This window comes from Euprymna scolopes, chromosome 1, assembly GCF_053919585.1.
Source record: "Euprymna scolopes isolate OS-2025 chromosome 1, ASM5391958v1, whole genome shotgun sequence".
In the NCBI taxonomy this organism is placed as follows: Eukaryota; Metazoa; Mollusca; class Cephalopoda; order Sepiida; family Sepiolidae; genus Euprymna; species Euprymna scolopes.
Window position 1 is genome coordinate 97,992,219 of NC_136482.1, and position 72,089 is coordinate 98,064,307.

Below are 72,089 nucleotides of genomic sequence, written 5' to 3' on the forward strand. Positions count from 1 at the left end.
TTACTGGGAATGTGGAGTAGTGGATAACCGCATTGGTGATTGTACATACATGATTAAAGGTCCACAAAATATACATAAAAGGCACCTGAACCAAATAAAAAAACGCCACATTCAAGATGGTGATTATACAACAGCAGTTGAAGAGGAGGAAACCATGGACATCATATACAAATCCTTTAATTTGGAACTGCCTCAATATACACCTGAACCCCGAACATCAGGTAGAAAAAGAAAGTTTAATGAACCATTAATGTTAAATCCCAAGAGAAAAAGATATTGAAATCTGTGCGACTTCAAATCTTTGGAGGAGGGTGTTGTGGTGGCACACATTCATTTGCATATATGGATAGTAATTACACATAAATAGGAAGACTCAGTTAGTCTGAGTGTGTGTTCACCAGAAGCCACCGAAGGCCGAGCCGAGAGCAGATATGTTTCTCCAGCAAAGACTCTCTTATTTGACACCATTTGTAAATATCCTGTAAATATACCTTTTCCTAATACACTTCTTATTTGATCTGCCTTTGTTTGTTGAGTCGTCATTTGTATTGCTTTCTATGTTACTTGTTTCAACCTGCAAACTGAACATATATATAACATATATATATAGTCCTGAGTGAATTCATCCAGAAAATATTTGGCACACTGTTAGTTAGCCTATTCTTCCAATTTTTGCAATGGAAGATCTTGGTGTATTTTTCACGATTCTTTTGAGGTAGTTCTGCAACATTTGTAAGACAGTGTATATATATATATATATACATATGATAATGATGATAATCGAACGCACTAATAAAAAGTGCTTGAGAAGAATATGGCTGAACAACAGCGTCAGCTGAAATAAAAAACACCGTTTGATGAATGGAAAAGATATCCAGAAAAAGCGGAAAAAAGAATAACTGTGTTGTGTTCAATCAGATGTGCTTGATTAATGACGAGCTGCCAAAATATACATATATCTGTATGGAATAAGGACAAAAATGGATGGTTACATTCAATGCCGCCAAGACTAAGCTTGTTTCCTTCAATAATTACAAGAAACCTTCTCAACCACTAATAGCTATGACTACATTACCTGAAAGTACTTCTTTCAAACTCCTTAGCATTCATAGGGAACATGAGCTGGAACAGGTACATTGAGAGCATTGCCAGGGCTGCTGCAAGGAAGGTAGGCTCTCTCTCTCATGCTGGAAAGCTACTTACATCTGAAAATATCCTGTATCTTTATATGGTCAGCATTCACCCATGTATGGAGTACTGTTCTCACATTTGGCTGGTGCATCTGCTACTAGTCTTTCACTCCTGAACAGGGTTCAAAAGAGAGTTGCCAATCTGATAGGCCCTAAACTGTCATCTAAGCTTCAACCTCTCTCCCACCGATGAAATGTTGCATCCCTCTGCCTGTTCTACAAGTATTTTAATGGTGAATGCTCCGACCAACTACAAGTCCTTGTACTCCTTTGATGTAAATACCCCTAAAACCCGACAAACAGCAATATCCCCCCTCCCCTACACAGTAGAGATCCCGAGATGTAAAAAAAGCCTTGTATTCTAATAGTTTTTTCCCCAGAACTGTTAGATTTTGGAACTCCCTCCCGGGTTCCTGCTTTCCCAACTGTACTGACATGACATTCAAGTGTAATGTGAACGGAAATCTTGCTGCTCAACTCCCTACACAATATCCCTGCAACTTATGTCCCCGATAATAGCCTCCTACATCAAAGTGGCACTTTGCTTTGTTTTGGATGAAAATGAAATATAAAAAAAAATATGTTTGTATCAAATAAGTTTTACTTTTAAAAGTAAACCAACTTTCTTTCTCTCTCTCTCTCTTGAATCTATCTATCTATATATCTATAAAAGTGAAATTTTCTGTCTGTCTGTGTGTGTACATTTCCCTACCAAATTACTCTGTCAATTTTCAGTCTACAGACGTGAGATTTGACATAAGGGGTATTAAGATGTGGAAAAATCTCTTAATCGGTTTTCGGCCAGAAATTTGGCTGTCAAACGAGTTGACCTTCAAAAACTTTACCAAACAATTACCTGCCAATTTTGGGTCTAAACACTTGAAATTTGAGATGTAGATTCTTTGGACATGGATCAAACTTTTTAACTTGATTTGAGCCCAAAACAATAAATGTTAAGGGGTCAAAATTGGAGTAAAGTTTAAAAAAATTTGACCTCTCAGGAAATTTTTGGTCTAAATATTTGAAATTTTACATAAAGTGTATTCAGGCATAAGGCAAGCTTTTTAATTGGTTTTTGGCCAAAAGTTTGGCTATCAAGGGGTCAAAGTTCAAAAGATTTGATCTTTGCAGTCTCTAGCAAACTAATCAGCCAATTTTTGGTCTAAACATTTGCAATTTTACATAGCGGGTATTCAGACATGCAGCAAGCATTTTAATCAGTTTGGGGTTGAAAATTTCGCTGCCAAAAGGTCAAAGTTGAAAGAGTTGGCCTTTGCAGATTCTACCAAACTCCTCCGCCAATTTTGGGTCTAAATACTTGAAATTTTAGATGTAGCTAACTTGAACATGGGTAAAATTTTTTATTTTGATTTGAGACCAAAACAATAAATGTTAAGGGGTCAAAGTTTAAAATAAAATTACCTCTGCAGCCTCTACCAAATTACTCAGACAATTTCTGGTCTAAACATTTGAAATTTTACATAAAGGGTATTCACACATAGCATAAGTTATGAACAGTACATAGGTCCCGAGCAAAGCTAGGCTGAACTGCTAGCATATCTATAAAAGTGACATTTTTTTGTGTGTGTACATTTCCCTACCAAAGTACTCTGTCAATTTTCAGCTTACAGACTCGAGATATGACATAAGGGGTATTAAGATTTGAGAAAAAATCTTTTAATCGCTTTTCGGACAGAAATTTGGCTGTCAAGGGGTCAAAGTTCAAAGATTTGACCTTCAAAAACTTTACCAAACTCCTCCGTCAATTTTAAGTCTAAACATTTAAAATGTAGGTTACTTGGACGTTTTAATTTGATTTGAGACCGAAACAATGAATGTCAAGGAGTCAAAATTGGAGTAAAAGTTTAAAAAATTTGACCCCTGCACTCTACCAAATTACTCAGCCAATTTCTGGTTTAAATACTTGAAATATCACAAAGTGTATTCAGAAATAGAGCAAGCTTTTTAATCGGTTTGGCTCGAAAATTTGAGCTGTCAAGGGGTCAAAGTTCAAAAGATTTGACCTTTACAGTGTTAAGCAAACTACTCGACTAATTTTTGTTCTAAACATTTGCAATTTTACATAGCAGGTATTCAGACATGCAGCAAGCATTTTAATCAGTTTTGGGTCGAAAATTTCGCTGCCAAAAGGTCAAAATTGAAAGAGTTGGCCTTTGCAGATTCTACCAAACTTCTCCACTAATTCTGGGTCTAAACACTTGAAATTTTAAATGTAGGTAACTTGGACATGGGTAAAACTTTTTCTATTTTGACATCTTTGCTATTGCATCCATCGCTAAATCAGAACTGACGTAGGTTTAAATTAAGGCTAGTCAATCAAAAGAAGACGACTTTGGAAAATATTGGTGAAAAAAGCGACCCTTCTCTGTAGAAAAGTGCCCAGTTGAGAGTGAAGGAATTAATGTTTTTGGCCAATTTTTCGATATTTGCCCTCTGAAGGGTCAAGCTTCCATGATACCAATCTTGTGAAAATCCGTCGCCTTTGTCTAAAGTTTTTGGCAGACATATAAACATACATACATACATTTAAGCAGGTGAGGTTTATATTATAGATTATCAGTTATGATTAAGATTAAGCATCCTTTATTTACTCACACAAATAAACTTACATACATATTGAAATAAGACGGACATAGTTTACCTTTATTATATAGATAAAAAGTGATAGTTTTTGTGATTTTGAATTAATTTTACCTTCCTTTACTTTTAGTTTACAGCCTAATCCTCAGAGGATTTTTCTAGATACGTGATCCTTCCTTATTCGTTAATGCTTTGCCAGTCTTTCCAATGTTAGCAAAAAATAAACACCTACATCACTGTGAACCTGGTCAGTCCAGCGCTTTACAAAGCTACTAACAGGTTTTTTAACTTAAATTGTCCCTTGCATTCTTGGGATACACTTTCTTGAGGAACTTTTCTGATGACGTGGCATGACCAAATTCTTTCATTGCTAACCTTGATGTCATTTTGAAACCCAAGAATCTCTTAATTTCTTAGAGCAATCCAGACAGGGTTTTTCTTAAACAGTCATTTCTTTATACAGAGAGCTTGCGTTCATCCTCTGCCTTGAACATCCAAGTTTCCAAAGCTTATAACTATTGGCATCACGAGTGCATTGCAGAATCTGAGTTTCAAAGCATCAGATAATTATTTTCTGCTCCAAGTAGTTTTGGAGGCTAACACAATCCTTCTGTTTGTCATTTGATATTGCCAAGGCTGCTGCAAAAAAGGTAGACTTTCTCTATTGTGCTTGTTGCCACCTCTGAGCTGCTGGTGCATTTACTAGTCTTTCCCTCTAAGACACGGTAAAAAAAAAAAAAGAAAAAAAAAAAAAGAAAAAAGTCTCCAATCTAATAGGCCCCACACTATCAACCCGTCATAAATAATTTAATGGAAAGTGCTTTGCTGAACTTGTAGCACTTGCGCTCGCTCAACATAAATATCTCTGACTAACCTGACAAGTATCAAAATTCCACCTCTTCATTGTAGACGTCTCTAGATGCCAGAGGGACTTCTACTCAAAGTTTCTTCCCTTGAACTACTAAACTTTGGAATTCCTTGCTTCCTGCTTCCCTGATTGTACTAACACACAGAAATTTAAATGTAATGGGAACAGACACCTTGCTGCTTAACTCCTTCCATAATGCCCCTGTAGACACGGTTCCAAATTGTAGCTTCTTATGTCCAAATGACAATGTGCCTTGTTTGGGGTGAATAATAAAAATTTAACATAAAAATTAAGCCCCCGTTTCAGTAAAACGGATGTTACCCATCTCTATTATCTCCTCTTTACTTCAACATCAGATTCTTTCTAACCACATTAGCTATCATCCATTTTAAATTAAATCTATTTATTTAAAAGAATAAATTTAAAAGGTACTTATCCAGTTTATGACCTAATTTCTGACACTTCACATTGGCATCTTCTGACAAGCTACATAAACAGTCGAAAGATGTCAAAATGAAAACTGTTGGATGTTGCATTCTCTCTCTTGCTCATGTTAAGAATGATTTTCTATTTAGAAAGCTGTTCTTAACATAGGGTAAAGGAGAGATTTCATGCTGACATAGAATGTTTAAAGTTATTTACAATTAAAAAATTTTTTCTTGATTTAATGAATTTCATGCTTTCTTTGAAACTTGACAGCTGATTGGATAATAACTTTGGCATCTTTTAGGTGCTTATGTAACCTGCTGATGTAAGGTTACTGGAAATTGGGTGGGAAATTGAACAAGTACCTTAAAAACAAATATTTTGTTACTAATTGATCACAATACTTAATTTACCTTAAAATGTTCAGTTCAACTTTGCATTTAGCCCGAAAAATTAAGCCTGATTAATTGCATTTGTCAGCCAAAATAAAGCTGCTGCTTGAAAAACATTATAAAACTTTGGAGAATAATTGAACACAAGTAAATTATAAAGTCCATTAGTTGGCAGATCTACAAGCATTGCTTTATGGACATCAAGTTTTTAGTTAAACTAAATAACTTCTTTTTTGTGTGCATGTTTTTGAAGCCTGTGGTTATAGTTTCCCCATCTCATTTCTTTTTGTTTGGTGTGTGTGTGTGTGGGGGTATAGTCTAAGAAACTTCAATATGACTCCTTAGAATCGTGAAAACTTTTTTTTTTTTCTTTCAAAAACTTAATTTCTTACAAAATAATTTTTTAAAATCCAGTGTCCACCATAACTCTTCCGAAATTTGATAATTTTTTATCAGTTCGGAAAAGAGGAATTATGAAACCAATTTTGCACATTAATTTCAAACTAATCAAAAGTACTCAAAGTATAGCACCTTTGGAGGGCTATTGAGGTTTTATTCAAGCATTGTAATAAGTATTTAATATCACAAAGAAGATCAGAGGTTACATTGACTGAAACATAATGAGAATAACATTTTAGAGGAGAATAGTAGTCCAAATAATATGAAATTATTCGGACGCTTATTCTCATCTTAGTTATTCTCACATTTCAGCTGATCTAACCTTGAACTTTTTTCAGTTATATCTTTTTGAACTTTAAGAATCTCTAGGAAATTTAAAAATGGGATTTTGATTTAATTCATTATGGTAGAGAATATTCTTGCTCCATTAACACATCTATCTGGTAATGATTAAACAATTTTTATTTTAAGTTAGTTGTAGTGAAGATTGAACTTTCAATGTCTAGGAAACTGTCATTTAGAACTGTTTGTTACTGAATGCCTTTATTGGTTATGCCAGGGATAAAGATGTTGAGTAACAACTACAATCTACCCTGAATAAAGGGTTCAGTTTTAAGTTTTATATAGATTCCAAATTTTGAAAAGATGCACTTGAAGGTTTGAGATTACATTACCCAATAAAAATAACAGATGAAAATAGTAGTCCCAATAATCCTAAATTATCAATTGCCATCAAGAATTCAAAAACAAAATAAGACTTTTCTATATTATACAACTTATCAACATTTTTTTTAGGTTATTTAAAGTTGAAACAATGCTTATTGTACATGATAAATTGAACACAAGTTACTATTTTTTTTTTTTTTAATTATAGCTGGAATTTCCCAACAGTATGTTGCATAAATGACCATAATAGATCTGATCTGACCCTAACTTAGCATAGTTCCATAGTATACGACAATATCTATAAGGCCAATCATGCAACCATCCAATAAAAGATCACAATCAATGAAGAAAACTTGAAATAGGTAAACACACATTGGATTTCTTTTATTCAAGTATTTCTAAGATATTAAAAAAAACTACGAACAAAATATTTTTCATTAATTTATGCAATATTATTTTTTTTAAAAAGAAAAAAAAAAAACGTTCAAAGAAAAGTAAAAATAGATCTAGCAAAAATTAAGATACATAAATAAATCTGTGATTATATTTTAGATATATTTTTATTCATTTTTTTGTGCAAAACAAAAAATAAGGACAGAACTCAAAACTTTATCTAAAATTATCATTCATTTTTTTGTTGAATGTGAAATATACTAAAAACTAGTTAACTAAAAAACATTTATAATAATCGTTAATGAATAATTAAAATTTAAACTTTCTTAAAACAAATAGTTTTATAACACTGAAATAAAATTATAAACAGCACTTCTTGCCTAAAAAAAAAAATAAAAAAAAAAAAAAAAAAAAAAAAATTTTCATAACACGACTGATTACTGATAAGATATATTCATCACATTTTGCTCTGGGCAAGCATCTGCCTTCCATTGAAGAATAAGTTTCTAGAGAATGTAAAATTCACATGCGATCCCCAGATACATACATATCCCAGTCAGGGGGAGATGATATACAGCACATAGTATTTCCACATGGTCACTCATCTGGTACAGGCCAAGTTCAAGATGACTTAAGCTCATTAACCTAATGAAAACCAGTGTGTTAACATGATTATGTCATAGGTTAGCTGTCTGGAAATGTTGCCAGGCAAAAAGTTAAAATTAGCATAAGCATTGAAAGAAATGATGATTTTTAAAATAAAAAAACACTCTTTTTTTTCTTTTACAAATCTAATTTTCTACTGAAGTGGGCTTAAATGATTGTGAAAATCCAAAATGTTTGGAATCGGCTATTCAGTTGTTTATTAGACAAAACATTAATTTGCTCCATTGCAACCCAAAACTACTTCTCTGACATATTTGTTTGAGGTTTTTTTTTTTTTTTTTAAATATTTTTAAAAAATATTTTTGTTATTCACTTCGAGAAATTAAAGCCTTTTCTAATAAGTATAAAAATGTTCTACATGCGAATTGGGAGTTTTATCAAAATTGATGCTATTATTTTGTTTTACGGTATGTTTGGTAATTTTGATTTCTCCTTTTAAACAAAAGACTGGATTGTAGGAAATGCATAATTACCAGACCTTCCTAAACTAAAAAAAAAAAAAAGAAAAAAAGTTGCATACGACCAAGAAAAAAGTGCAATATAAAGTAGAATTAAAAAATATATAATGAAAGATATCAATGAAGCACAGTATCACAAACCATTGTTAGTATAAAGTATAAGAATGGATGAATATAGTGAAATTCCTTTCAATTTCAGTTTGTAATATCTCTTATTCTTAGGACTATTTTGATAAAAAGTAAATTTAAACAAAATTTAATCTTTTCTTTTTATAAATGTATGATTCCTTTTCTTGTGTCCTTAATTTTTACTTCCTAGTTACTATTTTTGATGATGGGGCGATTTATTTTTTAGCGTTGGTGTTTTCACATTTGGTGTGTGTGACAGTGTATCTTTATGTATATAAAGATGATTTAATTTTAAAGAAAAATGATCACTCATTAATATGATGGGCTTAATATTGGATTTAAGTTGTTTTCCATAAAATAAATTTCAAGTTCAAAGTTTTAGTGAATTAAATTTTTGCTCTATCATAAAATTGTTTCTGTTTAGTTGTACACGGTCCAAGTTTAAGGCTTTTTTTTTTCAATTTGAAATTAAAAGAAAAATCTAGCTTAATTTCTAATGCGCTATAAATCAAAGAAAATTCAATGTGTTAGCTACTGAATTAAGCTGGTTTCATCCAATAATTACTGCTTCCATTAGGATTAATTTTCATTTATCACAAGATGACATTACATTTGTAAGAACGTTTCACTTTTTTTAAAGCCTGCAATTTTAGTTATACACTGAAAAAATTGGTTTCTGGACCAATAGAACATAAGATAGCAAATTTTCTAATTTCTAACAAACTTTAAACAGCTATAATTCCATGGCTAATTGAGTTACCAAAATAAATTTGGTAACATTGTTTATGTTTTACAAAGACCCATAAGTTTTTAAATCTAGAGAAAAATGAAATTCTGGTTCGGGATACCTAATATGAAAAGAAAAAAAAAAAAAGAAAAAAAAAAGAAAAAAAAAAAGCAGATCGAAATGGCAAAATTAAAAAAAATTGCAATAAATTAAAATGTTTTAAAGACAAAACAAAAGAAAAAAAAAAGGAAAACAATAAAAGCAACAATGAAGTAGACAGTTTTTATGTATTTCTTGTTTGCAAATGATATTAATCCATGTTTGTATAAGAAAACAAAAAAGAAGAGAAAAGCAACACAATTCGAAAGAATACAGAAGAGACTGAGTGAAAGAGAAAAGGCAGGAGATAATTGATAATCTTTGTTGACAAGATCCGCAGAATTTCCACAGATCCAATAAAGAATTATTTTGTGAGTTGTGTTACAGATAATCGCTTTCCTTTTTCATTTTTATAAAACATCGAATGCAAAAAAAATCAAGAATGTAACTTTTATTTTTTTTTAATTAACTAGACTGACAGATCACAAATGTGAGATAACTAGTTTACAGTGTATCAATTGAGATATCAATTTCTAATAATCTGAACAGCTCCATGTGGCGAAGGAAGAGGTGGAAGAGAGGAAGAGGTTTGCAGCCACTTGGACAGCCTCGGAATATCTAATTGATACAATCATTACCGAGGCTTGAAAGCAATTTTTCTGCTCTTCAAAACTGACCACTTGTGTCTCTTGTAGTAGTAACTTAGAGAAATTAAAGCTCCAAAGATTACCAATGCCTAAAAATAAAAAAAACACAAAAAATTTAAAAATAATTTTTAACAAGAAACAAGACAAATAAAAAAAAATATATACAAGATTTGAAATTGACAGTATATTTGATATTTGGAAAGAAGGCCAACTTGTGTAATTAACAAACCCATTGTTAAAGTAAAAAAGATAAGGTTTCAGATTATTTGGATTCTTCAAACTTGAGTGTTATTTTCACAATATTTCAGTCAATGTAACTTCCAACCTTCTTCAGGTATATCTTGTCGAACTTTGGAATCTGCACAAAATTTTAAACGGAACCATGGGGGTAGCATGTTTTCATTTTATCAGCCATGACTGGATAGAAGTTCTAAGTAATTCACAGTTGTATTTCTAAGTGTTACACGCACTGAGAATTAAACCTGCAATCCCCAGAACTGTGTAACTTTACAACTGAATTTTACCAAATACTTTATCCACTATATCATGGGTCCTTGCATTATGAAAATAACACTCAATATGAGAACAGTAGTTCGAAGAATCCAAATAATCAATCCTCATCTAAAAAATTCAGAAACAGAAAACAAGGATTGTTCATGATACAAAATGAAACCTTATTTGATTTAATAAACATCTCAATGAATGAAACTTTATTCTAAGCATAAAATTCATCTTTATTACATGAAAATCAACCAAAATATAATTCATTAAAAAAAAAAAAAATCTAAAACTGTAAAAATATAAAATAATGTACAACGGTAATATTTTTACAGACAAAACAGAACAAAACCTAAAATACAAAAAGATTATCAACTTTCTGGCACACTTATTTTCAGAGTCTTGCCATAATATCCAATTTTATCCCAATAATTCATCCAAATACCTAACTCATTAACTATACACTCACTTATAAACTAGCAGAGATATTTTAGAAATGTTAACAAGCATTAAATATAAGTATAAATAAAATTAAATCATTTTGTGAATGATTATGTGGCACAATGATGTAGGCTTTGTACGAGATTTGTCTTGTGCTTAAATGGAGACAGGTATGTTTCATCATGTGCTATTATACAGATGACAAATACAGCAACCTTTCACTTGACTCAAGCTGTCCATTGACAAAGCTATGGCAGACGGAGTGAAAAAGGTTAGAATAATGTTGATGACACAGGCACCTGAAAAGGTTAAATTCAAAACAATCTGTTGTAATTTAATAATAAAATACATATTCATGTATTTCTCTCTCTCTCTCTCTCTCTCTCTCTCTCTCTCTCTCTCTCTAAGCTCTTGGTTTGAGAAATGAAACACTGTAAATCAATTGAATTCATGACTCCGAAGGCAACGGGTCAAGTGAAAATGCTCCTACAAGTGTTGAAATAAATACATTTCTATTTTATTCAATAAAAAAATGTGTCTGTCACTTATTATATACAGTAATGGTAGCTTCCTTCAGCCTTGGAAGATTATGGATATCCACTGTAAGGGTGCCTGGGTGTGAAATTTTTGTGGCAAGAGAGTACAATCTCCAATCACACTTCTCCTGAGTCGGCATTGTTAAATACCAGTAGTACTTTGGTGCTCGATCATAATTCATTCCAGATGTTTGTTCCAACACCTATATGTTTGACAACCGAAATATTTCCTCTTTAAATTAACTTAAATAGAATTGGTTCCAGGGTTTAAAAGTCCCTTTTTATTTGCAAACTTTGAGGATTTTATACATTTAATTGCACAGAAAATCACCAACAAACACATAATTAAAATAATATACTGTATACCTGCACTAAGAGAATAAAATGTAATTCCAATTAAACCGTTTTTATTTCTTACCTTGCAATGATCAGCTGTTGGTGCAAGTGGATGGATAAAGAGGCAGAGAAGGACAGGGAGGTTACTATTTGGAAGGGAAATCCACTTCCATCAAAACAGAAGGCAAATCATAATCTGGGGTTCTGTCTTTGGCAAATTTCTTGGGTTAAGATGATTCCTGAATGGGGCGTTTTTTATGTTTAAAATATTTATCCAATGAAACTTGTTTTTTTTTCCTATTGCCCAATACTTTATCCGAACTTGTAATCTCTCCATGTCGGTTGATGCTATAAATACGGCTTCTTTTAAATTTCTCGAACCATCCTCTGCTTTAAATTCAAGTTTCTCATCACTTGTGGAAGGATTTGATTTCAATAAATCATTGTAAATATCTTTCACTTTTTGGCACACTAATTCCTCACTCTCAATATTTTCAACTAACACCAATTGTTTTATGTAAGTAAGAGTTAACTTTTCTACTCCCTTTAATATTTGTGGCCTTTGTTTAGTAATTGTGGCCACACCTTTAGCTCCATCACTAGCTCTAATAGAATCCTTTATGCTTTAAAATAGTTTATAGTTGATTTTGCCAGATCATATTTCTTTGCAAAGATTGACACATGCACTTCTCTTTCAATTTTTCTATCAGTACCTTTTTAAATTCAGTCATCATTTATACAATTTTTCTGCTTTCATTTCTCTTTTCATCCAATGGTAAAAGAATTTCCATTCCTTCTTTACTGTCAAATAACTGGTTTAGTGTTGTGCAAAGCATTTAGAAACAAAAATCCATTTTTTTTGTTTCACGCAATTAATGAGTGCTATCCCGGAGTAAGTCCACTTTGTTTCACATTACAGACCTGTTTTTTTTTTTTTTTTTTTTTTTTTTAAACTTTTTTGGACACCTTGTGGTCCTCTGTCATGCCATGCTAAACGGGATCCATTAATCAAATTGTAGGTTTTTGTTAGTGTACTAAAAATAACTCAGACATTGTCTAGAGAGTTGAATGGGTTGCCATGATGCCATTCTAAAAATAACTCTTATAAAGTTCAGCCCCACATGACTACCTTTAAAAACTGCTGATCTGATCCAACCAGTATGAATCATAGTGTTTGCTTATTTACATTCAAAGCTAAGTTGATGGTTCGAATTACGAAATTTGGCTTGACTACCAAGACAAGAAAATCTCTAACTTTTCGTTTGAACGCAGAGTTGTTCAATCACGACGACCAAAATATTATGGTGTAAGCGTTCAATTCAGGCAGAACGGTCCCTGCCATTAAGGATACTTAACACCAAAAAGACCAGATTAGAAGACTGACCAACAGATGTAGTCAACGACATATCGTCCCAATGCTGTATCAACCCTTTGGCTCATCCTTGATGTAAGGGACATTTTACTGTTTATGCATACCCCCAAACAACTGAAAAGGCTTTAACAAAGCAAGAAACTCTCCCAGAAAAACGATCGTAACATCAAGTAAAAAAGAGAATTCATTAAATGGTTGTCACTTGAATTGCTTGTAATGCCATAACTTTAAGCAAAATATATGAAAATAAAAGCAATACTATCATCAACAGGTGTTGTGTAAACACACACAATTCTGATATTCTTTAAATGCTAAATTGTAACTTAAAAAGTGTTTACTGCACCTATTGATGTTCTCTGTTGTTTTTTTTTTAAATTTGGAATTTATTAGATATGATGTTTTTTTAAAATTTGGAATTTATTAGATATGATGTTTTTTTAAATTTGGAATTTATTACATATGATGTTTTTTTAAATTTGGAATTTATTAGATATGATTTTTTTTTTAATTTGGAATTTATTAGATATGATTTTTTAATTTGGAATTTATTAGATATGATTTTTTAATTTGGAATTTATTAGATATGATTTTTTAATTTGGAATTTATTAGATATGATTTTTTAATTTGGAATTTATTAGATATGATTTTTTAATTTGGAATTTATTAGATATGATTTTTTAATTTGGAATTTATTAGATATGATTTTTTAATTTGGAATTTATTAGATATGATTTTTTTATTTGGAATTTATTAGATATGATTTTTTTATTTGGAATTTATTAGATATGATTTTTTTATTTGGAATTTTTTAGATATGATTTTTTAATTTGGAATTTATTAGATATGATTTTTTAATTTGGAATTTATTAGATATGATTTTTTTATTTGGAATTTATTAGATATGATTTTTTTTTTAATTTGGAATTTATTAGATATGATTTTTTAATTTGGAATTTATTAGATATGATTTTTTAATTTGGAATTTATTAGATATGATTTTTTAATTTGGAATTTATTAGATATGATTTTTTAATTTGGAATTTATTAGATATGATTTTTTAATTTGGAATTTATTAGATATGATTTTTTTTTTTAATTTGGAATTTATTAGATATGATTTTTTAATTTTTAATTTATTAGATATAATTTTTTAATTTTTAATTTATTAGATATGATTTTTTAATTTGGAATTTATTAGATATGATTTTTTAATTTGGAATTTATTAGATATGATTTTTTAATTTGGAATTTATTAGATATGATTTTTTAATTTTTAATTTATTAGATATAATTTTTTAATTTTGAATTTATTAGACATATTTTTTTTAATTTGGAATTTATTAGATATATTTTTTTTAATTTGGAATTTATTAGATATGATTTTTTTGGGTTTGTATTACTGTACACAGATTCGAAAAAGTTGTCAAAAAACAAATATATAACAAATAAATATTATCAAAGGCAAGATAACTTACTTTTCTACCAAACTGGATACATTTTTTTTGTTTTTATTCAATGTAACATGTTTATTCAGCTCGAAAAACATGCAGTGTTTACCGATGTATTTGAAAATTCAAAATGGCGCCCAACACTCTCTTTAACATGATAAGTTTGGGAAAAAGTGTTATAAATAATAAACTAGACAAAATACTATTAAAAAAATACCGAATATATGTCAACTTATGTCACGGTAACATATAATGAGCAAATTTCTAACAGTATTTTGTCTAGTTTATTATTTATAACATCTTTTCCTGAACTTACCGTGTTAAAGAGAGTATCGGGCGCCATTTTGAATTTTCCAATACATCGGTAAACACTGCATGTTTTTCGAGCTGAATAAACATGTTACATTGAATAAAAACACAAAAAATATATCCAGTTAGGTAGAAAAGTAACTTATCTTGCCTTTGATAACATTTATTTGTTATATATTTGTTTTTGACAACTTTTTCAAATCTATGTGTACAGTAATGCAAACCCGATTTTTTTTTAATTTGGAATTTATTAGATCTGATTTTTTTTTAATTTGGAATTTATTAGATCTGATTTTTTTTTAATTTGGAATTTATTAGATATGATTTTTTTTTAATTTAAAATTTATTAGATATGATTTTTTTTAATTTGGAATTTATTAGATATGATTTTTTTTTTAATTTAAAATTTATTAGATATGATTTTTTTTAATTTGGAATTTATTAGATATGATTTTTTTTAATTTGAAATTTATTAGATATGATTTTTTTTTTAATTTAAAATTTATTAGATATGATTTTTTTTTTAATTTAAAATTTATTAGATATGATTTTTTTTAATTTGGAATTTATTAGATATGATTTTTTTTTTTAATTTGGAATGTATTAGATATGATTTTTTTTTAATTTGGAATTTATTAGATATGATTTTTTTTTTTAATTTGGAATTTATTAGATATGATGTTTTTTTAATTTGGAATTTATTAGATATGATTTTTTTTTAATTTGGAATTTATTAGATATGATTTTTTTTAATTTGGAATTTATTAGATATGATTTTTTTTTTTAATTTGGAATTTATTAGATATGATTTTTTTTAAAATTGGAATTTATTAGATATGATTTTTTTTTAATTTGGAATTTATTAGATATGATGTTTTTTTAATTTGGAATTTATTAGATATGATGTTTTTTTAATTTGGAATTTATTAGATATGATTTTTTTTTTTAATTTGGAATTTATTAGATATGATTTTTTTTTAATTTGGAATTTATTAGATATGATTTTTTTTTTTAATTTGGAATTTATTAGATATGATGTTTTTTTAATTTGGAATTTATTAGATATGATTTTTTTTTTTAATTTGGAATTTATTAGATATGATTTTTTTTTAATTTGGAATTTATTAGATATGATTTTTTTTTTTAATTTGGAATTTATTGGATATGATGTTTTTTTAATTTGGAATTTATTAGATATGATTTTTTTTTTAATTTGGAATTTATTAGATATGATTTTTTTTTTTAATTTGGAATTTATTAGATATGATTTTTTTTTTTAATTTGGAATTTATTAGATATGATTTTTTTTTTAATTTGGAATTTATTAGATATGATTTTTTTTTAATTTGGAATTTATTAGATATGATGTTTTTTTAATTTGGAATTTATTAGATATGATTTTTTTTTAATTTGGAATTTATTAGATATGATTTTTTTTTTTGCTTAATTGTTCAATCTAATTTATAAATTGTTATTAGTTACAATGGCTTGTGTGTTGCATGGTGATGATTACAGGTGTGCAATTTTACTCGCCATTATTTACTTCCCTCCCCAAGAAGGCAGAGTTAACCACAAGATCATTTTTAAATTTAAGGAAAGTACAACTCACCCACAAACCAAGTACTCTGGATTTCGACAAAAGTTAAAATAGCCTTAGTCTAGAAGGATTTCTCCTTCACTGATTGAGGACAGCAACAGATGAAGTGTAGTATCAGAACTGAGATTACACTTCTCTTAGCCAAAAAGTCAAGGAAACTATGTGAAAATCACGTTGGTCATCAAGAAAATGGAGGTTATTTGGCATTGCAGCTTCACAAATGCTTCACATGTTTTTCATATTAATGATGCTATTCATGTCAATCAGTTTATATACATGTGCTCTATGATGAACAGCAAGCACAATCCGATAGATGAGATAGGTAAATACAGAATCGCTTCTAGATGATCTAGAGGCATGTGTCACTAATAGAGGTGTGTGATGAGATGCACATATGACCTTGTTGTCAACCCACGTGATGAGATGAACCAAATCGCAAAAGAGTGCTATATTAGATGAAAAGCACCAACTACAAATATGCCTGTTGCTATGCTTGATTCTACCAGTCACTAGATGCCAATGAAGTTCAGGAATTGGCATACATAGTTGTATGAGAAACCAAATGGACACAAAATGAAGTGGTGACGCATTGATATTGTTTGAGTTATCCACAAAGAATATATACATTAATATTAAAAGTTTTATATGAAACTGTGTTAAAATAAAACAAATTTTTACTAACCTTCAATGCCATCTTTTTACGTTGATCATGTTCGGGTTCGGCTGCCCATTTTAAAAATGTCACCACATCCATAGCCAACTGACTCTGAGTTGCTGGGGTACCTGATCATAAAGAAAAGCAATAATAATGAATCTAGAATACAGAAACTATTAATTAGTAAACATTTTATATATATATATATATATATATATATATATATAGTAATAATAATAAAAAACTCTTACATTTACTAATCCAAGCGCTCTCATCCATTCTTTCAATGTGATCAAACTAACAGTCTCCTATTCTGCATACATCTCCTCATACTGTCAAGATTTAACCTTTCTCTACCTTTAAAATGCACATAATAAATTCATCTTATAATTTTCAATTCATTTCTCTCCATGCAACACTTATGACCAGTCTTCACTTTGATACATAAATCAGACTGCAAACTCATGCATAATTGATTCTTTCCTTTGTCGACAATGCTAAGTAAGCTGGTTAGTAATGGCAGAAGTTCAATAAACTTTATCCACTTTTAACTCTTGTAATCACACAAAGTTCTGAACCACAATATCCTTGCCATTCAAATATACTTCCTCCCCATCTGAATTCTAATCAGCCTCCATTAAATGTGTACAATAATTTCCAAAAGATATACAAAAAAAATACAAACTCTAGATGTTATTATTTGGTTCAATTTCCATTTTTTTTGGTTGTTTTGTTCTATGGCATATCAACCCCTTTTCGTCATGTTATGCTGAATCCAGTAATTTAAGTTTTTATGTTTCAAGTTCTTTATATCATCAAATATTTATTCATGGTTTTTGGTTTGTTATATATTCGCACTGCTGAGCCACCTAAGCAAGGAAATTATTATTATCGTATAGAAATGTAGATGTTATGAAATAGGAAATATTCAGAGTAAATGTTGATAACAAAAAGGAATATTGGAAACTAAAACAATTAGTTTGAGTCGTAATGAAATTTAATGAAATTTAATATAAATAACCAGATTGGAATGTAGATAAATAAAGAAAACTTGATTTACAATAACAATAAGACTGACCTCTGACGTCAGAGAGGTGAACAAACAAAGGGATAGTTTTTATATATACATGTTAGTCAGTCAGAGAGGTTAGAAGGCGAATGGGAGTTATTGCAAGAGATTTTGTTTCTAGAGGTCCATGAAAACTAACAGATAAATTATAGCAAAATGTAGAGACCAATAAAAATGTACAATTACAAGATGAGGCAATGTCAGGAAATAAAGTTGCATGAAATATAATCAAAGTATCAATTGTCATTCCATGGGATGGAAGAAATCTTCATTACAACTTTTACAGACTATCAGTCAAAACCAACAGATGGAAGAAGGTATGTTCTCTTTTTTGGTCTAATGTATCCCCACAGAAAAATGTTATTTGTCCATTTGTTAAAAAGAACTGTCCTTGTACATTATTGTCCATGTTTGGTGAACTTTTTATTGAATATATATACACTTGCCCACACTCAGCCATTCACTCGATGGAACACTGTACATACTGAAAGAGAACATTACAAACAAACTGACACTTCCCTCTTAGCCAAAAGGTAAAGGAAACTATGTGAAAATCATGTTGGTTATCAAGAAAATAGAGGTTATTTGGCATTACAGCTTCACAAATGCCTCACATGTTTTTCACATTAGTACACTAGATGTAATCACACTCAATACTCTAGAATCAATACGGATGGTGATACAAGTATATATGAATGTAGACAGCATGTATGAACACATAAATATATACACATATTCTGCTATATAATAGGTTGATCCAGAAGTTTCTTGGCAGCATGCGAAGACAAATGTTTTTCAAATATCTGTCGATATTTAGGGAGTTCTCAGGTCTAAAAAAAAACATTTCTGCATAACCTTGCCTGAGGACTGCTATTTTGAAAAAGGAAGATAAGGTTGCTAATAACTGCCCCAGAGAACCTCTCTCTATTGTTCAGAGAAACAGCCATTCTTTTGGCAAGATTGCAAAGAAATAAACTTATTCTATTTAAAGGAGGGAGGAAGCATAAATAAAGTTTTTTTATAATTCATTTCTCCAAGACGAACATTATCTTATATAAATACAGGTTTTGTCTGTCACAATACAATCTTTTTTTAATAATGCAGTAATATTTAAGTACTTCTGACATGCCAATTAAGTAGTTGAACTTCACACAAAAGGTCAGTAGATACCATGTTTTCTTTTTAACTGATTTTTCCCTCCCCCAAATTTTGCTATTATAGTGTAGCTGCACCAAAATAAATAAATGAGTCAACATTATCAACAGCATTGAGAATTATTTTAATAGTTCAAATTAATTTATTTTGCTTCAACTACATATTGGCATTAAAAGTAATTCAATATATACTAGAATTTGGGCCCATAGGGCATATAATTCTACTTCATAAAACTAGAGTTAATTCTGCACATGTCTATGTTTGTTTTAAAAAAAATATACCATCCAAATTTCAATCTTAAAAAATATAGATAACAAAGAAAGAGAAAAGTGAACAAAAGAGAAAAACAAGAGATGGTATTTATTTGCTCCCCCACTGAGCAAATTAGGCACAAGGCCGTTTTTAATGTGAGGTAAAAACCAGCTCCCCTAAAAGGGGTCACTCTGGTTACCAAAAAATAATAATTGTCCCAGTATAGAGGGCCTCCCCTCCACTGACTGGTACAAATCATCTTAAGTGCAGCATCTGCCGGAACAGATACCACACCTCGATCCCGACCCGAAGGCCAAGAACAACAAAGAGAAAAACAAGAGATGAAAAAGGAAAATAGAAAGAAAAAAAGAGAAAAGAATCAGGTTGTTGGCTACCTCAAACTTTTTATGCAAAATCATGAGAGAGAGAATGACTTACCATCATCATACTCTATAATTTCATTATACAAGGCCTGTGCCATACCAATAGCTCCACCAGCAAAATAAGGATTGTAATAGGTTCCTTCTTGTATAGTGACACCAGCTGGCGCGTCACAGTAACCACATAAAATAGAAAAGATGTAATCCTAAAAGAGTAAAATAATTCAAAATTGAAAAGTTATCTTAAAATAAAATATGTATGAGATACGTTTGAAAACCAAATTACAACGCAATATTATGAAAAATAAACAAATATTTATTTGTTTAAAATTAATATTTTGGAGTTATACTCCTTCCTCAGAATTTTATACATATCTTTCTTCTTTTTTTCTTCTTTCTTGCCATGATGTTAAATTCGAAAAAAAAAAAAATCATTTAGTAAAATGTCTGCATGTTGTCTGTCTGCTGTGTTATTTTGAAATGCTATATTGCAATATTAAAGTAAGGGTTGTGAATTCCGTGATAGAAGCGTTGATTGAATTTTAAAATAAAATACCTATGAGAGATGTTTGAAAGTCAAATTACAATGCAATATTAAAAAAAATATACTATATTTGTTTAAAATCAATATTTCGGAGTCATACTCCTTCCTCAGAATTTCATACAATTTTTTTCTTTTTCTTTCTTGCCATGATGTTAAACCGAAGAAAAAAAAAAATCAGTAAAAAGTCCACGTGTTGCCTGTGTTGCAAACAGACAACATGCAGACTTCTAAAATATCTAAATAAATAAATGGAAAAATTGAGTCCATCTCATACACTAAAACAGTAAAGGCAAAATGCTCATTTTTATGTACTGCTTATAAATATACAATATCAGTCATAATGTTAATTAATTTGCATATTAGTTTTGAAAAAAACAAAAAAACAAAACCAAAATAAAAACACAATAATTAACTATTATTTATTTTTTTAATTCAATGATTGTTTTGATTTTAATATAACAAATAATTCTGTTTTACAATATTGTTTTACTTCCTGGACAAATATTTTGTATTTGTGTTCAAATGTTCCTTTCTTTAGAGGAACTGATTTTGATTTTCAACAATTTTCAAATGGTGGTGGTGGTGGGTAGAACAAGATAAATGTAAAATATCATGAGCATGCTGTCAATTACTTTTTTTTCTCATGAGATTACAAGCTATTTCGATAGAAATGTAAAGTTGATACAATCGATGTGAGAGTTGGATTTTGTGAAAATGAAATGGCGAGATAAAAATACAATTCAGGTGGGACATTATGAAAAGCATCGTTGTTGTGAAATGGAGCGAATAAAATACAATTTGGGTTGGACTTTATGAAAATCCTCATTGTGGTGAAATGGAGAGATTAAAATATGATTTGGCAGGGCTCTACATTGCGAGTGATTTTTCAAAGTGGCGACTAGAAATGATGAAACGGTTATCTTTTTGCAAGTTTATTTCTTTCACCGACATTCTTGCAACGCTCACTACAGAGTGAAAAATATATTTTCAACTTTTTTTTTAATGAAACAAGCAAAGTCAAATCATTTTAAACAATAAAAGGTTTAACAAAACAATATACTTTTTTTTAACAAAGGCTGTTTAAAAAAATACCTGAGGAAATTCGAATGTTTATATTTTCAAGTATCAACCTAAAATTCAGTGTATATTTAGAATTACATTTATTAAAAAAATACAAAAAATCTTTATGATGTACATACTTGTCATATTCTAAAAATCATGTGAGTTTGGCTAGTAACTTTTCTATTTGGCTAGTAAACAAAAATATTTAGTTGTCAAAGGTCAACTAAAAATAAATTTGGCCGTAGAGCCCTGTTTGGGTTGGATTTTTGAGACATGCGTCATTAAGTTATAACGAGAATTTAAGTTACAATTCAAGCTAGACGTTTTTTCTTTACGAATTGATGTCATTGTGTTGTGTGGGCTAGTTGTGTTTAGCCGTGTTTGAAGGGCTAGTTGTGTCTGGCCGTGTAGTGAGTGCTAGCTGTGTTTTGAAGCCCTGGGGATGCAAGTGTCTATCTGGGCACGGGTTTATGTGAGATAGTCTTTAAGGATCATGGAAGTGTGTAGTTTGATATTCATTGATTTAAATACCAATGAATTAGCTGCCCTAAAAAGAGGTTATAAAAAAAAGCTGTCGGTGAGAGAACAGGATGGTGGTTGGCAACAAATAGAACGAAAGTAAAATGTTGAGAGCATGCTGTCAATTATTTTTTTTTTCTAATGAAATTACACAGAAAACAGACATTATTGAAACTATCATTTTCTCAGTTTTTTATTGACATATCTGCAACATAAGGTTTGGTTGATTTGTTTTGTTTTACAAAAACGTTTCACGTTATTTAATGACGAATCCAGTAATTTTGAAATTTATATCATTCTTTATATCATCAGATATTTATTCACCGTGTTTGGTTTGGTTGTTTTATAGAAAAAAAATTGTTTTGGATTTGCAGAACACGATTGAATTTTGCAAAAGGAAAGGAAAAACAAGTAATAACATCAATATTTGGTGCATTTTAGGTCAAGGAGCCAATATGTCCAGACATCCTTACTGAATAGCATTAGAGCAATATAAGGTTTCATAACATAATATTTTATCAACTTCAAGTCTGAATATTCAAATAAAAATTGAGATTTTAAGGACAATGATCAAAGTAAAAAAAGGCGGAAGCCGAAAACAATTTTGAATTTGGTAAAAAAAATCACATACCTCTCCTCCATGCCTTGCGGAGGTGATATAAGTCAAGTCAGGAGGCAGAGCACCATTGTTTGCTGCTCTCGCTGCCTCATCATTTGCATATGGTTTAGGAAATCTGTCAGAAAGTTTGCCAGGACGTTCATACATGTTACCATCATCATCAGGTCCATCTACAACCATCACCTGAAAAAAAAAGCATTACATAAAATAAGAAAACGTTATTGAGTTATTTTCATCTCGAATAAACTTTCATTTTTGCTTTGAAATATATAAAAAAATATTTAGTTTTCTTGTATTCAAGAATCTTTGTAAGCGACTGCCATCGGTTAGTCTGTCAAGATTATGTTAGAAATCACATTCCCATTGCTAAATCTGCAGTTTGAATAAAAACATTGTATCGATACCTGCTCTTGTTCATTCTTTCATACTAGCAGGGTGACTCAATGTTGCCCGGGATTGAATGATGATCAACAAACTTTTCACACTCCTATATTTTAATTGTCAACAAAATCGGTGGAATAGCCCATTTTTCAATCAAATCAACTGATTGCCTGCTCTAATTGGGGACCCATCATAATGCACCTGGAGGAAGCTTCACATGCCTCTTGCAGTGACTAAGTCCACAATATATTGTAGTCTACATTGCACTGTAGAGAACCTACTGTTGATTCTATAGAATTATTTTTTTTATATATATAATGGCTTGCATTAAAGTTTAATATGCACCATGTTTCAATTGTGCTTTAAACAGAAACATTCATTTGAATGTGCCCATGTCATATCCAACAACCTACGGCTTGTTTGATAATAAAACTTCTCAAATGCACTTGTGTGTAAGATCAAAATTCATCAAAATTGGCTGTTACTTCTTTGATCGGATCATTACGATTATCGATACTTATCGAAGACATTCTGACACAAAACCTATCAAAGAACACTGCCAGGCACATCAAATACTTTGTGTGAAATTTCATAAAAATCGACTCGGCCGTTTTCGAGTCCATAGGGAACTCACAGCCAAATTCCTTTTATATAATAGTATAGATATTTTTTTTCAAGATTATGGAGGTGTACGAAGCATAAAAATGATGTTGCTTTTGATATTTAATATTTTATTTTAATATTTCAAGCGATCTTCCACCTTGGTCACAAAATGTAACAAAATAATGAAAAAACTGGAAATTTGTTTTTAAGTGGAGTTCCAAAACTTTTGAAATAGTTAAAATTAATTTTTGTAACTATTTGTCAAAAAGGAATGTTGTATTTTTTTTTTTTTATTATTTAAAAAAGATTTTATATTTCAATGTTCTGGTATGGAAAAAATTAATTTGCCAAAGAGATGTTTTTCACCAATTTATGTCCCCCATAGGATTAAAATCCAAATATATCTTTGTCTAGAATCCTTATTCCAGTTTTGATCCTAATCCTTTACATGGTTTTGATTCTAGAAAATCCCTACAATTTAAGGCTTTAGCTTCAGAAATTTAAATTCTGGAAATTTTGTTTAATCGGCATTGAATGATTATAGCTCCAATTTAATGCAAATCTGAAATATTTGAATTTATAAACGGGAGGTTGTGTCCATATTATGCCTAAAACCCTTTAAAATACTCCAAAGAAACTGAAATTTAAAGAAAATAGAATTAATTGATATCTAATACCGATTGTTCATGAATAATGGATCATTTTTATTTTTGCAAAGTTTAATTTTACTCTAGCATTTTTTGGAAAAATAATTCACTAAAGCCAATTTTATTGAGATAAAAATAGGAGAATTATCCAGTAAAAATCAGATGTACATATTTCATGATTTTCATTTAACCAACTCATAGGAGCTGATTTACAAATGCTGGCAATAATAATTTTACACAAGTTTGAATGAAAAATTTGCAACCAAAATTCTTTTGAAAAGAACCATTGTTTGTAATTATTGTCATGATTTGCTTATTAAAATTTAAATATTTAAAGTGTCAAGTCACAAAGATAAAGGAGTACTCATTTTTTTTTTTTTTTAAAGAACAGTATATAATATTTTAGAAACGACTAGTGTTTCCCAAGAAAATCAAACAAACAAAGAATTACAACATCCCAAAATTAAATTGATGAATGAGTACCAGATTCTTGATCTTTTGAATAGGAGCAAAGTATACAATCTGTTCTGATCATTATTTGGTTTCAGGTTTTAAAATGTGATTTTAGTTTTTGCTTGTTTCCATATGTTGAAAAGAGTTACTAACACTCCTCTTACAATAGGTCATTCTAGAATGTATATAATCATTTACAGCATTAGTTAAAGTAGACCAGTTCATCAACATTCAGACAACTTGTACAACGTGTATGCATTTTTTATTTTATTTTTAATAAACCATTTTATATTTGAGGCATATTTTGTTTTGAAAAGCCTTTTCTATTCTTGTCCAGAATTCACCCTTTATTAAAAACAAAAATAAAGGAAAGTTTGCATGATGTACATAGCTATGACACAATGAAAACATCATATTCCAAAAATCATAAACTGATCAATTAGTTTTATTAAAAGAAAATCAAATTTTAGGAATACCCGAGGAATAACTGTGATGCTCACCATTTTGAAAAAAGAAAAATCTCAAGAAAGGGAGATAATTCAACACTTAGTCATACTTAGTAGATTTCGTTGTGATGCCTAATAATTGCCATTAATCGCTTAAGACTGATTTTCTTTATAAAAATAAAACAATTTGATTAATTTATGTGATTTTTGGAATATGGTATTTTTGTTTTGTCAAGGGTACGTACATCATATAGATTTTTCTTATTTTTTGTTTTTTAATATAAAGCAAATTCTGGACAAGAACTGCCTTTTCTAATTCAATAATATTCATTAAATACATTATGCAGAAAATATAAAATTACCTGCTTAAAAAAATAAATACTGTAATTTCACTGACTTAAGACTGCATTTTAATAAATTATTTGAATAGTCTAAAACAATTTATTTTGCTTCAACTATGTATTGTAATGTAATTCTTTCACAATTATATAATGCTCTCAGTCTAGAAAAAATATGTGGTCATAGGAAGCATACCCCACCTCCTTTTAAATTGGTTTAAAAAAATACTGTTTTAGTTTCCCTTTATTTTATTTTTGGCTTCAATATATAATAAAAAACATAAGTTTATTTATTTATCAAAAACATGAAACAAACAAAAAAAATATATGCATAAGATCTTGTCTGAGAATTGTATTAATATAGAGACTATGTTCAACCTCACAGAAGTTTTGATTGGCCAATGAACTTCATTGTAGAAGCAAATAGATAAAATTTCCAAACGGATCATGGCTGCACTTTTTGATTGTAAGTAAAAAAGTATGATTGAATTAAAATCCATGTTGTGTATATTTACCTCTTCAGCCTCGACACGGGCTTCATCTTCTGTATGAGAAACCCCAACCAAGTTACGATAGCATAAGTAACGCATACTGTGGCAAGCGGCACACACTTGTTTGTAAACTTGATAGCCACGACGTATACTAGTAAGATAAAAATACATTTTTTAAAAAAAAACAGAACAACAAACTTTACAAAATTTAACAAGCAAAAATATTGTAAAAGTCAATTTTCAGTTTAAGTGTGTTGATATGTCAAAAAGTAACAATTATTTCAGGTTAGAGTCAAATAATGTGCTGAGAAGGACCGACGAGAGAAAAAAATTATTAGTAGCAGCAATGGTCAGTATTCATAGGCTGCTGGTGCTGCGGTGTTTTTGAGGCCACTGGTGAACCTAAATTCTGGAGTCAATAATTGGATCGCATAGGAGAGGTGGGTGTTTATGACAGGCATTTAAGAATGTTTTGACTTGTTTGAAATGTGACTTGGTTAATTTCAGGTTTTGGGTTATTATGTAGATGGCTTCAAGTATTTTTAACGTTTTAAAATTTGTTTCTTAATGTATTATTTTTGTGTTATAGACTAAGATTTTTTTTACGTCGAAGGGGGTAGTTTTCTTTTCTTTTTTTTTTTGGTAAATGTTGAAAAATTGCATTGGAATCTACAATTATGCATGGTAAGGCAGCAGGATAGGGTAGTGGCTATGTAACCAATGTCACTATCTGTTTCAAAGTCATTATGGGAGTTACATTATCCCAAAGGGTATTTAAGTTTATCGATAAATAATATACATATTGTTTGAATTTTGCTGAAAATCATCTCCAAGATATTAACCTAAAATGAATAAAACGTGTCAAAACAGATAAATACCCTGAGAATGATTTGTGGCAGAACTGAAAGTACTAGGTTTCTAAATTTTTTTAAGCCTTGATATATATATAAAAAAAAAAAAACAGACAAGAAAACTTGTTAAAAATAACAAAACAGATCAATGGTCAAAATGCTATAGACATTTTAATAATAAATAAATGTGTTTATACCTGGCATGGTCAAAAGACTGAAATACACCTGAATGCTTCCATGCATAGGCTGGTGGATGAAGGGTCAAATCAGAAGCCAATACAGCTTGATCTAAAATGAGTGCATAACTTGCTCCTGATAATCCTGCTAAACCCAAGAGGGAATATGCCTAGAAAATAAAAGAATAAAATAAATAAATATTCTGTCTTTGATTCTTTATACATGATGTTACCTGAAATGTCTATTAGGTTGATAAGAAAGGTCTTGCAGAATTTTTAATTTTGATTTCAAATGATGTACTTTCAAGTAAGTTTTCGTTATAATAATGTTTACTTTATATATAATTTTAAAGGGCATTTTTCCCTCTAATTGTTTAAATAACAATCGTTTTAAAACAATTATGTCTTCTTTTCAGAATGTTGAATACAAGATGGAAGAAAAAAACATTCATACAATTTTCTTATTTCAATTCAAGCTAGGCCAAAAAGCAGCTTTGGTTCAGAAAGCACTACTGAATGCACAGCACAATGGTGGTTTAAGAAAATTTGTGGCAGTGACAAGAATCTTGAAGATGATGAGTGTAGTGGTCGGCGATTGGATGTTGACAATGATGAATAAAGAGCCTTAGTTGAAGCCAATCTGTTCGCGAACTTGCTTCTGAATTAGACGTAATGTATACAACGATTTCCAACTACTTGAAAGAGATTGGAAAGACAAACTTGATAAATGGGTGCCTCATGAATTGAACAACCAAAAAACAAAAAAAAAACATCATTATGAAGTGTTATCTCCCCTTCTTTTACGCAACAAGAACCCATTTCTCATCCGCATTGTGACTTGTGATGAAAAGTGGGTTCTTTATGACAACTGGCGATGCTCAGCTCAATGATTAAACACCAACAAAGCTCCACAACACTTTCTGAAGCCAGAGTTGCACTAAAAGAAGGTCATGCTGACTATAAGGTGGTCTGCGACCAATCTCATCCATTAGTTTTTTGAATGCAGACGAAACCATTACAGCAGAGAAGTACTGTCAACAAATAAATGAAGACAGCAATACCGAGCATTAGTCAATGGAAAAGGCCCAATTCTCCTCCCTGACAATGCCCAACTGCACGTTGATAAACTGACCCTGCAGAAGTTGAACAAATTGGGCTATGAAACACTACCTCATCTGCCATACTCTCCAGACCTCTCACCTACCGACTACTACATTTTTAGCATCTCGACAATTTTCTGCGTGAGAAATGCTTCAAAAACCTAAGCGATATCAAAAACACCATTAGTGACTTCATCGCCACCAGAACGGAACATTTTTTACATTACTGGTATAAATACACTTGTTTTACGTTGTGTTGATTCACAAAAGTGTTGATAATGCTTATTTTGACCAAAAATGTTTGTATGAGCTGAGACATGTTCATTTGGTGCCTAAACCTAAACGTAGATTCCATGAACAAAGCTTCTTTCTTAGAACTGCACGCCTGTGGAATTATCTTCCGTTTTCCTGCTTTCCGGCTGACTACAATATGGTTGTGTTCAAGTCTAAAGTAAATAAGTTCTTGATGGGCCGTTCCATATAAGTTATCAAATTTACCAAATTCTCATTACTAATGATTACTATATTGACCAATTTCTACTGTACACTCTTTAACCCTTATCCTTGAGTGGCCTCTGGGCCTTGATAATGTGGTGATGCCTTTGTAAAAAAAAAAAAAAAAAAAAAAAAAAAAAAAGTTAAAAACTGCAAAAACTTTCTTGTTAATCTGATAGAATGGTTGACATGAATTAGTCATTGCTTTTTTTTTTTTTTTTGTTAATATACTCTGAAACCTGGCTTATAAAAAAGGAGGACTCACAAATGCTGGACGTATTTGATAAGTGTTTGGAAAGAGTTTAGTTAACAATAATAATGACTGATATAGGAAAAAAAAATCTCTCTAAATTCATCTATTACAAATTATATATACATGCATATATATACAACACAATAAAAAGAAAGATTCAATCAAAAAAGAAGGAACACTGTCATATCTATTAGGGATGTACCAATTAATCAGCAGGTAATTGGCCTGAACAGCCACTTTACCGATTAATCAGTTGATTTGCTGATTAATTACTTTTCTCTTTCCTATAATATTTAAACCATTTCATCTGTTCCAAGTGACTCATCAGATAGCAGTTACTATGTTAATGTATCAAATCTAAGTGTTTGGCCGTTATTATGGCTTTTTGCCTTTATTAAATAAAATTGCGAAATACAATTTCCAATTCTTAAATCAATATAATTAAACAATTAGATAAGAAAAAAAGAATTTACAAACCAACTACAAAGTACAAATTGTAATTCTTCAAGTGAATAATCATAAAGTTCTGCACCTGCTATTACTCTACTACTCTTCAATTCTTACTACCTGCTTTCTCAGTATTTAAAGTTGAATACTTTCAAGTTTTAATGTAGAGTTTCTCCATTCTCAGGACACAGCCTGTTCCTCATAGGTTCATACACAGTTACCACCTGTACTAAAGAACCTCTCACTCTCCACAGATGAAGGTGGTGCGCTTAAATATTTTGAAGCCAGTTTACTCAGCAGTGGTAAGGTCTCTTGTGTCTTCTTCAACTGCTGAAATCCATCATCACCTCTTGCGAGTAGCGATAAAGCTACATAATGGTCAAACTCTTTTGTGCATTTATGAATAAGGGATTTATCTTTTAAAGTTTAGATTGTGATTCTTGTATTTCTGTTGTATTTGCAGTCTCCAGGTTTAACTCATCTTCCACTCGCTCAAAGTTTTGATTTGTTATTGTAGGCTTTTTTGAAGGTAATTTCAAACAGGCTTGAAAGACAAAGTTTTACTTTCACTTTGAACTTCTTGCCCCTCAACAGAGCTGTATTATTATTATGAAGAAGTATATCCTGCTGATTCTGGTTCATTATCATCAGTAGAATGTAGAAGATGTAGAATCTAATTCATAAGTGTTTTCCCATGTCATTCTTTTGAAACTTGAATTTGAATTGTGGATCTAGGAAAGTAGACAAACAAGTTGTTATCATTTAGATAGGATGAAAATCTTGTTTCCAATGATTCACTGAATTGTTCAACAGTGGTAAGGATTCCACTAAAGTCAGAAATATCAGAATTAGATTGGACAGCTTTTGAAAGAAATAACCTCAAAGCTAAAATTGTAGGTATTATCGATATGGTTGACGTTTTGTGACTTGTATCTTCAAATGGACTCAGTAACTGGAGAATTTTTTGAACAAGTCCTCATTGGTAAGTTGTTAAAGTAAGAATCTTATCAACAGCATACATTACAAAAGCTTTTTGTTGTTCTAAATTTCTTTTCAGCATATATGTTGAATTCCACTGTGGTCATGAGTTTGTTTTTCCAAATTAAGCTGATCCTGTATTTCAGTTAATTTGCTAATGGAAAGTGATTAATGTGAGAGACTATATTTTTGTTAGTTGTAATGATTGTCTTAACAGCCTGTTGAAAAAATAATGAGTCATTTATTGAGAGTTGCAATGTATGTGTGAAGCATGGTAGTGATTCTAAACCACATTCCTTGACACCAGCAACCCTGTTTGTTCCTGAATCCTGCAAGACTAAGAAAACTTTATTGAAGATTTTATACTCACTAAGAACATTGTACAATTCTTCACTTATTCTTTACCTGTTTGTGAATGGAACAATTCTAAGCACAGCTCTGCACTGTTCAAAGTCATTTGAAAGCCAATGACCTGTCAAACTCAGAAAAGGAGCATTTGTCCATTTGGACAGCTACAACAGATAAGTCTGTAGTCCATGAAATGCTGCTAATTTCAGTAAGCAACAATTAAATTTTTGAAAATCTGGGTAGTTATTTTTGTGTATATCCGTTTGAAGCGTTGAGTGAAATTTGAAGAATAAAACATGTATAAATACATTTGAAGCCAAAACTGCAACGCAAATTTTTTTTTTTTTAATAAAATGAACGTGTTTATTTTTAAAGAAATATATTTCGGAGTAAGACTCCTTTATCAATCTTTTTCTTTTTTTCTCTTCTTCCTCGACATGATGTAGTGGAAGCCACTACTGCAACGCGAAATTTTTTTTTATAAAATAAACAGGTGTTTATTTTATAAAAAAAATTTTGCGTTGCAGTTTTGGCTTCAAATGTATTTATACATGTTTTATTCTTCAAATTAAATTTTTGTTTTACTTTTGTAAATATATCGAAAATTATTTTGCAGTGAAGTACTTTTTTGATGAAATGTAATTCTAACAAATTTCTTCAATAAGCCTATTAAATACAAAATACAGACTTTACGGAATATGATTGAATATCAACAGCAATCATTTCTCTTATCAGACAATCTGTGGTCATTAATATCCCAAACTTTCTTTTTAGTCAATATTGATTCTATAGTAGTTTGGTGTTTCGCTGGAGGCTTGCAGTTGCTGCCACTTGTTCCTGGAATATCTATCCCTGAATATTGATTGTGCTTCCTTTTCTTATTTGCAACTTTTGCTTTTTTTGAATTGACTGTTCTAATATTTAACATATTAGTCATTGTGAAAGATTTTGCTGATTTGTCACCCTTTAATGTGATGGTTTAACATAACTTGCATGCAGCTGTATTATTATTCTTGGGATTGACATCAAAATACAAGGTGCCGTCAATAAGTTTACAGACTTTTTTTGTACAGGTATTTAAAATTGTCATAGACTCTTGAAAATTCAGTATGTTATTGCTATACATTTTATGAGATGACCGACCAATTTTTATGATTTCAGGTTCAAATAAACAGCTACAGTAGGAATTGGAATATATCCTATCAAAGCCCGATTGTCACAGCTGGTAAATTTAAAAAATGCAATCTGGATGTGAGGACACTTTAGAAGAACGATATGCAATAAAATTCTGTTTAAAACATGGAATGTTTCAGACTGCTTTTGGACCATCTTGCATGAATCGTGCATCAGTTTTGGAGTAACATAAGATATTCAAGGAAGACAGAGAACCTGTGAGGGATGATAAGAGGTGTGGGAGAATTAAGGAAGTCAGAACACCAGAGTTGATTAGCAAAATAAAAAATTTCATGAATAAGGACAGTCTTGTTTCTATAGCAAAGTGCACAGTTTGATGTCAGTGTGGAAACTGTATACAATTATTCACGAGGAACTAAAGATGTGGAAGATTTGTGCAAAGTTTGTCCCAAGAGTGCTCCATCTTTGTCACAGACTATTTGACCAAGATGGGCATCAAGACAGTTCCTCATCCTCCCTATAGTCCAGACCTTGCTCCCTGTGACTTTTGTTTATTCCCTAAGCTCAAGGAAAACCTTAGAGGATGTTATGAAACAATTGAGGAGATGAAAGAGGCTATGATGAGGATCATTGACACACTTACACAAGAGGACTTCCATGGGGGCCTTCCAAAAGTTGTTAGAATGGTACAACAAATACATTGCAGTCGGAGGAGATTACTTTGAAGGGGACTAGAGTTTCATGTGTTACTATATACAATAAAAATACCTATACAAAAAAGTCCAGAAATTTATTTAAGACACCTCGTACTTCCAGCAGAAACTGGTTGCTAAAATGGGTTAAGGTATTGTCAATATTTAGTTAATTTTTTATGTATTTAAATTACTTATGCCTGATATATAATTAATAATTTATCTTACTAAAATATACATTATTTAAACCAGAAAAATTTAAATAAATATGTAACGGTAGCAAGAGTCCAAAAATGAACAAGAGTATGACTGATGAAGAACGCTTTAGTTTTGGTTCGCGCATATTCACAATTTACTGTACAATTCCTCAACATGAAAACTGAAAGATAAAGTAATAATTTTTTGTGATAATGATTTAAAGTACAAAATAATAATAATTCGGTAGGAAGAGAAAAGAGAGAAATTTTCCATATGCTTACATCTATTCAAATTCAGTGTAGTTGTAAAAGTCTACACGTTAACATCATGCCATGCCTGTTATTTTATAATATGGTGTAGACGATGCATGTCTCTTCGATAAATTTTCACTGACAAGCAAAAAAAAAAATAGTTACGTTGTCTTTGTTTACAATATAATTTAATTAATGTTAGTGTCATCTACGACCAAAAATTTGCTGAAATCTGCATTAGAAAACCTGGTAATCGGCTGATTATCAAAGGCTGATTAATTGGTAATCAGCCAATTTGATTATCTGTACATCTCTAATATCTACAGATCTCATGAAGATAGTTTCTGTGGGGAAAAGTTTTTCTGGTCTAGGACGACTTAACATTGGGTAGACCAAATATGTGAAGGTATGAAAATCTTGCAACTAATACTCAAAAGAGACACCTTTGGGCATGTTACATAGGTGAAAGGTCACTAATTAATTTGACCTATGCTTTAATTAGACCCAGTTCTTATCAGATGATGACGGCGGTGATCAATGAAAATGATCTTCCTGTTGGAGGACATTGGTGATGTTGTAAAAAAAAAACAAAAAAAAACTGTTCTCAAAACAAAATGAGATCATACAGATATACTTCACTAGTTTACTGAAGCCCTTCAGAAAACCAATAGCAGTGATGCCTGTGGTTCTTTTAAATACCTTGTAAGGTGAGAATCAGGAGCGGAAGATGGCAACCTAGACACAAGTCGTTTCATTCAAGTTCTGATCAAAAGAGAAAAAGCAAACTGAAAGTCACTTTACTCGCATTCAGTTATGACGTCACTCTCCCCTTAGTGGAAAGGGAAATAACTCACACCCTACTCCTCCCTTACATTATCAAAACAGACAATGATTGAAAGCTTGTATGCTTAATAACTCATAAAACGAATGTTTAATTCTACTTAGAATAGATTAGCAATGCATAGTTCAACTTTTCTACATCCTTAAAAGAGTAGTAGGAGGGAGGTATGGATCTTGCATAACCTTTTTTTCTTGTAGGCCAGGACTGAAGTTATCAATTCTTCCAAAGGGAAGAATTATTTCCAGCTATCTTGAGAGGGGCAGGGAAGGGGAAAAGATTCTAAAGCTCCTACCTAGTAAGAATTTTGCCACTAAAGTATTCTCAGCGAATTAAATCTATCTTCAAATCCTTTCCATGTCATGATTAAATCAACCAATCAGATCTATTTATATGTGGAGTCATAGCTGACCTTGCAGCCAACCTTGTTAATCACACATAATAACCTTTTTGCTTTTGCTGCACCAAACTTTAAAAGTATATTACTCCTGTGTAATATGGAACACCATTGTTGATTTAGAATTTTTCCCTGTGCATCAGAAACTACATAAGATACTTTTTCATTCATATTTTTGTCATTTATTTGAGTGTTTTTTTTCTCAAAATCTAAAGTATTAAATGCCTTTTATCTGACAGTAAGTTGAAATAACATACATAAAACAGTGCATTTTTTCCTAGAATAAAAAAGGGTCTAAGGATCTTTGATAAAGAGAAGTGCATGAGAAAATCAATGTTTTCCTTTGGTTTTTAATAGCACAAACAAACCATAACAATTGACTTTAATTCAAGCAATGAGTTACTTTTTAAACCCACATTTTGGAGAAATTTTACAAGTTCACAAAGTAAACACTGTGAAGGTTATTTTAATCTATGTTTACTACATTAAAAATGTCTGGAAGAGTTTACTATCACAAATTTTAAAATTCATTCACAGTTATAATTTTTAGTTTAAAATGATAAAAATCACAATTTTAACAATTCATCTTTTTATTATTATTTATTATCTTTTATTAATGCATAGCTGATAGCAAGACTCCAACAGGAAAAATTTGTATTTTGACTTTCAAATCTGACAAGGTTAAAAAAGTTAAAACTTGGCACCAATGTAAATGAAATGTCTTAGTGATATAAGGACAGTATCCATTTTTTTTTTGTTATTTGTTAAGGAATACAGGGTGTTCAATATTTACCATTATAACTTTCTATTATTATCTATATTTAGTGAATTTTCATGCATTTTTATCATTTTCAGGTGCATATGGTTAAATTTTAAGATTACTTTTGACAATATGCCCCATGATTTAGCATAACGAATTGCCATTGTAGAGCTATTGAAATCCGGAAAATCTGCAGGAGACATTGCAAAAACCTTAAATGCGAACCGAATGTGGAGAGCACTAAAACGTTTCAAATCAACTGGTCAGATCAATATATTTGGTCTATCTTTGAGAGTAAAGTCTCAGCTTCCCACTATAGAAATTTGAAAGCTCTGAAGAAGAAATTAAGTGAGGAATGGGCCAATCCTCCCCCCAATCATTTGTGACTCGTGTAAAGCATTCGACAAGCATTTGCAGCATGTTATTGATGTACAGCTTGGTTACATTGAATAAAATTGGGATATTTTGAATCTAATAATACTATTGTATATATTTACGTTTCGGTGATCTGTATTGTTTAATTTATTTCATAAATACGGGCAAAAAACTATGTAATGATAATTATTGAACACCCAGTATATCATTAATTTATATAATTGTTACATATATACAAATTTGTATTAAAGTAAATTACTGACTGTAAAATATTAATTCTGATGTATCTGTCCTTTCCTCCTTAGTTCAATTTAAAAAAAAATTAAAAAATACAAAAAATCTCACAGGAGATTAAATTTTGTGTGTGTGTGTGTGTGTGTGTTAACAAATGCCTTGCAGATAGTTAAGTAGCAGCAACACCAGCGTCTTTCTAAAGTACAACTCTTTCTCACCATCATAGAGGCAATGGCAATGTGATTGTGTCAGAGCTATGCTGGCTGTAACTTTGGTTTCTGGCAAGATCAACGATGACAAACAAGTCTGGTACTCAACCGTATTAGTTCCACAACCCAGATAAGAGAGCTTTGGTGAAAATCCAAGAGGAGTTAACATCAGGATCAGTCCTCTAGTCATCTGCGTTTGTGGCAAGTAAGGATGTATCGGGTCTGGAATCGCAAATCCATGAAGTGAGGATAACAATATTGCTTCTCTACACATGCAATCACCATTCCTTTCTGTGTCCTAGGACCCCCCCCCCTCTTTTTTTTTTTTTTACATAGGAGTCACCACTTATCAAGGACCGGAGTCCACTTGAGGATAAGGGTTATTAAGTGTACAGTAATCAATGGGATAATATTGTAATAATCGTTAGTAATGGAAATTTGTGTAGATTGGACTACTTAAGGGGGCGGTTCATCAAGAATTTGTTTATGTTGGACTTAAAGATAACCAAGTTGTAGTCAGCTGGGAAGCAGGCAGATGGAAGAGAGTTCCACAGGCGTGCAGTTCTAAGAAAGAAGCTTTGTTCATGGAATCTACGTTTTGACTTAGGCACAGTCAAAGAGTGGGGAAAACTATTGACAGTGGTTTCAGCTAAACAGGTGTTTTTCGTGAAAGATTGGAAAGGGGGGACAGACGAGCAATTGCCATGGAAATAATAAAACAAAGACAGGTTCACAACGTCCCTTCTGTGGTTAAGAGGTTGCAGGGAAGAGAAAAGGGCATCCCCCACTAAACTACGAAGTCAACCTTCTCTGACTTCGTATTCAAGCGTTTGGCCTTACTACTTCCGGTGTCGGGGATTGGTAATCTTGCAGATCTTATGAATAACTACTGATCAAACAATCCTGAAGCATGATTTTCGTTTACTGTGTAGAAGTTCAATATGTTTAGCAAAAAAATAAATAAATAAAAAAACTAAACAGTGCCAAATAACTTTTTAAGCATCTTAAAGGACATTAGTTTGCAGTGATTGTAATAAATTCTTCAAAACAATATGAAACCACATACAAGGTTAACATTAGTTGTAGTTATCTGAAAACTACATGTGAGCAAATCAGGAATCACTTATCCTGATTTGGTCCATGGATGAAAGAGTTTAATGTTTAAAACCCAATGTGTTGTTTAAGTGTATTTTGAAAAAATAATCTAATCTATACAGAATTTTACAGGTAAAGAAAATCATAAGAATTACAATTTATTTTGAAATATATTTAACTGAGTTAAATCAGATATGTTATTTGTATGAACACAAAGTTATAAAATATAAATAAAAAATAATTTAAAACAACAAATCAGTAAAAAAAAATTAACTTACAATTTTCTTGTTTTTGGGTATCGATTTAAAGGAGAAGTTTGCCTGAAAAAAAAAAATTATTTTTAATCAATGTAGATATTTTACACAATATTCAAATAATTCTGAACATTAATACAAATATATGAAAATATAATGGTATAATAAATGAAAATTAAAGGGAAAAAAAAAAGAAAAAAATATACATGTATAAAATAGGAAAGCCAAATTAAAAACGTTTCAGCAAAGTGTTAAAAAAACAAATGAGCATAATTGTCGATGGCAAAAAGTATGACCATCAGATACTATAAATGTTCATACCTCAATAATGCTTGATAATCATTTTATATAAAACCGACATGAGCGAAGTGTAATAACGGTTCCAATACTACACTTCAATCTTTCCTGTCTTCTTCGGTCATTAAAGGAGAAATCTTTCTCTACTGAAGCAATTTTAATTTTTGTACCAATCCAGAGTGCCCTTTCTAGGAAGCTGTTTTTTTTCACCATATTAAAAATAACCTTATCTCTAACTTTGCCCTTGTAGAGATGCAAACAAAAAAGGACAGTTATGTCAATGTTGGATTTAAGAATCTTCCTAAAAGAGTTTTTATTTAGCTATCTTACATGACACTGTAGTTGCTCTACCATTGATGTTTAGAACTGCAGTATTGAACATCAATGATAGTGCATTGTACATCAATCAATTTGAGTGGTATTACAATTTACAATATTTGTTTAAGTATAAAATATGTTAAAAACAATGGTAATATCTATTAAAGATTGCCTTGATTAAAAACCAAAATAAACTTAAATGTTTTAGACAAAATTTTCCAGCATGTATTTCAACAATGCTCAGTATATTAAAATTTACGAGGATCAGGCGAGATCTATGATTGAACATTTTTTTTTAACTTTGACCCCTTAACATTTATTGTTTTGGGCTCAAATCAAATTAAGTTTGATCTGTGCCCAAGTAACCTACATATAAAATTTCAAGTGTTTAGACCCAAAATTGGCGAAGAAGTTTGGTAGAGTTTTCAAAGGTCAAATCGTTGAACTTTGACCCCTTAACAGACAAATTTCTGTCCAAAAACTGATTCAAAAGATTTTCCAAAATCTCAATACCCCTTATGTCAAATCTCGAGTCTGTAGACTGAAAATTGACATTGAGGGAAATGTACACAGACACACACAATTTCATTTTTATAGATTACTAGCATTTCAGCCCAGCGTTGCCCAGGTGTTTGGCGGTGTATGCTGAGCAAAAAAAAGAAAAAGAAAAAAAAGTCAATTGTTTTAAATTTGACCCCTATTATGACCCCTTAATATTTATTGTTTTGGGCTCAAATCGATTTATTAAGTTAGATCCATGTCCAAGGAACCTATATCTAAAATTTCAAGTGTTTAGACCCAAAATTGTCGGAGGAGTTTGGTAGAGTTCTCAAGGGTCAAATCGTTGAACTTTTACCCCTTAACAACCAAATTTCTGGCCGAAAACCAATCACATAGATTTTCCCAAATCTCAGTACCCTGTATATTAAATTTCGAGTCTGTAGACTGAAAATTAACAGAGTTATTGCGAAGGAAAATGTACACAGACACGTTCACTTTTATAGTTATACTAGCATGGGTGCCCGGCGTTGCCCGGGTGTTTGGAGGTGTATGCTGAGCAAAAAATAAATAAAGGCGTAAGTTTTTTTAACTTTGACCCGTATTATGACCCCTTAAAATTTATTGTTTTGGGCTCAAATCATGTTATTAAGTTAGATCCATGTCCAAGGAACCTATATCTAAAATTTCAAGTGTTTAGACCCAAAATTGTCGGCGGAGTTTGGTAGAGTTCTCAAGGTCAAATCGTTGAATTTTGACCCCATAACAGCGAAATTTCTGGCTGAAAACCGATCACATTGATTTTCCCAAATCTCAGTACCCTGTATATCAAACTTAGAGTCTGTAGACTAAAAATTGACAGAGTTATTGTGTAGGGAAATGTACACAGACAGACACGTTTACTTTTATAGATATAGATTTTTTTTTGTTTACTCATCTCCAAGGATTCAAAAAAAAAAATATATATATATATATATATAACACCATTCAGTACGGACCTGACAATGGAAGACCAGACAAGAACGAAAAAGTTGAATTTATAAGACCAAAAAATCCAACAATGATCGCCCTTCAGGGCCCGTGGTGCAGTGGATAGAAGCATTGAATCTCTACGGTTTCAGGTGAGCATTGTTTGAAGATATAGCATTTTCAACCCTACCCAAAGCAGGCCAGAGTTTAGTTGGCCAAAACATGGTGAGACGACGACAACTATGGAAGGCAGTAATTACTGAGGGGATACAATTACGAGATTCAACATTCCTATCCTGTCAAGGTTAATCACTTGAATTTTGTACTAAATTCCTGATTTCGATTCTTATAAATCTCTAAATGTTTAACTATAGACTTATTTTTTTCTAATTATTGTAAAAGCATATGTAAAATGTGCAGATATTTTCTCAAACATAAAATCACACTCGTAAGGGATGATATATATATATGTTAGTTTTACAATTAGTTTAAAAATCAATAAATATTTATTATTTTATCATTACTACCAGCAGTGGAAGAACTTGTTTTAAACAAAATCAAATAAAAAGTAACAATTAAAACAATTGTTTTTGGCATCGGAAAATATGCACAATTTTTTCAGATTCTGACATCCTGAAAAGTTCTGATTTTTTGATTCCCTATTCCAAATAATCGTTCCAACACTAATACACACACACACACACACACACACTGCATCTTCATCAGGAACAGTGATGTTCTGTTTTATTTTTTAACTTGTTTTATCTAGGTAGAACATGTCTCATTTAAACCTGGTTGTTAGCATAAATTGCAATGTGGATTATTTGGATAACTGTTCTCATCTTGGATGCTATTCTCAGAATGTTTCAGACAAAGTAACCACCATCCTTCTTCAGGTGCATATTGTGGAACTCAGGAAATCTGTATGAAAGTTTAAATGGAATCCCTTATTTAATCCACTGGGATAGCTTTCTCTCATTCCATCAGCCATGACTAAACAGAAGTCTTAAGTAATTCTTAATTGTATTACTAGCATCACTTGGACTGAAGACTAAATCTTCTGTTAATAATAGAAGATACATTTGCTAGTATTCATCTGATGATTTGACACATTCACAAAAAAATCAGGATTATAATGTCAACGAGTATGCACTCAAATGTTACCTTGAGCTGTGTAGTGAAAAGTGGATGTGATCTCACATGGCTCACAAAGAGAGGGAGAGGCTAGTCCATTGGCAATCTCAAAGTGTACAGCACGTGTAGAGAATGAGGATTGATTTTAAGGAATTTTTCACCCCAGATGTCCGTAGCCTGTAATGTCCATCTCCACCACTAGCAGAAGATAAGGCAACGTCAACAGCTCAATAAATAAGAGAATGTTTGTTTCTTTGATTTTTGTGAGAGCTTGATTACAAACAAGAAAGCACCCTCAATGTAGGTGATCATGGCTGAAATGCCTCAGTCATGGGAGGAATGGTCACAAGGTAGGATATAATTCTACAATTATGACTTGGAAATTTCTTTGATAACAAACATGTATTTTGTTCAATTGTGACTTTTGAGAGATTGAACCTCCTCTCTGAGGGAGGTATATGTAACACTAACCTTCAAAAAACTATCACTTAGACTTAATTATTAGCATTTATATTTGCTTCACCATGAGCCCCTTGCAGACCGAACACCTGAAAAAGGTTGGAAGTAACATCAGCTGTTGTGAGAATAACATCCAAGATGAAAACAATAATCCAAATTATCAATACTCATGTCAAAAATTCTGAAACCAAACCCAAATAATACAAGTCTTACTTTTTTCCAACTTGAGAAATCGGCTCATCTTTTCAATTTTCATATGATACTCTTAATTCTCAGTTTCCATTTAGTTGTAACATGGTTTACATCTGTGAAAACAATCCCGTGAGGTAACATGGTAATATACCTTTCTTTTTACATGTCCACAAATTTTATTCAGTAGATCCTTAAAATGATTGGCTTCCTTAATAATCCCGTGACAGTTTCACACAAACTAGATAACTAGATAATGTAATTGTGAAGAAAACACATAGGTTGAGCAAAATTGGGTTGAACACTTAACATTCAAAAAGTAAATAATGCTTATCGTTGGTAACCTTTTCATGACACGACACGTGCGTAATGTTTCTTTCATGATTAGTTTTGCTAGAAACAATAAAAATACAATAAAATAAAAATAAAAAAACAAGTTGAGATATTTTGGATTTGGAAATTGACACTAAAATAACAAGCTGCAGTATAAAATGTTGATGATAAATGTTGTACACATGGACCTTAAAGTGTCTTTCATGCATTTATGTTAATTACTCTACCATATCCAGACCGTTAGCAATAATATCCATTTTTTTTTTGCATATACTCTTGTATTATATAAAGTAAAGGCAGTTTTTTCTCCATTATTTTGTGATTTATAGCCAAGCAAATACAATGTCAATATTTAATTGTTTAGAAAAACATGCTGCTTTCAAGTTTAGTGTTCTTATAAGAAAAATTTAATTGTGTATCCAATCGATTACATATTGAATCCTACAGATATTTTACTTTTGATTAGTAATATTTAGAGGAGGTTCTTTATAAAAACTGTAATATCACCACTCATTAAATTTGTTCCTGGTACTTCATAACAGATATTTGGAGACAATTCACCTGCATTAATTCTTATTGCAAGTGCTTTGGTTGACTAATTAATAGATGCGAAAAATCACTGCATTTGTTCTAAATTACAGAATTGTAGTGAAAGGAAAGAAACAGTGAAGTTTTAGATTAACTGACCCTGAAAAAGGTTGGAAGTTACATCAGCTGAAACATTGTGAGAATAACACTCAAGATGTGAACAGTAATCCAAATAATCCAAATGACACGAGTTATCAATTGTCATCTAAAAAATTCAGAAACATAAGCTTTTAAAATGTTGAAACACTTTAGTTGAATTTAAATTTTTTTTAATCAGAAAATTGGATGATTAATCGATAATATTCCAATGAAGAAAACTAGGAACAGAAAAAACTTAATTGTAAATATTTGTGTACCTGCTTTACAGGAGGTTAAACATAATGTTAAGTTGAGTTTTAAAACTAGTGCAGTAAACCAAGTGTACACAGACCTACAAAAAATGCCACTAAACTAATTCCTTCCCAGAGAGAGGGTAAAGCCCGGGAACGTGAACCTCCTAAGACTTAGTCAGATAACAATAAAGTCACTGTTGGACTGATGAGGATGCATCCCTGTCTGGTATGAACACCTAATCAAATTGTGAAGTTGAATTAGTCCAAATGAAATACAAATGATTAGAAATAAAAGAAAATGCAACACAAAAGATTTGTCAACATATCAATTATGATGTGGTTAACACCACTAGAGATGGCTCAATCACCACCACCACCACCACCACCACTGAGAGTCTCCTGGTGGTGGAGGCTCCATAAGCTCCGGGTGAATGTCGCTACAAGTACAAGTTATTGTGACTTCTTCAGATAAAAATCTAAAGATCTTGAAAAAGAAAAATAAGGACCTTTTTTGCAGACTAAAGACAGGTGGCAGACCAGTTGATGATAATCTGATCTTGGTGAACGGCACACAAAAACTGGCAACAAACAGGAAAAGTTGCAAGTGATCTATGAAACGTCTAATCTTAAGCATGTGACAGAAAAAAATAAAAATAATAATAAACTGCAATGATAGAAACTCTTATTAGCACTTATTTTGAAAACAAGTAATTTCAATTTTTTATTTTAGAATTTCATAAAATCACATTAATAGTCATAAAAATTCATGAGTTATCATCTGATCCAATCGCTGTGAAACAAACACCAGCACAGATTTTTCACCAGAAAAATTAAAATATTAAATCAAAATTACAAGGTGGAACAATAAAATTGTTGCCATAGAAAAGACATTCCATTTCCGTGTGATGAAAACCACTTTTCTTTTTTTGTTGCAGACCATGTACTAGTTGGTTAGTTGTGTACAAATCCCAAGAGCGATAGGAGCCTTCTATCATGTCTGAAAGTGACACAATGTTTAACAGGCAAGATCAGAGATGTGCTACTGTACAACTCATGCTCTCTACCAAGCCAAGTTATTCCAGCACCCTCAAAATACAAATCCAGATGATTCAACACTTGAGAGCACAGCTCAACAAAGTTTCCGGCCATGGTTATGGTCTTTGGTATGGTTTCAAGTTAGGGCCACATCATGCTACCTCACATCTTTAAAGTTGGTTTGAAAGTCAACATCGAAGTGTACCTGGATGTGTTGAAGAGTGTGGTGATCCTCTGGTGCAATCAGGTGGCCGCTGGCAGACTCTGGATGTGGTAGCAGAATTTGGTGCCAGCCCACAAGTCCAAAGAAACCTAGGCTTGGCTTCAGAAGCAGTGCTACGACTTTGTGCCCATATATTGTGAACATCAGCAACATGACTTCTCACAACACTAAAGACAGTCTGATTGCCGTCATCTGCCGAGCTCCCACAGGCACTATGCTCCCAGTTCCGAGGCCATGATAAAGACTGACGGCGACTACATTGAATAGATGTCAGCTTTACTACATAACCAAGTTACCTGAATTGATTTTTTTAAATAAAGTTATTAAATAAAGCTGTAGTGTTGTTTTCTTTAGAGCAGCAAATTTATCGTTCCACTCTGTACATTCTCCAAATCAACATGGATACTAATAGTTTATATCACCACTGATGTTCAAAGAAAATACAATTAAATCTTATTTTATAATTTTCTACTCTTTTCTGCTTAGCAGATGCACCTCTTTAAAATCTATAAAAGGCGAAATTAACTTTTAATGATGTCATTGAAATTACATTAAATCTAGTATATTTTAGAAATAAATAAAATAAAAAATACTCTTTATTATTCCAAACACTAACCTTAAATCCAGGGTGTCACGAAAAAAAAAAAAAAAAAAGGTTATAATATACTATTAACAACTGATTTTGGGGTTAGTGTTAATAAAGATCATGCGTATTTTTTTATTTTTATTCAAGAAATCATTATCTTTGGCATTACTATTCACAGCAACATGTGACTTGCTTCTAATGGCATTACAAATTGTAAATCTTTCTGTAAACTCTTTGTATGTACACCAGTAGGTGAATCACAGTGAAAATTTTGTTCATCCTCGGACAATATTGTTACATACTTGAGTGCTACACTGACATTTATTTTAAACTAGCGAGGGGTACCCGGCGTTGCCCGGGTGTTTGGAAGTGTGTGTGTGTGTGTGTATGTGGGGGGGGGGGGTAAAAAAAGAAAAAGAAAAAAAAGTAACTATGAGGATCGAACCCGAACCGTTGAGGCAAAGTTGTAAATTAAAGTGTGGAAAAAAAAAAAAAAAAAAAATGTGCGACGTTAACCATTAATTGCCCCACCGCGAGATGCTAACAGAAACACGTTTGAATTTATTTAATTACTTGGATTTGGCAGGTGCCCGTTTTAATGAGTTAATGAGGTCAAGTTTGACTGCGAGATAGTATTCATTTACTGCTGAACGCTTTTTTTCACCCCCAAAGATGTTATAGGAAAAAGACTAACCCATATGCGGCGAGTGACAAATGTTGAATATTTATCTTCCCAAAATCGAGCAAATTAAATAGACAGGTGAGCTTCGTTGTTAACTCTGAGATATTACGATTTATATATGATATAAAAAGTTTTAAAAAGTTGTGAACCGACCGATCGCTTCTCAGAAAAGTCTTTTGTAGACATACAGAAAAAGCGAACACACATACATACATACATTTTCGCTTTTATATATATAGATAAATTTTCAGCAGGAATATTAACTTTACAATCATTTTAAGAACCGTTAATAGTCAATTTCACTTCTGTAAAGAAATAATGGTAATTATGTATTATCAAATGTTGGGATTGAAGAAGTCTTTGAACTTTCAATAAACTTAGTCTTTATTTCTGACCTTTTCACCTAAAAATAAAGATGTGCTTCTTATTTAAAACTTGACTTTTATATATACAGAAAAATCTTTATGATGTACGTTAAAAAGTAAAATCTTTGGTTCTTATTTAGTATTCGACATAATAATAATAATAAAAAAAAAAATGCAAAAATACAGACAAATCTTTATGATCCATCACAAAATGAAGATGTCATATTCGAAAAATCACATAAATTGATCAAGTAGTTTTTTTGATATGGAAAATCATTTTTGTGCAATTTTTAAAGTCAGTTGTATTCATTACAAGGCTAATTTTGATCTCAATTGTTCGAACTGAGTTTTTCATCCTTATTTATAAACACTGGTAGATCAAACAATAGCGTCATAACAATTGCTTCATAATTTAGTTAAAAAAAAAAAAAAAAAAAAAAAAAAAACACTTGATCAATTTACATGATTTTTGGTATATGACATCTTCATTCCGTGACGAGTACGTACATAATTAAAATTTGTATTTTTAGTCAATGTCAAGATTCTTTCCAACTCCTCAAAAAACTTTACAATGACCTTTTATAGGTTTTCGATGATGATGCTGAAAACGAATATCACATTTAAATTTGGGGCAGATAAGTAGCTTTCATATGAAGAAATTACTTTCAAAAAGTGGGTATCACTTTCCTATGTAAATTTAACGTAAAATAAGCACCCACTTTCTGGCCACCTAGTTAATTCCTTTAAAAGTCATCATTTTAAAGTTTTTTGAGGAGTTGGAAAGAAACTTGACATTGACCGTTTTTTTTTTTTTTTTTTTTTTTTTGTAAATTTTTGCTTTCTTTCCACCTTAGAAATGACGACTTTTCTAAGTTTTGGGTCTGCTGAAAACGAATATCACATTCACATTTGGTGCAAACAAGTATTTTTCTGGATATTAAGACATCTTTTCCAATTTATTACTTAATAAATATCAGTGGCGTTCGCTATTCTTAACATGGAGAGGAGGGGGTATTTCGTAACACGCACACGCATTAATACTTTTCAGTTGGAAAAAACATCAGTAAAAACAAGTCATTACATTGGTTATAAAGGTTTTAATATCTATAAAAATACTGGTCTGTGCCAAATTTGAATATGATATTCGTTTTCCGCATAATCGAAAAACCCTATAACAGTTGTCATTTTAAAGGCGAAGTGTGAGGCGGAAAGAAAGTACAACAGAACACCGACCACTTTAATTTGTCTTTTTAGGGGTAATCGAGGTCGCTGACAACGAATCTGATAATCAAACCCGGCGCAAATTCGTGGGTTCAGGGGTTAATACCATGCCAACGGTAAATTTGCGCCGGGTTTGATTATCGATTATTCGTTGTCAGCGACCACGATTACTCCCAAAATATAAAAAACAACAAAAACAAATTAGAGTGGTCGGTGTTCTAGCAGTATCAGAATTTTTGTAGGAATTTTTGACACCCCTAACACGAAACTGCGAATACAATATAAAAATCTCGTAATTTCTCTGTTAAAAGTGGGTTATTTATTTTCTTTATGGATTATACTTCCAAAATAAACTATTACAGTTGTTTTAAAAGTAATAAAAATATTTTTATTTTTTTTTTAAAACAGTAATGAATTTTCCGAACTCAATATTTTTCAATTTTTAAACTCAATATTTTTAAATTTTTAAATTTTAAAAATCTATCAAAATTTTTCTATTGATTCTATTTTTACGATATTTTCAGGGTCAATGTGAAATTTTATGTTCTTTCCAATAAACCGAATATAATATTTTAGACAAACGTTTTTTTTAAATTCACGCCCCCCCCATTTTCACGCCCCCCCCATTTTGAAATGTCTATTAAAAAGTAAATAATTAATTTATGTTTAATAGGTTTATATATCACAAATTGAAGAGAAAAGGTCAATAAATAATATATTCAAATTTAAAACAAAAAAAAAAATCAGTTTTTTAGAAATTTACCTGTAAAGTCCGAAGTTTAAAACCTTATTTTATAAGAACACATTTTTTCTTTTTGTCTTTTTTTTTTTTTTTTTTAATGAAACCTTGGTCCTTGCTCCTTTAATTGAAAAAAAAATTAGGGCTTGAATTACATTTTTCGAGGAGTTATAAGCTTAGAAAGATAGGGGGTCGAATAATTTACGCCTCTCATTTTGAAATGTCTATTAAAAAGTAAATAATTAATTTATGTTTAATAGGTTTATATATCACAAATTGAAGAGAAAAGGTCAATAAATAATATATTCAAATTTAAAACAAAAAAAAAAATCAGTTTTTTAGAAATTTACCTGTAAAGTCCGAAGTTTAAAACCTTTTTTAAAAAAAAAAAAACACATTGTTTTGTTTTTTTTTTTTTTTTTTTAAATAAAACCTTGGTCCTTACTCCTTTAATTGAAAAAAAAAATTAGGGCTTGAATTACATTTTTCGAGGAGTTATAAGCTTGGAAAGATGGGGTGGAATTATTCACTATTTTCACGAAATTTCTGACACTGCTATCGGTGTTCTGTTGTAGCGTATCCGGGTATCCCTATATTTACCTTACCTAAAAGAATTTTTTTTTTTTTTTTTTAAATATGTTCGAATTCTAAATAAAAACCAAAGATTTTACTTTTTTTATACCAATTATAAGTAAACAGTTTGGGAATATTTCTGTAAAAAATAAATAAATATATTTATTTATTTATTTTTTACAGAAATATTCTCAAACAAAGCGCCAAATAAAAAAAATATAAAGTTTTTGGTGCTAGCGCACTTACTGATCCGCGCTATTTTTTAAATCGTATTTCCAAGTTTAATTAAAGTTTTATGGGTTTTTTTTATTATTATTCAATTGTAAGGTTAAAGTATAGAATAGGTACAAAACACCCTCCCCTCCTCATGTTAAGAATGGCTTTTTAAATAATAACGTTATTATTTCAGCACGGATCAATAAGTGCACTAGTACCAAGTTTTTATTTTTTTAGATTTTTTTTAACTTGGAAAGGAGAGATTTAGCAGTCGTTTTTTCTTTTTTTTTTTTACGTAAACGGTGGTCCAGTCCAACTCCACTGGTCAGTAAGTATAAATAAACTGCCTTGTTGCGATCGATCATACAGAAAACTCTCTCGCCTATTAAGTGAATGCGGGATAAGCAGAGAAAGACTGGCGTTATTTTGGAGTTTACCTTCAACCCATAAGTGGGGAAAAAGAAATTATATAAACTCCAAGGGTATTAGTGACAGAACTCAAACCCGACAAGTCGAGTTGGTCACTCCACTCCACTCCACGAAATGTAATTTTTCCATATAATTTCAACTATTATGTAACCAGCATTAAAACATATCACCGTATAAAATAACCGTTACGAACTACGACGTTTTAACTGATTATATTAAAAAGAAATTAACAGTTATTGTCTAAATTTAATCTATTTAATGAGTGACAAGTCCAAAAAAAAAAAAAAAAAAAAAAAAAAAAAAGTAATATGAGATAAACGAGAGAGAAAGGAAAACTTACCGCCCCTTTCACTTTCTATCTGTTGTCCTTTTTCATCTTTTGGCGAAAAAGCGACACAAATTTCAAGGTTAGAGTTCAGATTATTTAAGAATAAAGAAGCGATATTTTTGAATTTCTATCCAGAGTTTCGGAGATGATTAATACATATAAAATCACTGATGCTTGCTACAAGCTCGAGGAGGACTTATATAATCACCGTTTTGTTCGATTCTAAAGGCCCATACTCTCTGGAATTACATCCTTCAAGAGGGATTTGCATGATGATTTATCGTCAGTTGTTTGAGAATACTGATTATTGACGGGGCCGATCACGGCAAAGTTGGAACCCAGCTAGAGCCCCCCCCCCCTCCTGTTTTTTTTTTGGCGGGGGGGGTGATTTTCAATATTTTCAGGAAAGAAACGTATATATTACCCTTGAAAATTAAAGATGACAACTATACAAATTTTTAAAGAGACTTTCCATTTTTTTTATATCTTGGAGGTGCACTGCACTCACTCAGGTGCAGAGAGGAAACGGTATTTTTTTTACGATCTGCTCCAGCGTAGTATAACCACCCCATGTTAAGAACGGCTTTCGAGGTTGGGGGGTTGTTTATTCCGAAAGCCGTTTTTAACATGGGAGTGGGCCAGTGGGGTGTTTATGCAGTGGGGCGCGGGCAGTGGGGCACGTCTTAAAATTTACCGAAGAAACTAAAATCTATTAAATTTACAAACTTCAAATAATTTTTGTTAGCTATTTTATTTAGTGGTTATTTTTCAGCTTCAATGAAGTTTACTGATTTTTAGATTGATTTTTTGGTACTCATGCAGAGAATGATCCGTGCTGAAATAATAACATTATTTAAAAAGCCATTCTAAACATGGGGAGGGGGGTGTTTTGTACCTAAACCTTACAATTGAATAAAAAAAATATAAAACTTGAATTAAACGTGGAAATACGATTAAAAAAAAATAGCGCGGATCACTCTCTGCATTAGCACAGGGTTTTTTTTTTTTTTTTTTTTTAACTACAAATATCAAGGGAGTAACGTTGCCATGCGTACTACTGGAAATATGGATTATCAAAACAAGAAGAGTAACTTCTACAAAATCTGAACAGATTTTTTAAACCCTAAACTAAGATTTAAGATTTAGTTCGGTAAGTCAATTTGGTTCGGTTCTAATTCTGTAGGAGAACACAGAAATCTAACATTCGGATTTCCAAATTCGAAAAGATACCAGAGGTTATATCGACGAAAATGAGAATTGTAGTTCAAATAACAGAAAAATAAATAAAGTCAACTTTGACGACTATCAAAGAAAGCATCATAAAAATTGTATCATTTAATAAGAAATTCTACATGTGTGACCAATAAATCTTTTAATTCTATCGGTCACGTACGCTGAATTGACTAGGAGAAAACACGAAGGAAAAAACTTAAATTTTTGTATTTTTATTATTTTTAAATGATCAATGGGATATAAATAATGGAGAGATTATACGGGCATGAAATCTATAAATAATAATAATAATAATAATAATAATAATAAAAACAAGTTAGAAAGATATTTATTAAAATCGGTAGTGTTAAAGTTTAACAACTTTTAATTTTCTTGGTTGAAAATATAACGTAACCCGCTACGTTCAAATGACATAACGTTAAAAAGAAACAAGTAAATAAAACTATAGCGAGATTGAGGAAATTAAAATATGTGGAAGATCAATTATTATATTCACTTTATCAGATTCAGTAAACAAACCCCTAAACACATTGTGGAAAAGACAAGATAATAAAGTCTTAAAAATGGATGAAAGCTCAATAATAATTGTTATACTCCCACTAATACTCTTCACCGCTAGACCTTCACATCGTGTCAGACCTTTCAATGACATTGACGAAGTATCGGATTCATTATAAAATAAGACTGAGAGGAATAAACGAAAGATATAATAAGAATCTAATGATCATATATATAAATGATCTTCACTACAAGCAAATCAACTTACTTGATGAAGTTTAAGGCCCGTTTGCGTTCGTAGAAGGAGAGCGGGCCTAAGTCCATTCCCTAGCAAGGCCGCCATGTCTAAATGAAGAAAAACGACAACGAGGCTGAACAAAATTCTTTACCTTCCAACCAGAGTTACGTCCCTTGAAAGGAGAGTTCTACATCACCTTTCAATTTTTTTATGACTTTTCAGGTATAAAAAATAAATAAATAAAAATAAAGACGTCTCTCATCCAAACGTTATTTTATTATTTTTTTTTTACATAGGCGGCACCACTTATCAAGGCCGAGAGTGTACAGAAGTCAATAGGACAATAGAGTAATCGGTCGTAAAGTGCAGGACTGCAGGAGGAGTACCTATAAAACGTAACGCCGGATCGGAAAAAGAGCTCAAAATGAAACTGCTGTCAGAACTTTCACCTTCCCGTGCCCACTTGACGCGTCTTCTCTCCACTCCAAAACGAACTTCTGCAACTTTAGCTTTTCTCTTCTGCAAATACACCTTCTCTGCTCACAATCAAACTTCAGAATGGTATTTATTTTCAGAAAATTTACAGAAAAATTTGGCACAAGGCCGAAGATGGGGGAGGGGAAAGAACGGTCTTCTCTGACTAGTGCTAACTAATCTAACCTAACTAGTTCCTACTTTCACTCTACTTACACCATAATACCACATTCATACTATACATCCATCAGCGTATACATCCTTCATCAATCACCATAAGAACATCATACCATGATAACCTAATTAAAACCCATAAGAAAGGGGGGGGGGTTGGGAAGATAAAAATTTTATATACAAGATACAAATGAGATATTTACAATGTTAGTAACAAAAGACCCCCCCCCCCCGTTGTTAAACTATGGCAGATGCACCGATTCGCCAGTCGAAAGGGTGATGCGGGTCCGAACGCTTTATTTAAAACACCTCTTACGAAAACTTCGAAAGGGAACCCGCATCTCTGGTGAATCAAGCGATCTGTCACCTAATTTGGGAGGGGAGTGGGGTTAAAAAAAAACAAAACAAAAAAAAATGCAGGGACAAACTTAAAAGGGGCCTAATGATCGCTATCACACACTAGCTAGGTTATGAACAAAGAAGCCTAAATAATGGTCCTACTCTTGCCTATATCGTGACCTACTCTGGACTAAAAACGAGTCAGGGCTGACGTTCGTTCCTGTCACCCAAAATTCTTTTTCCTAAGGAACATCCAAGAACCAGTGAAGACTTGCTCCTCTCACCCGACACACACGCGCAACTGACACCCACCTTTCAACAAAGTCTGACGGAGAGAGTCTAACTCTCTCGGCCTTGATACGATCCTTTAAATAATGACGGAAGAGTTGTATAAGGTCGAGCGGAGCAAAGTCCTCAGATCCATAGACCACTTTCATACGTGTGTTCCAGATAACACCTCTCATCACAGCTAGCAATGTCAAACACAAATCTTTTCTGAGCCTATCCGTTGGCGGAGCCCAATTGCTACAGACATTAATAGGAACCAAGGTTAATGAGGATGTGTTTAGTATGCGGACCATGAGACCTGTAACAAACTCAATCAGCGGCGCCACGATGCGACAATAAACGAAGGCGTGACATAAAGTCTCGTCCTCATCGCCGCACCGTTTACAAATAGGCGAATCCACCAAGCCAGCTGAGTGGAGTCTCTTACCGACCCATAGAGCATCCCGAATTACCAGCCAGGTCAGGGAAGCCTCGTCGTTAGTGAGGCATCCTGACCCAGGCGCCCAAGGCCAGATTGAGCGGAGCTGCTCCTTCGTCAAAGGGAGCCTCCCACCGATGACATCCGTTACGGATCCCCTCACTAAAACCCGATATAATGCCTTTCGGGACAACAGCAGAGTGTTAGAGAGGCTTTCCTTCACTCTTAAGAGGGACTTCAGTGCGCGCCGGCACTCGCGATAGAAGGGACATTCACCTCGGGGAAACCTGTGTGCCTCCCCCTCGGAGTAGTGCACCCCTCTCAAAGCCGGGAAGGCTTTCTTGGTGTCCTCCATCCAGAGGCCACCGTTTTCCCTATCTTGTGTGCACATTCGATCTAGGTAGTAGAGCCGTAGCGTGTATAGCCGAATCTCCACGTTTGGCATACCTAGACCGCCTTCAGAAGGATGTAGGTAGCAGACATCGCGACAGACCTTAGGGGCCCTTCCAAGCCATAAGAAGTTGAAAAGAGCCCTCTGCAAATATAGCAGTGTATCTGACGGGATTGGAAGCACTGATAGACGATAAATAGCGATTGGATAGATGTGAGTATTACACACCTCCGCTCGCCCCTTTAATGAAAGGTTTCTACTGATCCACCGTGAAGCTGCAGACCGTACTGCTTTCAGAACCTCCGACCAATTTTTCTCCAGCTGGAGGTCAGGACCAAACCAGACGCCGAGTATCTTGCAAGGCCCATCGCTCCAACTAAAGGGCCCCTGAAGGGGCATACCCCTCCAGGCACCAATGCGCAAACCCGAAGACTTGTCACAGTTAATTTTGGCCCCTGTTACCGTTTCATACAATCTGATTTCTACACCGACGACACTAATCTCAGCACTGCTCGTTACAAGCACAGTTACGTCGTCGGCATAGGCGGAGTACTTCGCCTGGGCATCCACACCTGGTAAACTGATTCCGCTCCAACTAAAGGGCCCCTGAAGGGGCATACCCCTCCAGGCACCAATGCGCAAACCCGAAGACTTGTCGCAGTTAATTTTGGCCCCTGTTACCGTTTCATACAATCTGATTTCTACACCGACGACACTAATCTCAGCACTGCTCGTTACAAGCACAGTTACGTCGTCGGCATAGGCGGAGTACTTCGCCTGGGCATCCACACCTGGCAAACTGATTCCGCGTAGGACCGGATTCACCCTTAGCCTGCGCAAAAATGGCTCGATCGCAAGCACATATAGCATGGGTGATAACGGGCACCCTTGACGAATGGAACGTGACAAACTGAAGGGTCTCGACCTCTTCCCATTTACTTCCACCATCACCGCGGGGTTAGCATAGAGAAGATGAATCCAAGAGCGAAATTGCGGGCCAAAACCGGCCGCCGATAAAACAGCCCTCAAGTACCGATGGTCAACCCTATCAAAGGCTTTGGACTGATCTAAATTGATCAGCGCGGCCTCAGTGTCGACTTTTTCTATCATCAGGCGTATCGAGTGCAAGTTATCCTGGATTGTCCTGCCCTTCACGGCACACGTTTGCTCGGGGCTAATAAGACGTGCCAGGACAAGCTGCAGACGATTTGCGGGACTCTTGGCCAAAATCTTTAACTCAGCGTTAAGCATCGTTAAGGGCCTGAAATTACCTAACCCATCCCCACCATCTTTGCTTTTACGGACAAGTTTTATCACACCTATGGTAAAGTACTTGGGGATTGAGCCGTTCCTAAACCATGAGTTAAACAAAACCGTCAGTAGAGGGACAAAGATGTGCGACAACCTCAAATACACTTCGTAGGGAAGACCATCGATCCCCGGTGACTTATTAAGGCCGACCCGCTTTAAGGCTTCAATGACTTCATCCTCCGTTATGCCACCTTCGCACCTAGCCGCTTCGGTCGTCGAAAGACGAGAAAAGTCAGCCAAATAGGTGTCGAATTGTTCTAATGACAGACCGGGTTCCATGGAAAAAAGCTCCTGGAAATGGGATCTAAACGCCTCCAGCACACCCTGGTTTGTGGTCACGGTACGCCCGTCCGGCAATGTGACACGAGCGATGTGCCTATTAGCCGCTTGCCTAAGCTCCTCTGCACGCAGTTCAGCGGCCATGTTTGTTGCTTCCTGGGGCATTCTTTTTAACCTAGCCCTAATCGCTAAGGCTTGGTGCTCCTTTTCAGCAAGGGAGGCAAGCCGAGCCCTAATTATATTAACGCTAGCACTATCCCCCTCCTCCACTGCCCGATCTAGTCTAGACTCTAGTGTCACTTTAGCTGCCCTAGAATCTAGATTGAGTCTTTTGCTAAAGTCAGCAGCAAAGGACCTAATGGCTTCCTTAACTTTTACCCACCACTTATTCCCAATAATTGCCCCCATCAATTCCCGCTGTAGGGTTAGTAATAGCCCGTCACGGAAGCCCTTCACATCGAACAACGACGTGTTGAGCTTCCAGTAACCGGCTAATCTAGGCTTAGGTCTATCTAAGTTTACCCGTACACGAACAAGTCTGTGATCCGAGTAAATTATGTTGTGGAAACTTGGACAATCCAATACTCCTACGTCGACTCGCCTAACTAAGAACCGGTCGATATAGCTCGAGAGCTGTATCGAATCGGAGCCGCCTCTACCTGTCCAAGTCCACACTAAGTAACGGGGCTTTTCATTTCGGAATTTGTCGATAAGATCAAACTTATCCACAAATTCACGAAATAAAACAGCATCCCGATCTCTGTTAGTTCCCCTAGATGTTAACCCAAATCGATCTAACTCGGGATCCAGGACGGCGTTCCAGTCTCCCGCTAAGATAACCGTTCTGGAAACATCTATGAACTGCTCGATCCGCCGAAAAAAAACAGCCAGCTCAGAATGGCTATTGGGCGCATAAACCCCAATAAGACGTAATGCCCTACCCTTTATGGTAACATCCAAAACACATAGTCTTCCCTCCGGATCCAAGTAACACGGGTCACACGACGCATCTAGAGACCTTTTAATTAGCCAGGAAACCCCTCTCGAGCGAGAATTATAGTGCGCTGAGTAAGCCTCAAAGGTCCTAGACAGTGCACTCAAATGGTCACCAGGAATAAGGTGGGTTTCCTGCACACAACAGATATCCACTCCGAGGTGCTGCAGGTCCAAACTCAAGCGCCATTTGCGCGAGTCGGCCCTTAGCCCTCGGACATTTAAACTAGCAAGCTTGAGATCCATGGTGGTGCCTTAGGGTTGGGAACCAGGAACGAACATCGCGGTCGTGAGCATGCCGACGGCTCTCGTGAGGGAATAAGTACCCATCGTAGTATCGATGAGGCCGTCACGAGAGATACCACCGACATGCAAAGGATAGGTTAATTTTGCTATCCTATATAGGGAGGGGTGCATTTTTACCGGGACCCTCCCAACACAACATTTTTTTAGATTTTTAATATCTGTGTCTTTAAATATGGCTAGGGGAGGGGAAATATTGAAAGCCTTATTTGCCTCCTCCAGCATTTGCCATAGGTCTTTTGCCTCTTCTTTTTTTCTGATTACTCTTAGTATGCGTCTAGCTTTAGGGAAATTGGTGGGGATGTCTATTAGCTTCCCCCCTACCTCCCTGAAATCAATTAGTTTGCTGAGGTCTGCACCTTTAAAGTTCTTGTTGTTATTTGTGGCAGCTGAGTTTAAGATGCAAATATCTTTTCCAGGGAGGTAGAGGGTCTTTTTTTTGTGTTCAGGTGAGGGGGTAGTGTCCATGTCAGTATATGTGTTAGTAGGGTTAGTAGGGGTTTTTACTGGAGATACAGGAGGAGTATTATGAGGGGACTTAGAGGTGGCTGGTACAGGAGAGGGGGATTTATGTTTTTTAAGAGGACTTAGTGGAATTAGTTTAGGCATTTTGGAGGGGACAAGAGTTGTGACTGGAGGAGGCATTTTAAAAGGGGAAGGAGTTTTGGATGTTGCGGGGGACTGTGTAGTGATGAGTCTGGTATTTTTGGAAGGAGGTGACTTGCATGGGGATTGGAGTGTCTGTTTTTTGGTGTCCAGTTTTTTCTTGAGATTTACTATTTTTATGTATTTTTCTCTGCCTGGGTCGTGTTGCAGCATAGCCTCTTCTCTCATCTGCTCGAGGGAAACACGTCCGGGGGTCTTTTTCCCAGGGGCGATCTGCCATGGTTCTCCTCTGAGGGTCTCGTCTTCGGTGTTGGTTGTTTCGCTGGTAGTTTGGTTGGGAACACTTTTTGGTGTGCTGGCTCCCAAATGCTCACCTATTATTTTCTTTGTGTTAGGGGTGGGCTTTTTTGATGGGCAATCTGATGTGAGATGTCCGATCTCACCACAGTGCCAGCATGTAGGTCGCCTGCCGGCCACTATGATGGGCAACTTTTCTTCACCCACCTCAAGGAAGAAGCGGATGCTTACGAAATCTTCCTTGTTCAGCAGTATGTCGAAAGACCAGACCCCGTGGAATTCGTCAACTTCAATGTGTACCATTTCCCCAAAATTCAGGAAAAAGGCACCGAGGTGTTCGCCATCTATGTGGTGTGGTACATGGAAGACCGATACTGTCGTGCGTCGCTTCCCTAGGTATTCCGTCCTCAGGATGAATTGCTGGGTAATTATTTCCTTTTGGGAAATAGTGAGGCACTCTTGTGATGAGTTAAAGAGTGCACTCCAGGTATTGTAACCTTTGCACTTTATGACGCGTAAAGGTCTGAGTCCTGCGGTTGCCAGTAGATTGATGATTATGTCCACGGTTGCTCTTATTACTTTCTTGGTCTTCCTGTCTACCACAAATAATGTTAGGCACCTTTTCCTTATTTCATCCAATTTCGGGATGTTGACAATTAGTCCTGTGTCAGTAACTTGATCAAGGCATTGTTTTGCTTTCTCAACGAATTCAGTGACGTTAATATCGACTTTTGGGGGTTTTGTCCACGGGTTCGTTGTTGCAGCTGCGACGTTCTCCATCTCCATTGTGACGACAATAGGCGTTTGGCTCGCCGAAGCGGCCATAGCCGAACCGTTAAAAAGACGGTTAAAAAAAGTCTAAGAAAAAAAGAAACAACTGTTAAAAATAACAGTAAAGACAAAGGGGGGAAAAAAGAAAGCGTCGTGTAGAAAAAAATCGGACGGTAATAAAAATAAAAGGTATAAATCGCTGGTTGAATAACGCACAGGACAAGAGTCAATCTAACTTCAGAATCCCCTCCTTCCCCAAATCACTCCTCTTTTATTTCCAATCAGGAGCATCTCATTTGCATACCTCGTGGTCACCCTGTAGGCATATAAAGAAACAGGGCAGCCATTTTTGTTTGTTTCTTCTTCATTATGAACACGAGGTAAGCCACACAAAAACGCGGTCGGTCGTTCTTGTTTCTCTTTTTCTTCTTTTACACCACACGCCCCCCTGATCTTCGAGATCAATAGGATACTTCGTAATCCTCCATCCAAGCAGGCCGCCTCCTCTCACGTCGAGGCCTCTGGGGGACAACTTCTCGGGGGTTAACGTTTTCAGGTTCACTACAACGCGGGCCTAAGTCAGGTTGAGCAGCATCATTTGCTTCTCGGTGGCCCTCGATTTCTTCTTCTTCACTGCCCTCACTGCATACCGGCAATGTCACACGACGCAGGTCTAAGATATGCCGGGGAACGCCATTCACCATCACATTGTTCTTCGACTGCAATCCTGTTATGACCCCTCTTTTCCAACGAGTGGTACACTGTGCATTGGGGGGTTTCACCCACACCTCTTCACCTACTTTGATAGTGGCTTCTTCACTCTCAATTCCTGCTGCTTTGTTGCACGGATGCCGCCACTTATATGTGAAAACGGCCCTATGAGGCACAGTTGTCTCATCTTGTTTGGTCTTCGGCGAGATGTTATACCAAAACACCGCCTCTATGGGTGATACGTTGCTTTTTTCCGCAGCGGCTTTAATGGTGCGATGATTCCTCTCCACTATTCCGTTGCCACTCGGCCGATACGCTGCTCTGAAAAATTGCCTTACTCCCCACTTATCGCACACCCCTTTAAAGGCTTCTGATCGGAAAGCGGGGCCATTGTCCATTAAGAGTTCCTCAACCGGCCCTCTCTCCAAAAATATCTCCTCGATGACCCCTCCGATCGCCCATGCAGCTTCTGCCCTGATCTCTCTCCAGATGGCAAACCTTCCCGGTCCACAGTCGACCATCGACAGATACAATTTGTGGCGATAGTGTGTCACATCAATGGCCAATCGCTTCCAGTCCTCCGCAACGTATAGCTCTCCTGCTTCGTGTCTGGACGGTCCAGGGTCAATTGATTGGCACTTTCGACAGTTCTCCACCACCTCCCTAACCTCCTCCTCGGTGGTCTCCGGGTAAACCTCTCTGGCTAGGAATAACGTTCGCTCTCGACCAAAGTGGTGCATTTCGTGTGACTCTTTGACTTCTTCCCCTGCACAGCATACCGAGGAGACCTCCTTTCCCTCCTGCAGCCAGGCCTTCTTCACGCGTGTCATCGAATCCGCCTTGTTTTTTTCTGACGGGACCAACACAACAGATACTCTCAACTGGAATTCCGCTATCAGGTCGGTGAGCGCTCCGAGTCTGCGCTTGATCAGCATTTCCGCAGCACCCCTTGTCTTAACTCTCTTATCGCCAGTTACTGCCGACCGAATCCACAACGCTACCGTTGCCGAATCGGTTTTGACTTCAATTATTTTCAATCCCCATTTCAGGGCCAGATTGATTCCTTTTATAGCGGCATCTAGTTCTGCTACGTTGATATGGGAGAAGTCGTTGTTTTTTCTTAGCCACGCCGCATCCTCCACAGTTACACCTCCTATCTCTAGTACGACGCCCAACGCCAGGTTACTGGCATCGCACCAAACCACACCCGCGTCTTCGCCGCTGACATACCATTTCCCTTTCACTGGGTCCTCATTCCTCACTCTCGCAATGACTTCTTGCAGCATGTTCGTGACCTCCTTCGTCACACGGCCTTCCCAGTCATCAGTGCCTGTTTGTCGTTTAATAAAGCTGCATGCTATCCTGAGCCAGCCAGCGATAGGATAGTGCCCGACCAGCCTCCCGCAGACTGAGAAGAGTTCTCGCCTCGTCAGCTCAGATCCGACTTCGGGTATTGCATTCCCTCATTCGAAGACAAGGCTGTCTTTTCCATCTCGCCTTAGTTTCAACCCCAGCACCGCTCCTCCATCTAGGGCCTCCACCGGTTTTGCGGTTAACCCATACTTTTCGACATGGCTTCTTACTTTCTCTGCTGTCACCTCTACCTCCTCCACCAGGATGTCGTCAATGTACGAGCTAGTGGCCTCCTCCACTGTACAGTCTTTGCTCAGCACTGTCTTCAGTACGGCAGTCATAATTTTGGGGGCTGAACTCAGCCCAAAGCCTAACCTCGTCAGACAATACACCCGCCCCTTGTACCGGACCAGTTGGTACTGCCAGAGTTTTTCATCTACATGGATCTGCAGATATGCCGATTTCAGATCGACAATCTTAGTGGCCCGCCCCATTCTTCTCCATTTCCTCATGACATCCTCACATACGTCGATCCCCGTTCCAGTGTGGCAGGCTACGTGTCTGTTCAATTCCCTAAAATCCAGCACGGGCCTAATCTTGTTTTTGGTAGGCTGAACAACCGCTAGTAGTGGCAACACTCCTTTTTCTTCCCCTGTCCACGGTTTCAGAATTCCTTCTTTTATCCACCTCTCCACTTCTTCCTCGAATCCTTTTCTTATTTCTCCTCGCAGGGTGTTTTCGTAGCAGCCCACCTTATTCTGTAGTTCTGGGGGCCCGGAGATCCATTTCCATTCCACTGTCCACCTCACGCCATCAAACTTCGCCAGGAAATCTTTGTCCTCAATGCAGCAAACCTCCGGTTTTGGGGTTCTGACAGTTCTATCACCTTCCACTCCTGCCATCCCCACTGCGCTAAGACGTCCAAACGTCACTTGGCCCCCTCTTAACGTAGCGCCCCCCAGTCGGTTAATTGCACTCATACCTATAATCACGTCGACACCACCGACCAGATGATTCAACACTAGGGCTTGCAGTTCAATGGGCACCCCTTGCACCATTACTTCCGCTGTCGTCTCTCCTAGGCATTTCAAATCCCTGCCATCCACGGTCCTAATAATCCTGGTTCCGCTCCATGACCTCGCGACATTCCTTGCTAACAGCGTTGTAGTGCAGCTTGTGTCGACAAGGGCTATGGCTCTCTTCCCATTGACTACCACCGGTAACCGAGGCAATGTTCCATCATGCGCCATTTCTACACAGAAGGGGTAACCACTGGCGCAATAGCTCCCCTTCACTCGTTTCCCTGGTCCCGTGCAGCAACACAATAGCGGCTAATATGCCCCACTTGTCCACATCGGTAGCACGTGATCCCCGGTCTCGGCTCTTTGCAGTCCTTGATCAGATGAGGACCCTGGCACCGGAAACACTTGATGGCAGGTCTCCCCTCCTGTCGCCTCGCCGGCTGCCTCTCATTCAAGTGAGGCCTCATGCACATATTTCCACTCACAGCTGCAGCCACGATTGGGCTTTTAACATTTTTCACTAGGACTCTGGCGTGGACCAAGAGATCGTCCACTTCCATAGAATGGATCCCCGTGATTCTCTGCATGTTCGCAGAGATTTCCTCTGGGAAGCTGTTCACTAGGTACAGCTTTACCGTCATCTCCAGGCTCCTCCCCATGTAACCAGCCAACCCTGCCAGTCTCCTGATCTCTGCCGCAAAGACGTCAACGGACTCGCCGGTCCACCTCAACCTTGACAGCTTGCCAAGTGCTTCAAATGGGCCCTCCGCGAAGGCCAATTTCAGCCTTTGCTCCACTAAGGCAAGGTCTTCCTTGTCTTCATCTCGCATCTGCTGGTAAATTGTGAGAGCTTCCCCCTCTAAGTATAGCGGCAGCAGGGTGACCACATCTTCTATCTTTTGCAGCTTCACCACCATTTTTAATTTCTCCAGCCACTTAATCAGGTCGCCCTCCCCAGTAAAGGGTCTCAACATCTGAGTGCTCAGTCTCCACTCAGCCATGTTAATTGCTTGATACGCCGAAATAGCTTGTCGCTTGCGTGACACTGCTGTCCGAACTTTCACCTTCCCGTGCCCACTTGACGCGTCTTCTCTCCAGTCCAAAACGAACTTCTGCAACTTTAGCTTTTCTCTTCTGCAAATACACCTTCTCTGCTCACAATCAAACTTCAGAATCCCCTCCTTCCCCAAATCACTCCTCTTTTATTTCCAATCAGGAGCATCTCATTTGCATACCTCGTGGTCACCCTGTAGGCATATAAAGAAACAAGGCAGCCATTTTTGTTTCTTTCTTCTTTATTATGAACACGAGGTAAGCCACACAAAAACGCGGTCGGTCGTTCTTGTTTCTCTTTTTCTTCTTTTACACCACATTCTCCGCTCAAAATAAGAAATGGGAGAGAAAAAAAAAAGTTAAATTCTCCGCTATGTTAGTAATTAAAAACTAAAACAAATTCTCAAAATGAAAAGAAATGTTAGATTCTCCGCTCAAATACCAATATAACAAATTGGAGAGAAAAAAAAATTAAATTCACTAAAACAAATTATTTTTTAAACTGGTTTATTAATTGTAGAACACAAAAGGGAGAAAAAAGGAGCTCAAAATGAAAGAAAAATAAAACAAATTATTTTTACAATTGTAGCCATCCGTATTATAAGATTTGTGTGACGTCACTTCCAATGTAAATAAAGAAGTGCGGGGAGCGCGTCAGGATAACCGAAACTTGTTCACGTGGGACTTGTCACAGCCGGAAAGCAGGAAAACGGAAGACAATTCCACAGGCGTGCAGTTTTAAGAAAGAAGCTTTGATCATGGACCCTACGTTTAGGTTTAGGCACAGATAAAGAGTGGAGGAATTATTGATAGTGTTTTCAGCTAGACAAGTGTTTCTTGTGAAAGTTTGGCGAGGGGGGACCATAGATTGAAGCTCAGTCGAACACTTTCCATGAAAATAACGATAACGCAGAGACAAACTCGCAACATCTCTTCTGTGAGATAGAGGTTGCAGCGAAGAAAAAAGGACATTTCCCACAAGGACACAAAGTCTATTTTGAACCCTATCAAGGCAGGACAAGTCCTTTCTAGCAGCTCCTGCCCAGATGTGGCAACAGTATTTCATCCTTGGATGTACCTGGCTCTTATATAGATAGAGAATAGCATCAGCAGTGAGATATCTATTGGATCGATAGAAGGATCCCACCATTTTTCCAGCGGCCTTGGCAACAGATTTGATGTACGTATTCCATTTAAGATTAGGAGTAAAGGTCAAGCCCAGAAGCTTGTCAAAACTTGAGGTCTCCCCAAGACGAGAGCCATTCATTTCAATTGATGCCAGATGGGGATCAGAACGTTGATGATGTAAAGATAGAAGCTTTATCACCTTTAAATTTTGTACTATTCTCACAATCACCACAAAGCAACTATATGAAAATGATTAATAATCAACAATGAGTGATACGAAGACAGGGTTAGTAGTTTTTAATGTAAGGAAAATCCAACTCTCCAATAAGGGGAACTCCGGATTGGAAAAAATTATTATTAAAATTCCTCAGTTTAGGATTTCTCCTTCAATGACAGGACAAAAGTGATTAAGTGTAGTATTACTTTTTGCCTTGAAAAGCGGTGTTTTTAAATAAAATTAGGATCTCACCTGACTAAACACAATATGAAGAAAAAGTGAGACAAATACAATAATATTGTTACAAGCGTACCTAGATCACTTAGCAAACAAGAAATTATGGATCTCTTGAAGAATTCGTTGACATCTATGCTGATGACACGATCATCTACGGCAACACATCAAAGGCTGTAAATGACAAAGTTCTCTCTGATTCTCTCTCCTCTGATCTTGAGCGCGTGGTTCAGGGGGAAGATGTGGCTGGTTACCTTTAATGCATCCAAAACCAAACTCCTATCCTTACATCATCAACGCTCTGGTCCCCATCTGACATCAATTGTGATGGATGGCTCTCGTCTGGGTGAGGCCCCGTGTTTTGACAAGCTTCTGGGTTTGACCTTTACTCCTGATCTGAAATGGAACACGTACATCAAGTCTGTTGCCAAGGTCGCTGGAAAGATGGTGGGATCCTTCTACCGCTCCAGAAGATATCTCACTACTGATGCAATTCTCTATCTATATAAAAGCCAAGTACGGCCAAGGATGGAATACTGTTGCCATATTTGGGCAGGAGCTGCTAAAAACAGCCTATCCTGCCTTGACAGAGTACAAAATAGACTTTGTGGCTTAGTGGGGGATGCCCTTTTCTCTACCCTGCAACCTCTCTCCCACAGAAGAGACGTTGCGAGCCTATCCTTGTTTTATCGTTATTTCCATGGCAGGTGCTCGTCTGAACTCCAATCTCTGGTCCCCCCTCGCCAAACTTTCACGAAAAACACCTGTCTAGCTGAATCCACTGTGAAAAATTTCCCCCACTCTATATCTGTGCTTAAATCAAAATGCGGATTCCATGAACAAAGCTTCTTTCTTAGAACTGCACGCCTGTGGAACTCTGTTCCGTCTGCCTGCTTCCCACCGGACTACAACTTGGATGTCTTCAAGTCCAACGTTAACAAATTCCTAATGAACCACCCCCTTAAGTAAACACTTCATCAAATCTCCACACTAACATAATGTACTTGCAATAACCCTTATCCCTGAGTGGCTTCCGGGCCTTGATAAGTGGTGATCACTGTGTAAAAAAAAAAAAAGAAGAGCTACACCAAAAACATAAATTTGCTACCCCTAAAAGTATACAAGAACAGAAAAAAGTAATGTTTATTATTCACTCAAAAATATGGCAAAGAGGGAAGTGCAATATATATTAAAAAAAAAAGAATAACAAAGTCTATTCATACGAAATTTATTTTTACTCACAACTTTGTTAAGATAACGAAAGATAAAGAGTTAGTAGAATACAAAAGTTTACAGACTCTTAGAACATTTCGGGTGAAGAGAAGTTATTTTGTCTGTCAGAAGAATTTGAGTTGATATGTTAATTTCGGCTGGAGCCATGTTATATTTGGAGTAGTTGAAGCAGTTACATGACTGAGATCTTTTTTCTTTTATAGTTACATGCAATCTCTTGTGTAGTGATTAGACATGCATCAGGTGATTCAAACACTTTTACTTAGCAAATATGATTAGTTTCTGTTGAGAAAACAATGAAGACAGACGTAGCATTTTCCATGCTCGCCTCTTGTCAACTATGATGAGAGGCAGGAACAAACTCAATGTTGAGACCTGAATTCAGTTACATTTATATATAACATAACAATCATGAGGTTGTTCGCACAGCAACTGAAAAAGCTAACATGCTTGCCTGTCAGTTTGCCTCAAACTCTACCTAGGACCCCGCAAGCCATTCTCTCCCTAATTTTCCTCTGTGGACAGATACCACACTAGATGATCTGAAAATCAAGCCTTCCCAAGTACATAATATTATAAAAAAACCTAGACACCTCAAAAGCATGTGGACCTGATCTCATCTCGGCTGTGCTATTAAAAAAATGCTCCGCTGAAGTTGCACCTGTTCTCTCTAAACTCTTTAACAAATGGCTTAATGAATCTTGCTTTCCTGGCTGCTGGAAAACTGCTTCTGTGGTACCAGTTTACAAAAACTCTAACGAAAGAACTGACCCATTAAATTATCACCCAATTAGCCTCCTCCCTCTTTTTGCCAAAATATTTGAGTCCTTAATTAATCAAGCTCTAGTCCACCACCTTACAGCTGCTAAACTTCTGTCAGTTCACCAATATGGATTTAGGCAAGCCCGTTCTACTACAGATATTTTAACTGTAATCTCTGAACGTTTATATCAAGCATTGGATAAGGCAGGGGAGGGGAGGACAGTAGCCCTTGATATATCCAAGGCTTTTGAAAGGGTATGGCATGATCGTCTTCTGATGAAAATTAAATCCTATGGTATTACTGGACGAATGCTTAGCATAATTAGATCCTTCTTAAATGAGAGAAGAATCCAGGTTGTCCTCGATGGGCGTACGTCCAAAAAATTTGATATCTCTGAGATGGGTATTTTTGCCGACGACACTACGCTCTATAGCAGGTACGTGAGGAAAACTAATGAGCACATATCTAAGGTAATGGCCAAAACCCTAGAGGAAGACCTTCAGTCTGTAGTGGAATGGGGTAAAAAATGGATGGTAGCATTCAACGCTGCCAAGACAAAGCTTGTTTCCTTTAATAATTACATGAAACCTTACCAACCGAAATAGCTATGGCTAGCGATACTTTACCTGAGAGCACTTCGTTCAAGCTCCTTGGTTTAATGTTCATAGGAAACATGAGTTGGAATAAATACAGCAAGATTATTACTAAGGCTACTGCTAAGAAGGTGGGCTCTCTCTATCGTGCTAGAAAATTACTTAGGCCTGAAAGTATCCTGTACCTCTACAAAGCCACCATTCGCCCATGTATGGAGTACTGCTGTCACATTTGGGCTGGTGCATCTGCTACTAGTCTCTCGCTCCTGGACAGGGTTCAAAAGAGAATAGGCAACCTAATAGGTCCTGAACTGTCATCTAAACTTTAGCACCTGTCCCACCAACGTAATGTTGCATCCCTCTGCTTGTTTTACAAGTATTTTAATGGTGGATGCTCTGATGAACTACAAGCTCTCGTACCCCCTCGACGAAAGTACCCTTGACAAACTCGACAAGCAGCGAAGTCCCATCCCTACACAGTTGAGATCCCTAGATATAAGAAAGCCTTTTACTCTAATAGCTTCTTTCCCAGAACTGCAGGACTTTGGAATTCTCTTTCGGTTTCCTGCTTCCCCAACTGTACTGACATGCAGAAGTTCAAGTGTAATGTAAACAGACATCTTGCTACTAAACTCCCTATATAGTACCCCTGCAACTTAGGTCCTTGATAGTAGCCCCCTACATCAAAGTGGCAATGTGCCTTGTTTGGGGTGAAAGCGTAATAAAAAAAATACATGATTGTTAAACCAACTTGCCTTACAGTTTTGTGTTCTTGTATTAACAAAGTTGATTTAATTATAAAGAAGAGTATTTTTATATGGAACTCTGATGGTCATCTTTTCGTATTCATTTTCAGCCTTATTAGTTAGCATGATCACTTTTACAGAATGGCTATCTCCAATCTCAAACTCACAACAACTCTTACTCTACACAATCATAAACATTGGCATTTGTTTTCTCCCTACACATTTTCCTAATATGAGAAGCGTGCAATAAGTAATGCCCCTGACCCACTTCCAGTTGTCTGATCTAGCTGGAATTTTGCATGTGCAAGGATTTATATCTCTACAGGTTATGTGGCAAATTATAGCTCTGAACTAAGTGTGGTTTCTGTTTTACAGGTGTTTGAACTGAGTCAGGTGTGAAATGGAGCCTGTTGAATGTCGAGCAGTGATCCGTTTTTTGTATTTGAAAGGACGTACACCACAGGAGACTTTTGATGAAATGAAAGAAACTTATGGTGATAATGCCCCATCATATGACTTTGTAAAACGCTGGCATCGTGAATTGAAACATGGCCGGAAGTCTGTGCAAACAGCTCCCAGATCTGGTCACCCCCCCCTCCCTTCTGCCATTGATGAGGCATCTGTCCGTCAAGTTGAGGCTGACATTTTGGAAGATCGGCACATTACTATTTGCCAAATAGCCCAAGATGTCAAGATTAGTACAGGGTCTGTGGAAACTATCATTCATGACCATTTGCATATGCATAAGGTGTCTGCCAGATGGATTCCCAGGTTGCTCACACCATTCCAGAAGCGAGAACACGTCAAGTGCTCGAGGATGAATTTGGAGGTGCCAAGATGAGTCAAAGTTTTTCAAAAGACTGATTACACAGGATCAAACATGAGTCCATCACTATGATCCAGAGACCAAATCCCAGTCAATACAGTGGAAGCGCTTGGACTCACCACCTCCAAAGAAGGCAAGGGTGCAGCCCTCCGGTGGCAACGTCATGCTCACAGTCTTCTGGGACCAGGACGGAGTAGTGATGACAGATTTCCTGACAAAAGGTACCACAATTACAGGAGCCTATTATGCTTCACTTTTGAGGAAATTAAAGGAATCTATCAAAATCAAGAGGCGGGGCAAGATCAGCAAAGGTACCCTCCTCCTGCAGGACAACGCTCCGGTCCACAACTGGCATGTCACCAGATCAGAAGCACGGGTGTATGATTATGAAATCCTTCCCCATCCTCCCTACTCTTCTGACTTTGCACCCCATGACTTTCACCTCTTCCCAGCCATGAAGTTATTTTTGAAAGGAAAGCGTTTCCCAGATGATGCAGGCTTGATTTCTGAAGTCATGTTGTGGTTGGAGGACCAACCTGGGGGGGGAGGGGTTCTACAAAAACGGTCTTCAGAGCTGCATCAAACGATGGGAGAAATGCATAATTCTGGGTAGTTCCTATGTAGAGAAAGACTAATAACTGTGCCAAGTTTCGTTGCTCTACTACTATGGGAAGTGGGTCAGGGCCATTACTTATTGCACACCCCTCATAATGACTTTTATCAACTATTTTTACTTGATCTTTTTCTCATTTCTGTTCCTAAATCATGTTCTGTTTCTTCTCATCCATTGGGTTCTTCTGATCATGCTGTTGTTGATGTTAAGATTGATTTTTCTGTTAAGTCTTCAATTGATCATCCCTTCCATAGTTTAACTATTGGAGGGCTGATTGGGATGGGCTTTGCAGCTTCCTAAGTGATATTCCATGGAGTCCTATTTTTGGTATGTCTCCAAATACTGTTGCTGAGGTCACTGACGAGCTTCTTCTTAGAATTAGCACCTTCATTCCTTATCATCAGTTTTAAACCAAACCACATTCTCCTCCCTGGTTTTCATCTGTTTGTGCTTCTGCCAGTGCACATAATAATCATTACTTCAATCAATATCTTCGAGATGGTTCTGAGGCTTTTAGACAATCCTACAGAAGAGCTAGCAATGCTTGCAAGAGAGCAATTTCTAAGTCTTTCTTTTCTCAAAGGATTCATGACTATGTCATCTCAAAATGTTTGCCTTTCATGATTTGTGAGAATCTATAATAATGTTATTAATTATAGCAAGTCTTACTCTTCTTTTTAATGGTCTCCAGGTCATTTCATTTTCTAAGGATAAGGCTGATCTTTCTGCTCATTTTTTTGCTGACAATTCTTCTAGCGATGATTCTGATGCTGTTCTTCCAGATTTTCCTTATAAAAACTGATGATACTCCTTTTCTGTAATTATAACTCCAATGATGGTTGCTAGAATTCCTGTTGGTCTTGACCAATCTAAGGCTTTTGGTCCTGATTTGATTCCTGCTGTTATTCTCAAACATTGTGTACTTGAACTTTCTTCTATCCTCTCAAAATTATTCAATCTCGGTTTGTCTCAGTCCTATTTGCCTTCTTATTGGAAAGAGTTCTCTGTTGTCCCTATTTTTAAAAATGCTGGTGATCGATCTGATCCAACGAAATACCCCCCCTCTCTCTCTCTCTCTCTTTCTCTCTCTCTCTCTCTGTTATTAGCAAGGTTTTTGAGAGTTGGTCAACAGCTGGCTTTTTTTTTTTTTTTTTTTACAAAGGCATCACCACATTATCAAGGCCCAGAGGCCACTCAAGGATAAGGGTTAAAGAGTGTACAGTAGAAGTTGGTCAATATAGTAATCATTAGTAATGAAAATTTGGTAAATTTAATAACTTATATGGAACGGCTCATCAAGAACTTATTTACTTTAGACTTGAACACAACCATATTGTAGTCAGCCGGAAAGCAGGAAAACGGAAGACAATTCCACAGGCGTGCAGTTCTAAGAAAGAAGCTTTGTTCATGGAATCTACGTTTAGGTTTAGGCACAGATAAAGAGTGGGGGAAATTATTGATAGTGTTTACAGCTAGACGAGTGTTTCTTGTGAAAGTTTGGCGAGGGGGGACCATAGATTGAAGCTCAGTTGAACACTTTCCATGAAAATAACGATACAACAGAGACAAACTCGCAACATCTCTTCTGTGAGATAGAGGTTGCAAGGAGGAGAAAAGGACATCTCCTACGAGGCTACGAAGTCTATTTTGAACTCTATCAAGGCAGGACAAGTCCTTTCTAGCAGCTCCTGCCCAGATGTGGCAACAGTATTCCATCCTTGGACGTACCTGGCTCTTATATAGATAGAGAATAGCATCAGCAGTGAGATATCTACTGGATCGATAGAAAGATCCCACCATTTTTCCAGTGGCCTTGGCAACAGATTTGATATACGTGTTCCATTTAAGATCAGGAGTAATTGTCAAAACTTGAGGCCTCCTGAAGACGAGAGCCATTCATTTTAATTGATGACAAATGTGGATTAGAATGTTGATGATGTAAAGAGAGAAGCTTGGTTTTAGATGCATTAAAAGTAACCAGCCACTCCTTTCCCCATTGTACTACGTGCTCAAGATCAGAGGAGAGAGAATTTGAGAGAACTTGCTCGTTTACTGTCTTAGATGTGGTACCATAAATGGTAGTGTCGTCAGCATAAATGTCTACAAATGATGTAAGGATATGATTTGGAAGATCATTAATGTAGATCAGGAAAAGAGTTGGGCCCAGGATGGATCCCTGAGGGACACCGGCATTAATACTGTGAGCTTCTGATTTTTGCCCCTCAACTACTACTCTTATGAACCTATCAGAAAGAAATGATTTAATAATTGAGAAGACTTTTCCAGCTATACCATAGCTAGCGATCTTATGAAGTAAACCTTTATGCCATACCCTATCAAAGGCTTTAGATATGTCAAGAGCAATTGCCCTAGAAAGATTGCCACCGTCGAGAGATTTGCTAATCCTATGCGATATAACTGTAAGGACATCTGCTGTAGATCTAGCAGAACGGAAACCATATTGAGTGTCACTAAGAAGGTTATTTTTGTTGAGATGTTTGACTACTTCTCTATTTAACACAGATTCTAGCAACTTACTCATGACGCACAGGAGACTTATTGGCCTGTACTGAGAGGGGGATGAGCGATCACCTGAATTCTTAAATACAGGACATACTGATGAGATTTTCCAGGGAGATGGGAAACTATTCTCCTTAAGACAATGTTTAAACAGTTTTGTAAGTATGGGCGCTAGTTCAGGTTGAAATTTTTTGAGTACTATAATTGGAATACCATCAGGGCCAGTTGCTTTACTGGAATCAAGGTTTTTGATTAGCTTCGCAACATCACGTACAGATATACGTATATCACATAGTGTGTTTTCTGATACAGGAGGAAATATTGGGGGTTGGCAGTCTTGGTCGCAAAGGGTAGAATTAGCTGCAAAGTTCTTGACAAAGAGTTTGGCTTTGTCTGATGCTGACGAGATTACCTCAGGTCCATTGATAATAGTTGGGATGGAGCACACGCTTCTGTTCAGGATTCTGTTTGCTATTTGCCAAAACTGGTGGGAACCAAGCCGCTGCTCAGCTACTTTGGACTTAACAGATTGAGCATACAACTCTCTTGCGTTCCTTATTACTTTCTTACAATGGTTGCTGGCAGTCCTGAAAACGGCTTTAGTTTCCATACATCTATTACGTTTGAAGCAGTGGAAAAAGTGATTTCTGTGCGCAATGGCAGCAGCACATTCTGGAGAGAACCATGGCTGGCTGTTAGGTTTTTGCTGAAACTTTTAGAGGGTATGAAATGGTCAATACCTACAATTAACCATTCAGTTAGGTCTAATACTATAGAGGACACATCCTTTTTAAACATGGAATGCAGAGGTAGATCAGATATAAATGTACGGAAGCTATCCCAGTCAGCCTTAGTGTATCGATATACTGTACGATGAAGAGGTACGTCTGGGGACTTATTACATTTCATTTTTATCTTAATTGATACAACAGAGTGGTCGGAAGATCCAAGAGGCGACAGAACAGAAACTGAACATAGTTCAGGGCAAGTTGTGAGAAAAAGGTCTAGTAGGCTCGCATACTGGCCGTCATTATCGGGCACACGGGTAGGTTCCTGAACAATCTGAGTGAGGTCATAGGCAATGGAGAAATCATGACAGAACCTCCCCTGTTCATTTTTCTTGAAAGTTTGGGCCTCTTTAGTGATGTTAAGTATGGCTTTTGTGGTTTTCGTTCAACAACTGATCTATTAACTGCTGTAACTGAATGGATCTGCTGACTTATGGATAATCCAGCCAATGGTATGGTACTTGACATTTCAAAGGCATTCAATAGAGTGAGGCATCCTGATCTTCTACATAAACTTTGATGTTATGTTATTAGTGGCAAAGTTCTTGACATTGTTAAGTCCTTTCTTTCTGATCGAAGCTTCACAAGTAACTCTTCATGGAGTATCTTCATTTTCTTTTCCTATCAATGTCAGTGTTCCTCAGGGCTCTATTTTAGGTCCAACACTGTTTCTTCTCTATATAAACGACCTTCCACAAGTCCTTAATGCAACGGGGCACACCGTCGACACACACTGCTTGCTTGCTGATCACTTCAGTGATGTGTCTAAGTCCATACTGAGTCGTACATTTGTCTTAGGCAATTTCCATTAAAAATAAAGATTATTATTTGATGGAGATGAAACAAGTATGGCACAATCACGTTGACACACAGGTTCTGGCTAGATCACTGACGTTAAGCAATGTTGAACCTGGCCAGTACCAGAAGGGTGACCATTTGGGAAGGCTAGGCACTGTATGTTCCTTTCTGGAAAAGGTTGGGCATGAGGTCAGCACCCTCACCCCGAAAAAAGAACTTCTCACTACAAAAGCATCCACAAAGTTGTAGATGGCCTATGCCCCTCCAGAGGCTCAAGGTTATGGATGGATAGATATGAAATAGAACATGAAATTTGGAAAATTAAATTCTTAGGCCATCTCCTCATGATTGGTCTAAAAGATGCCATCTTATGTGTAAATCTGATTGGAGAAAGAAACGATGATGAGAGAAATTGAGAAACCTATGCGAAACTGGTACAGTTCCGAAACGATAAAAACTTATTTCT

General features: G+C 35.0%; 1 protein-coding gene across 1 annotated transcript; it reads right to left on the reverse strand.

Moving 5' to 3' along the window:
- Window positions 1–9,183: 9,183 nt before the first annotated feature.
- Window positions 9,184–50,807, reverse strand: LOC145256365 (cytochrome c1, heme protein, mitochondrial-like). Its single transcript, XM_080115230.1, has 8 exons — window positions 50,412–50,807; window positions 36,923–36,964; window positions 26,862–27,010; window positions 25,838–25,964; window positions 22,467–22,637; window positions 19,769–19,916; window positions 16,882–16,982; window positions 9,184–9,750 (listed from the first exon to the last, which is right to left on the reverse strand). Exons 1-8 carry the CDS (start codon window positions 50,484–50,486, stop codon window positions 9,649–9,651), a joined length of 915 nt encoding a protein of 304 aa, XP_079971356.1. The 5' UTR covers window positions 50,487–50,807; the 3' UTR covers window positions 9,184–9,648.
- Window positions 50,808–72,089: the final 21,282 nt, after the last annotated feature.

What these genes read in the sequence shown, in the direction of transcription:
- LOC145256365 (XM_080115230.1), bottom strand. Translation starts at nt 50,486, where the DNA reads ATGGCGGCCTTGCTAGGGAATGGACTTAGGCCCGCTCTCCTTCTACGA. An exon ending in CAGTCTTTTGACCATGCCAG is followed by an intron (nt 25,965 to 26,861) that starts GTATAAACACAT and finishes TTATCTTACTAG; the next exon opens with TATACGTCGTGGCTATCAAG. An exon ending in GTAAAAAGATGGCATTGAAG is followed by an intron (nt 9,751 to 16,881) that starts GTTAGTAAAAAT and finishes TTTTATTTTTAG; the next exon opens with GCATTGGTAATCTTTGGAGC.